Source organism: Rattus norvegicus, chromosome 9 (assembly GCF_021556685.1).
Source record: "Rattus norvegicus strain SHRSP/BbbUtx chromosome 9, alternate assembly SHRSP_T2T, whole genome shotgun sequence".
NCBI classification, from domain to species: Eukaryota; Metazoa; Chordata; class Mammalia; order Rodentia; family Muridae; genus Rattus; species Rattus norvegicus.
The window spans coordinates 104115845-104171218 of record NC_141542.1 but is presented as its reverse complement, the minus strand read 5'-3'; the positions used below and the strand labels follow the sequence as shown (position 1 = coordinate 104171218).

Genomic DNA, 55374 nt, shown 5'->3' with positions numbered 1-55374 from the left:
CCTCCCATCCCTCCTCCCATCCTTCCTCCGTTCAATTCTTCCCCTTCTTCCCCATATTCATGACTTCTTCTTTAATTATTACATTTACATATATGTCTACATGCATACATATATAACTTATTGAGTGTGTTTAGTGTGTACATGAAATGGCAAAGAAGGTACAGAAGGATTTCTGAGTGGTGGTTTTTTGTTTTACATTTTTGTTGTTGTTGTTGCTGTTGTTGTTGTTTTGTTTATTTTCATTTTTGGTTTTTCAAGACAGGGTTTCTCTGTGTAGGCTTGGCTGTTCTGGAACTCACTTTGTAGACCAGGCTGGCCTTGAACTCATAGAGATCCACCTGCCTCTGCCTCCCAAGTGCTGGCATTAAAGGCGTGCACCCCTACCACATAGCCAGTTAGCCAGTACAAAAGGATTTTAAGAGACAGAGAACCAAATGTCTGCTGCTGGATAGCGCCCTCTAGATGTGATAGGGAAATTTTACCCATGAACTGTCAACAATATGGTTACCTGAAAGGGGTCTCCTTATCAGTACTACCAGGTGACATGCCGGAGAAGATGGAGTAAATTTCACAAGGCCTCACCCCTAGAAAAAGACTTATAAGTGGCCAATGGCTATGGGAAGAGAGAAAATCAAACATAAAAAGTCAGGTTTTTCCCCCTAAAGATAATTAACTCTGGGACTTCTTTAACCTATGGAAGAACTACTAAAAGCTCTTGACCGTGGGTAGGCATCGACCATATACACTGAAATCCCAGGACTCCAGGGCCAGAGGATCAGAAGTTAAATGTTATTCTCAGCAACTGGGGAGTTTGAAGTTAGTGTAGGGCACATGAGACCTTGTCTTCAAACAATAAAACAACCCACCCTTGTTGAAGCTGTAAGTTTGTAAGGGACTGGTGCTCTGTGGAAGGCATTCTGTCAAGTATTCCACTGTTCTTGCCATCCCAGAGCAAGCTGGCCCTTGGGTCTCACACTTCTCTGCACTTTGGAGTCACTTAAATACTGCAGCACCTGACTGATGCCTCAGTCCCTTGCAGGCAGGCTCTGATTTCCCTGCACCATACGACACTGGGAAGTCCCCAGTTGGTACTCCTCCTCCTCTTCCTCCTCCTCCTCCTCCTCCTCCTCCACTTCCTCCTCCTTCTCCTCTTCCTCCTCCTCCTCCTCTTCTTCTCCTTTTTCTTCTTTCTTCTTCTTCTTTCTTCTTCTTCTTCCTCCCCCTCCTCCTCCTCCTTCTTTCTCTTCCTCTCTTCCTCCTCCTTATTCCTCTTCCTCTTCTTCTTCCTCCTCCTCCTCCTCTTCATCATTATTTCAAATACTTTCTAATGTATTCTTGGAGAATCTCATGCAATGTATTCTTTTTTTTTTCCTTCTGGAGCTGAGGACCGAACCCAGGGCCTTGTGCTTGCTAGGCAAGCTCTCTACCACTGAGCTAAATCCCCAACCCCCAATGTATTCTAACCATATTCATCTCCCACATAGTTTTTATGGATGAAAGATCTACTCTGTTCCTGAAGGAGTGAGTTCGGGCTCAGGATGCCTGCTGTTAGACAGTGTTCCCTAGACATGACGGGGCAAGCATATCTGTGATGTTTACTTCTGGGAAACAGAATTGAATAACGAATTTACATTCTGTTTATGCATTGTAAGAATGTTCTCTCTGTCTGTCTGTCTGTCTGTCTGTCTCTCTCTCTCTCTCTCTCAGAATGTATCTGTGGCCTTCAGAAGAGGTCACCCCCAGGTGTCAATACTCAGGAGCCACCTACCTTCCTTTTTGAGGCAGGGTCTCCCATTAGCCTGAATCTCACCACATTGGCTAATCTAGCTGGTCAGTGACCCCCAGGTATTCATGAGACCCTGCCTTCCTAACACTGAGGTTACAAGCAAGTGCTGCTGTGCCCATGCCTTTAACATGGGTTCTGGGGTCTTCACGCTTGTGGGGCAAACACTTGACCAACTGAGCTAGCTCGGTAGCCCGAAACATTGAATTTTTAAAATTGACAATATTGCGTGTGTTGTCTATGTACACTGTGCTATTTTAAATATGTATTTAATATATATGACAAGATGGCTCTATTTAGCATGCATTACATCATGGAGTTATCACATTTTTGGTAAGAAGACTTTATACAGAATCACAGCATTTCTGAAGAACTCAACACATTTATGCAAGATCACTTGGGTTCACTCATGCTCTTAAAATTTTATACTTTGCCCACACCCTGCCTCTCCCTAGCCTCCCCGTCATCTTTGCTATTAATGATGGGTTCTTGTATTCTTGGATTTCCTCAGTGAAGTCATTCTGTGTGTCTGATCTCTGCAGTCAGCTTTCTGTTTCTCAGTTTCTCTCCATCTTTTCTCGCTTTACCACAGCCGTTGTTCTCGGTCCTGCTGTGTACATCCTCGGCCATCCTCCATGGCATTTGCCCCTCTGTGCCGCTTCCAGCCCCATCTTCTTGTCTGCAGTGGCTTCTTCCTCATCCATGTCTTTCCAGATGCCTCCCACCTCACTCTTTGTCTCATTCTTTTATCCTCCCTTGTCATCCTCGGGCACTTAGCTGCCAGTTCTGCTTTTATAAATAACTTAATTCTTTCATTCTTTCATGAAGGTTCTTTTAATTCTTAGCAATAGGGTGGATTTACTGTTATGGGGTTGACAGTAATATTGTACCTAAGGCTTCCTCTATCACTGGGGTCACTTAAGATCATTGAAAAAATCAGAGATTTACAACACAACAGTAGCAAATTACAGTTAGGAAGTAGCAACAAAAATAATTTTATGGTTGGAGGGGGTCACCACAACATGAGAAACTGTATTAAAAGGTCACAACATTGGGAAGGTTGAGAACCACTGCCATAGAGTTTAGGAGGGAGTCTCAGTTGATGGACTGCCCAAATCAGAATGGCCTGTGGGGTACTGTCTTAATTGTTAAATAATATAGGAGGGCCCAGCCCACTATGGGAGGCACCATTCCCTAGGCAGGTGGTCTTAGGCTGCATACGGAAGCTAGCTGAGTGTGAGTGAGACCGTGGATAAGCCAGCGATCACGGTTTCTTCATCATGGTTTCTGCTTGAGTGCTTGTCATGATTTCCTTATGCTGGCTCATGACCTGGAGCAAAAGGCACATCATATCTTTCCTTACCCAAGTTACTTTTGACCAGAATGTTTATTAGAATGATAGAGATGAAACTGGAACAGAGAGGAAGGGATCAGAAGAAGGATAATATAAACCACAAAGGGGAGAAATGGAAACAAAAAATGGACACCTAAAGATGGTCCAGGTCTCCAGAAGAGATTAGAGCCTCCCCCTGCCTCCTCGATTCTTCCTCTCAGGTAGAGCAGGAAGGGATGTATGCCAGGGAGCCTCATGAACCTGTAGTCCTTTCTAAGCATACCACAGCAATGAGAAGAAAACAAGTAAACTTGAAAACAGGAATTGTGGCTCACTCCAACTGTTAGCATCAACCTTCTAAAATATTACTAACCAGGCAAGTATCTTAGGGCTCCTTAAGCGTCGAAAGAAAGGTCATAAGATGTGGTCACTCAAACAAATACTGCTGTCTTGGTTAGGGTTTTCTTGCTGCAAAGAGACACCATGACCATGACAACTCTTAGAAAAGGAAGACATTTGGGGCTGGAGATGTGGCTCAGCAGTTTGGAGCATTGACAGCTCTTCCTGGAGGACCCAGTTCCCAGCAGCCACGTGGCGGCTCACAAATGTCTGTAACTCTAAGATCTGACACCCTCACGCAGGCATAGATGCAAGGAAAACACCAATGCACATAAAATAAAAAAAATAAAAATTTCAAAGACACTTAATTGAGGTTTAGTTCATTATCTGCATGGTGGCAGGCAGGCAGACATGGTACGGGTGCTAGAGAAGGTGATGAAAGTTCTACCTCGTGTGTGTGTGTGTGTGTGTGTGTGTGTGTGTGTGTGTACACATGTTTTGTGTATATATGTTTACATTCCTCCTATAAAACCAGGACATTATTCCATAGTTATTGGACAAAGTAACAATGGATCTCCACTGTCCTTATACTAGTCAGTTCTCCCTAGACTAAGTGTTTAAAGTCCTATCACAATTGCAAACCCTTCTTATAAGTTTATGAGTGGCCATGGGGGTTTTATACACTTCTGTGCAGTATCTAGTTCCATATGGATTCTATTATTTCCTTTACTGTTTCTAATTATAATCTTGCACATGAAAATATTAATCCATGTAACAACTAAAATTATCTGTGTGTGTGCACATGTGTGTGCGTGTGTATTCATGCACGCACACTAGTGTGTGCACATGTGCATGCATGCATATGTACATGTGGGGAGATTGGAGGTCTCCATTGGGTGTTTTCCTCTATCATTCCTCACCTTATCTTTTATGACAAGGTCTCTTGCTGGAACTGGAGCTCACTGATTGACTAGGCTGGCTAGCCGATGAGTTATAGGGATCAACCCCAAGCTGAAATTACAGACATGGGTGTTGTCATTCCACCTGGCTTCTTATTATCCATAGATGCTGGGGAACCAAACTCAGATCCTCATGCTTGTGTGGCCAGCACTTTACAAGTTGAGGGACATCTTTATTGGTATCAGGAATTGCCTTTACCTGCAACAGCGACCAAACCGTTTGGTCGCTGTTGCCATGGCAACAGCCATACATTCTGGTATTCCTTTAATTTAATTCCCACCTCCACCTGGGAGTAGTTATGTCATATCCCAAATAAAAGGCAGACTTCTTCTGCCGTCCTCTTTTCTCTTCTTTCTCTCGCCCCTTCCCCTTGCCTTGTTCCCCCATTAAATCTCTCCATGTGGAACTGTGTTGGTTTGGTGTGCTTTATCCGGGCAGGCACGGTCCGATATTTAACAACAATGATATTTTAACAACAACAAACTTTCGAACCCATCACTCCAAACTTTTATACAAGTGGAAAAACTCAACAAGATGTCCCTAGAATAATTGGCACATGATTTACATAAGCATGACCTTGAGGACCGTTCATATGTTTGGTAAAACCTTGATTCCAGATACCACCTGGAAGTGCATGTTTAGAAAGACCTGCCCAGATAGTGCAGTTGAGACACATTGCCTCAGTCCTAGAAAGAGACAAATGGGTTCATCTGGGCCTTTGACCATGAGCAGAAGCAGCAGATTGAGACTTGGTTAGACTCTTTAGTCCACTCAATTACCACCCACAATCTACCAGCAAGCTTAAGGGACACTTACAAATATTCACAAGAAAAAATTATACGTCAGTCAAGGGCACATCAAGGATCAGGTCCTCAAACTCCAGATTGACAGCTTCCCGGTCTTTCTTGCTGATTTCTTAAGGACACAAGCAATGGAAGGCCACGTAGTTTCTCAGAATGGCCAGCAGAGCTCCTTTTACTGTACGGTAGTAGTTCTCAACCTTCCTGACAATGTTAATCCAGTTCCTCATGTTGTGGTGACCCCCAACCATAAAATTATTTTTGTTGCTACTTCCTAACTGTAATTTTGCTACTGTTGTGAGTCACAATGTAAACACCTGATACACAGGATATCTGATGTGTGACCCCTGGGAAAGGGTCATTCGACCTCGCCCAAAGGGGTCACGACCCACAGGTTGAGAAGCACCGCTTTACCAGTTTGTTTGAAGGCTGAGTGTGAAATTTCCATAGTGGTCCTGTCCCAAGTGTTTAGGGCTAGTGTCCTATATTTCAGTATTTGCTTTTAGAGCTCAGATCAATAAAAGAAAATGTCAAAGAAGCACATTCTTAATCCACAGTTGGCACTCAAAGAATCACATTCTTTAGTCCATAGTTGGTGCCCAAACCAGATGTGACAGACATAAGCAAATGACGGCTAAAATACATAGGAAGGGTAACCCAGACGGCCTAAGTACCAGGTTGTGCCTGGCTGATGGAAGGCCTATTTTACACACACAAGGAAGGCACTTGTCATCACTGTTGAATGAACGAGTCGCCGAGCTATTATGTCTTGTACCAACTAGCATAAAATAATATTTACAGAAATTACACTCTTCCTGCAAGAGAGGTATGCACTGTGCCGACGTGAAAGGTGTGGCCTTTGTTCCAGGAATCCCACTCTCAGAACAGGCTCTCCAAATGTGTGCTCAAGGGTATTTAATTCGTATTTATTGTAGTTCCATTTGCAAACATTAAATAGTTTATGAGAGAAGGCTGGCTGACTTCTTTCTACCACAGAGCAGTATTCTGCTGGGAGGGAAAATAGTTATGATACAGAGTTCTTAGCTTCCCGGTGTAACAAATCACTCTGACCGGAGTGGCACGAGGCAGTCAGAATGGATACGGGGGCTGGAACTCGCTGCTAGAACTGTGCTTAAAGGCAGTGTCAGCTCCTGCCCACAGAACCACACACACTTTTCAGTTTAACCATGGCCTAGTTAACAGAAGCACCAAGTCCTACTCTTTCTTGTCCTACAACTGGGACCAAGGCAACCAATCCTGCCACGTAGAGCCCCAGGCTGAGCAGGCCCCCGGACAGCCAGGAAACAGCCCCCGAGCACCAGCCCTGTGTTTCTTTCCAGGTGACTCACAAGGCCATTACTTTCACAGCACCTCGTTCGGAGACAGACAGGGTTCAGGTTTCTCACCTGTCTTGGGTTTTGTTTGCCCATCAGAGCCAAGACTACTTGGCCTTTGGGGTGCCAGTTCTTTGTTGGGTGGGAGCCAAGGGAGTGTCTGTTTGGATAGCAAAACAAAGAATGCCAAGGTTGTGGGCTGAAGAAAACCTGGAGGTCTCCCAACTGTGGCTAATGCTAGAGGCTGAGAACCACGGGCCTTCCCATTAGAAGAAAGAAGACAAAGCTGCAAGGTTTAGCAGGGTCCTCTGGGGCATAAATCCCCACCCCTCCTGTGTAATGTTCCTGTGGTGATCAAAGAGGGCCGTGGCAGCTGGGTTGGCTGAGGAAGACTCTCAATGGATGGCTGTGTAGGTTGCCTGGTGGGCCTCCAAGGGCTTTGCAGAAGTAGACAGAGGAGCCCCTGGTGGCCTGAGAGGCCCATGCAGTCAGTCCTCAGAGAGGCTGTTGTCCCCCTGTCTTCACATCTACCAGAAGACAGCAACCCACTGCTCAGTATCACATTTATTTTCAATATTTATTTTTGGTTGTAATTATTCCTATTGTATCTGTGGTGTGCACACTGGAGTGTAGTACTTGCAGGGCCCAAAAGAGGGTGACAGATCCCCTAGAGCTGGAGTTAGAGGCAGTTGTAAGCCATCTGACATGGGTTCTGGGAATGGGACTGTACCTGAGCAGTATTTGCTGTCAGCCACTAAGCTATAGATATGCCCACCTTCCTCTTGTTTTGAGGAGGGAGACATAATGTAGATACCTAAGGCATTTGTCCATGATTCCCTCTCTTACTACAGTGAAAGGCAAGTCTTCTCTAAGACATCCTCACTGGTCATACTTGCTGTTCCATATGTTATTTTAATAGTGAAATGATATAGCTGGGGATATAGATCAACAGGTAGAGTGACTGCCCAGTGTGGGGGTTTGAATGAGAATGGCTCTCACAGGTTCATATGTTTGACTGTTTGGTCCCCAGTTGTAGACTCTTCAGGAAGGATTAGAAGGTGTGGTCATATGCCCAATAAAGGTGGGGGGTGGGGGGAAAGAACCTGTAGAGACCATATTCAGGGGTTAGGCAAGGCCCCCAGTTGAGGGATGGGGCCACCTACCCTTCTCAAAATTTTAACCCAGAATTGCTCCTGTCTAAAGGAAATACATGGACAAAGAGTGGAGCAAAGACTGAAAGAAAGACCATCCATAGACTGCCCCACTTGGGGATCCATCCCATATGAAACCACAAAACTCAGTCACTATTATTGATGCCAAGAAGTGCATGCTGACAGAAGCCTGATATGGATGTCTCCTGAGAAGCTCTGCCAGAGCCTTACCGATACAATGAGGATGCTTGCAGCTAACCATCGGACTGAACAGGGGAACCCCCAATGGAAGAGTAAAAGGACTGAAGGATCTGAAGGGGTTTACAACTCCATAGGAAGAACAACAATATCAACCAACCAGACCCCCCAGAGCTCCCAGGGATTAAACCACCAACCAAAGAGAACACATGGAGGGACCCATGACTCCAGCTGCATGTGTAGCAGAGGATGGCTTAGTCTGGCATCAGTAGGAGAAGCCCTTGGTCCTGTAAAGGCTTATTTCCCCAGTGTAGGGTAATGCCAGGGTGGTGAGGTGGGAGTGAGTGGATGGAAAGGGGAGCATCCTCATAGAAGTATAACATTTGAAATGTAAATACATAAAATATCTAATGAAAAAAGAAAGAAAGAGAAGAAAGGTGTGGCCGTGTTGGAGGAGGTGTGGACCTCTTGGAAGTGTTGTGTTACTGGGGATACACTTTGCACTTTCAAAAGACCATGCCAGATCCAGTCTTCCCCTCTGCTCCTCCGACCTGTGAATCTGGATGTAAGCTCTTAGCCAGTAGACTAACATCATGCCTGTCAAGCTCCCTGTCACGGGATTATATACTCACCCTCTGAAACTAAGCAAGCCCTCAACTAAACGCTTTCTTTTATGTAGGGAGCGGCTCGGCAAAACAAAGATGGCGCCGACAGCCAGCCCTGTCTGAATGTAAACAACTTACCGCGCATGCGCAGGCTTGTCCCCTCGTCAGGGCAGCTGTATGATCCAGCGCCCCCTTGTAGTGAACAATAGTACTGCGCATGTGCGGGTTTTGCACCTGGTGTCAGTTGGCCGGTAATATGCTAATGAGGGGGCGGTACCATGCTGGTGAGGTGATTCGTTCTCTGCCAATCCCTGGAGGACAAGTAGTGGGGTGATAGTGGGGTGACCCGTGCCCCACCATACTGAGATTATTAGCATACTGTTGTGTATATAAGGCGAGTGACTTTGCCGCTCGTGGTCCCCGAATCAGCAATGAAGGTGTCCTGCAATAAAGGCTGTTGACAAGGATCCGACGGTGTTGCGTCTTCCTTGCAGGACGAGGTGGGCACGACACTTTTATAAATTGTCTTGTTCGTGATGTCTAACAGTACTAGAAACCTTACTAAGACGCCTAGCGTGTGATTCGTCAGCACTGCAGAAACCGGGTCAGGTGATACATGCTCAGAATTGCAGCACTCAGGAGTTAGAGGTGAGGGACTCATTCAAGATCATTCTCAGTGAGTCAGAGGCTAGCCTGGGCTACATGAAACCCTGTCTCACGAAGGGGAAAAGAGAGCAGCCTGCTTCTATCACCTACGAAGTGTCCGTGTGGCCTAGAGCATTTGATAAACCAAGCTATCTGGTGGTTTCACTGTAATTGTTGTGGTAGGCTAAATAACTCCCTCCCAACCTCAAAGATGTCCAAGTGCTCAGTCTCGTACTGCGAACACATCACTGCGTTCACTCTTTAGGGTTGTCATTTCAGAACACCCCAGACCACATGGCTCAAACAATAGCAACCCACTTTATTACAGAGCCCAAGACCGGAAGTCAGAGGTCAGGGTGTCAGCAAGTCAGGGTTTTTCCTAGAGCCTCTTCTTGGTTTGCAGGCAGCTACCCTCTCCTTCGAATCTCCACACGGTCTGTATGTACTCATGACCTTAATCTCTCTTTCTGGTAAGGACACTGGTTCTTCTGCATTATGACCCTCTTATGTGATATCATGCATCTTCCTTGTTCCTTCGAAGGCCACATCAAGTCCTGAGATTTCCATGTAGGAGTTTTGGGCAGAACATGATCCAGTTACCTTATAAGATAAACAGGGTTTAGAGGTGTCATTAAAGAGCTTGAGGCAGAGTCACTCTGGGTTTTCCAAGGATCCTGAAGGAGTCCCAGAGTCCTCAGAAGAGAGAGGAGGGAGAGATGGTTAGTGAGAGGAAGGAGAGGATGGGGTCAGTGGCAGTGGCTAGAGTTGGCATTGTGTAAGTGGAGGAATGCCAAGGACTCCTGAATGCAGGTGCCTTAGAGAACCGGGAAGGGCGAGGCTCTGAGTCTCCCCTGGAACATTCTATACAGAAACCATTGTGCCAGCACTGAGATTTTCATACAATCCCATTTCAGACCTCTACTGTCCAGAAGTATAAGGGGATAAATTTGTCTTATCTCAATACACTATTTGCATTATTTAGCAACAACAGAAAACTAATATGATTATAAATACCTTAGGTCACGTCATTGATCTCAGTTTTAATTTAAAAATTCAATTTAAAATTGAGGGCACTCGACCTCCCCCCCTCCAAGTCTGACTGCCTGAGTATGATTCCTGGAGCCACATGGTGGGAGAGAATGGACTCTGAATGACAAGTGACTTCTGACCACCTGTGTGCTCACCACTGCTCTCACTCCAGTGAGAGGGGATTCACTGCCCCCTGCTGGCCTCCGTGAGCACCTGCATGCATGTGGCATACACAGATATAAATAAAACCAAAAGGAAACCTTTTTTTAAAAAAAAACAAACATCACTGTTAAAGCTGGTATGCTTTAAATTAACTCAGAATAAGGAAAAAAAACTAAATTTTACTTTACTTTCCTTTATCTCCAATCTCTTTGTTTCCTTATCCAGAGTTGAGGCACTTTTAGCCAGGCAGGTCTGCTGGAAGAAAATCCCATCAACATTTGTTAAAGAAAGTCTTTATTTCTTGTTCGAATTTTAAAGAATAGTTTCACAGGATGTAGAGTTTAGGTTAATGTAGATCTTTTTTTCTCTTCTCCTAATCTCATACATTTCACCCAATTCCCTGCATGTTTTCCGAAGAAAAGTCAAATATAGTTCTTATCTCTGTTCTTCTCTGTGTAATGTGACCCCCCCTCCTGTCCCAGATCCTTCCAAGTGGAGGTTTCATCCACGTGTGTGCTGATTGCATTGCTCTGGGCCTCTGTGAGGCAGCCTCTTGTGACTGGAACTCATGGCAGAGATTCTCACTGGCTTCTTCTCTGGGAGGCAGAGGAAGAGGATGTATTTGGGCTCCCACTTGCCATGGACTTCCTAGGCTCTCCCACAAGGGCCACCCACTTCCCATAGTGACACAGACTGAGAATCAAAATGTTAACGTAGTGTTCAGGTTGGGGGCATGGGCACCCCAGGTCTAAACTCTGGAGATATCCATTTCCTGAGTTGGACTACGGCGTGCACTCCTGTATTCAGTTTTGGTAGCCTCCCTTCCTGGCCCAGTGTCTTGGTGTCTGCTATTATCTTGAGGTGAGTGAATGTTCAGCCAGTTTTGTAAATATAATTTTAGGGGTTGGGGATTTAGCTCAGTGGTAGAGCACTTGCCTAGCAAGCGCAAGGTCCTGGGTTCAGTCTCCAGCTCCGAAAAAAAGAAAAAAAAGAAAAAAAGAAAAAAAAAGAAAAAAAAAGTAAATATAATTTTGGAGGAGGGGGTTCTATGCCTTTTCTGCCCCCCATTCCCAAATAAATGACACAGATATATATTTATTGATATTTATTAATTCATTATATTTATTAATTTATTAATTATATTTATTAATGAGCTGGAAGCACTAAGCTGGGCAGGTTGTGTGCTCTTAACCCAGCTACGCTGGCCTGGACTACTTCTGAACCACACACCCCATTATTTGGCATCTGAGTCTTGCTCTGGCTAGCTCCGGTCCATGTGTGTCCCCATTGGCTGTTCTCTTATTGTGACCTCATGGTGAATGCTCCTGGTCCTTCTCCTCTGTCTCTTTGTTTCTCTCTGTCTCTGTGTCTGTGTCTGTTTGTCTGTCTGCTTCCTTCTCTTCTCTGCTTGGGATCTCCTAACTCGGATTGGAAGTCCTGCCCTATTCTCTTCTCCTGCCCAGCTACTGGCTAATCAGCACTTTATTAACCAATCAGAAGCGATGGAAAGCAATCCTTACGCGTCACTGAGCCAAGAGAAGTCCCAATATTCCTGACAATGTCAACGTCTGGACTGCAACCAGGTCTCTGGGCACAGAAATTGGCATCTGAATACAGAGTGCACAAAACCATCTCCCAACACAGTTTCCCTTACATGCTGCTTCTGTCTGTCTGTCTTTTCCTTCTAGCTGTCTCTTCACGTGCAGATTGCCCCCTTTCCCTACTTGTTCTACAGTTCTCAGCTTCCCTGCTCTCTTCTGTGTTTGTTCCTCGCTTTAGAAACATCTGTTCATTTATCTTCAGGCTCAGGGCTTCCGTCTGCTGTGGTGTGGAGTCTCTTCAAAACCATTCTTCACTCTGGTGGCAGTGTTTTTGATTTCTAATCCCTGTTTTTATTTTATTCTTTTCCTTAGAGTTTCTATCTCTTTGGTTGTATCGTCTGTCTGGTCTTGCACATTGTCTACTCTCCCTATTAAAGTCTTTGGTATTTAATAACCTGTCTGACTTTTAAATTCATGGATGCTGCGCTCCCAATGTCTCATTCAAATTTAAGTCAAAATGTAATTGTCATTTTGATGGTGTCTATGATCAGGTCATGTGAACACGTGTCTCCTGAGTGGAACAAGATCACAGGTATGGGAACAGGTCACGTAGTGTGGGAGCCGATTGTTATGAGTGCTTTCTCTCTTTCGTGGACACTCTTGCCATGAGACGCCCGCAATGGCCATCTGTCATTCTAACTGCTGTGAGAGGACTCTCAAGCAGAGGCAGCCTTGTAACTTTGGACTGCCCAGCTTCCAGAATCACGAGCCAATGCAGATTCAATGACTCAGCCTTTATCCAGTCTGGGATATTCTGTTAGGGAAACAGAAACCTAAGATACATGGACATGAATGTGGCAACTCATACATTCCTGCCCAATTTGATCTCTTCAAACTGTGGGGGAGGGGGATGTGTGTTCCTGTCTGGGTGTATGCATGCATATGCATGTGTATGTGCAGGTGTGTGTGTGTGTGTGTGTGTGTGTGTGTGTGTGTGTGTGTGTGTATCTCTGTCTCTCTCTGTCTGTGTTTCTGTTATCTGTCAGTATACTTTATTAATTCTGTTGTGGGTGAGGCACGAGTATTGGTAGAGGTGAAGTGTGCTCGCTATGTATATCCTGTAACAGGTCTACAGGAAGGTGTTTAATCTGAGCCTGTATTTATGATGGGTCCCCAGGGAGTTTTTGACTCTCAGACTTGACTACTTCAAGTCTCTAGACATTTGTTAATTAGACTTCAGGTTTTTCTACCTAAAATGGTTTCTTCCTGGATTTCTATCTGGTTAAGCTGGGGTTCTCTGTATCTGTCTGTCTCTCTAATTTGGGAGGCATCTCTGTCCTTGATCCTCTTCTGACACAAATCTAAAGGGAGTTATCAATTTGGAGTCTGGTTAACTTTTTATTGTTTTTAAGGACAAGGTTGGGTTTTCTAAGACTCTTACATGATGAACCAGAAAAATGAAAACTCTTAAACAAGACATTTCCTCTTGGCCAGCATAGATGTGTCATCAAGCAAACTACTGGCTGCATAGCTGACCGTCATCTGTGCTGGGATGGCCACACTCAGATGCTACCATAGAAGTGAGTGGGAGCGTGAGATAGACCAGCATAACAAACAGCACATAACAGTGAGGAGAAAGTCTGGCTTCTTTACTACTGACATAAGAGAGAGCAGAAGTAACTATCCAGTTTTTTGCAGGAGTTGATTCACTAGGGGACAACACCATCAAAGAGCAAAGCATGGAAACCCACAGACATCAGGACCCCACACCACATCCCAAAAAAAACCCCTCAGCCGGACGGGGGAAAAACCAGCTGTTAGGTCCACTCTCAGGGTGATATGGAAGATGCCTGTCAGGAGGAGGGACTAGGCATGGGTTTGCAGTGAATGTGTACCTCAAGTGTGTGCATTTGAGAAATCTAGGGATCCCAGCTCGTTGGTATCTCTCACTGACACTCTGTGCAGATTACAGGCGCATCAGCCAGGATGAGCTAGTTCAAGTGGCTTCTCTTCTCTTGTGTTGTAACATTTGCAGGAGCATAGGAGGGCCCCATTCCTGTGCAGAACGAACTGTGCAGAGTTGAATGAAGAATATAGCTATCAAGAATCCAGACATGGGGCTGGAGAGATGGCTCAGTGGTTAAGAGCACTGACTGCTCTTCCAGAGGTCCTGAGTTCAATTCCCAGCAACCACATGGTGGCTCACAACCATCTGTAATAGGATCTGATGCCCTCTTCTGGTGTGTCTGAAGACAGCTGCAGTGTATTTATATAATAAATGTTTTTTAAAAAATCCAGACATGTAACTGGCTTATTCTTTTTGTCATGGGGATGAGATAGCATGGTGGTGACTTTGCTCTCGAAGCTGCTGGAGTCTGATTAATCCAATGTCTCATGATGGCCTGTTGTTGTTGTTGTTGTCATTGTTGTTGGTTGATTGTTGTTTTTGTTTTCAGTTCTGTTTTATTTTTAGATTACGTGTATAGGTGTTTTTCCTGTATATATAGCTGTGCACCACAATGTGCCTTGTGTCATAGAGGCTGAAAGAGGGCATCCGATCCACTGGAACTGGAGTTAGAGAAGGGTGTGAGCCATCAGCAGGTGCTGGGAATTGAACCTGAGTCTTCTGGAAGAGAGCCAGCGCTCTTCACCACTGAGCCATCTCTCTAGCCCCGTGATTCTCTGTCTTAAAATGAATGTGTTCCTCCCATGGGCAAGTTGATTCCTAATTTCTCATATGATGGTATTTGGAAGACAAGTTTAAATGAGGTCCTGAGGGTCAGACTGGTGTCCTTATAAGAAGTGGAACCAGGCCTTGCTCTTCACTGTATGGAGACGTCTGCACACCCTGAACCGAGCACTCACCAGGAACCAAATGAATAAATAGCAGCATGATCTTGGACTTCCCAGACACAGAGCCACAAAAACTAAATTTCTGTGGCTTAAGCTGCCCGCTCACTCTGTGGTATCTGGTTATAGCAGCCCAGACAGAATAAGATATTTCTGGTTCTTTCCTATCCCTAAGTCGTTCTGTAAGCCCCTGGGAGGCACTCCAACAAGAGATCATGTGCTACTTGGACTGGAGGCTGCTGCTGTTACCATAGCAACCACAGCTGGGGCCCTTGACCACACTGCAACTCTTGCAGGCTGTGCTCAGACTTCAAAGGTCAATCAGTGGGCTCTGCTCAGTGTCTAGAAACTCCACCTCCTCACCCAGATTCTCCTCCCCTTTTCAAGAATCGAATGTAACAAGCATGTTGGGAAAAGCAGAGGGAGGAGGGGAGGGGAGGGGAGGGGAGGGCAGGGAAGACAGAATTAGCTTTGAAAACTCAGAATTAATCAATCTAGTCAGATTTAACTCTAGCTTCACCTTCAAGAGCTTAGTCTAGAACTGGGCTCCTCCCTCAGAGCAATTCTCACCTGGAGACATTCACATCTCTTTTCCACGCTCTCTCTCCAGCGACCAACAGCCCAGAGCCACCAAAGAAACGAGACCCACTCTTGTAAGAGGTGTGCGGAACTATAAGACGTGCGATCAAAATCCCATCTTTTATTGAAAATCTGGACACAAAACCAACCCACAACAGGGAGTCCGAGGATGCTCCCTCCAAACTTAAGGAAGACCTTGACTAACATCCAAGCCGAGGAAGCCCTCGCAAGGATGGGAAACAGTCAGCCAGCTCTTTCCCACAGGAGAGACCCAGGTGACAGAGGGACAATATGCTGCATGGCATGTTGTCAACAGGCCAGGCCATACTGAGGCACTCCAGGGATGGAACATGAGGAAATCATTAAATATCTGACCTCTGGGCAGCTTTCCATCCCCAGATGTGAAATGACAGGAGAGTAAACACTACCCATAGAGCTGTGTGCATATTCCCAGGCCCTCTACAGAAGGCTACAGTGCCACTCTTGATGTGGATGCTGATTCTGGGGGCTGGGGAGGAAGAATCACTTCGGGCAGGTGACTCCCACACACCTGCCTCTGGAGAGAAGCCAGGATTTTTCTGCTTATGGTGGCACAATGACATTTTTGTGGCGAGGGTTGTCACTGTTTGTCTTGCTCTGTGGTTTCCACTGAGGTCAGAGCCAAGAGAGTCCTAGGACTGACCACATTCCTCGACCCCACCCCTGAGAACAGCTAAGGGGCTGGCTTGTTTAATCGAAAATACTTCACATCATTCTGAAGGGCTGCGATCACATTAGCTTCTGCAAACAACCTCAGCAGAGGGGTCGTGGTCTATGAATCTCACCAGCTCAGTCCATCTTCCTAACGTCTCCACCGACGGCAGCAGCTGGAGAGGCCACTTTCTCCCACAACTGTGTGGATAGTTTAGCTTGTAGAATGCTTGTAGCAAAGCTAACCTTTAAGAAGGCCTGGGATACACTGCTGTGTATTTAGGCGTGCGGGTACCGTATGTATCTTACTCTCCCAAGGCACAGATAGGCTCACAATTACAGTGCGCACCCACCTTCACCTTTCTCCAGTGCCAAACGACAATTGCTGAACAAGGACCACCCATTTCACACCAGTGTGCGTTCACTGCTCTCTTCTCCCAGTGAATTCAAAGGTTGGGAAATTACAAAAATATGTAGATTCATAACTAAATTGTGTGCAGTGTTTTAGCCTATTTTGACCGTATTGGAAATCACAGGTGCCCGACAGAGATGTTTACGGATAACGTCTCTGGTGGGCCCACAGTATGCGAGTTTACTGAGGCAAAGGGAGTGACTGGATTCCACTGTAAAGGCAGAAGAGAGTTTATGATTTATGCACGTTGGTTAAACATTCCAAATGAAGCAGGAACATGCCTATAAAATCAGACTACCTTCTAAAACTTATCCTCATGGTGGTGGTTTGAATATGCTTGGCCTAAGGAGTGGCACTGTTTGGAGGTGTGGCCTTGTCGGAGTAGCTGTGGCCTTTTTGGAGGAAGCATGTCACCGTGGGTGTGGGTTTTAAGACCCTCGACCTAGCTGCCTGGAAGCCAGTGTTCTCCTGTTGCCTACGGAACAAGATGCAGAACTCTCAGCTCCTCCTGTGCCACACCTGCCTGGATGCTGCCACGCTCCTGTCTTGATGATAATGGACTGAACCTCTGAACCTGTAAGCCAGCCCCAATTAGATGTTGTCCTTTATAAAAGTTGCCTTGGCCATGGTGTCTGTTCACAGCAATAAAACCCTAACTAAGACACTCATAAGACACGGGTAAATATAGCTCTCTCTTCATCAAAAAAGCTTCTTATTGTAGCAAATGGAGACCATCACAGAAAGCTATAAATGATCAAAATGCCAAGACTGCAGGGTGCCCAACCCCTATTGATATATCTACCAATAGGAGGACTGGCATATCTACCCAAGCCCTGCACCCAAGGCTCAGGAAGCTTTGATGAGGAGAGGTGGGACAATTTTAAGAGCCCAAGATGTCTGCTGTGAGATAGTGTTTTTAATATGTCATGGAGAAGCTGTGCCCAGGAAATTTTAATAATGTAGTTGTCTAAACAAGACCTGCACAGTGACATCAGTTGACACGCCAATGTGGATGGAGAAACCTCATGGGGCACCCTACGGATGAAGATCTATAGGCAATTAATTAATGGTTAGAGAGAATCAGACTTCTCCAGGGATGAGGCTGCTATTAGGTTATCCAGTACCAACTGGTCTAAACACATACCCATGGGAGCAGCACTAAATTGCTCATATGACAATAATAATTAAAGACGAAGAGGTTGTGAACTTGAGATGGTAGGGAGGTCATGGGAACAGTTGAAGGGAAGAAGGGGGGTAGGAAATAATGTGAAGACAATGTTAATAAAGGAAATTTTCCCCAAATTTTTCTTTAAATTAAAAAATGGGTAAGACCAGTCTTCCTCATTGGGAAGACAATGAAACCTAAAATACAAACAACAAAACAAAACAAAATGAAAATATGAACGTCCAAGGGGGTGAGAATTCTCTTTCCAGAAGGGAATTCTTTTTGGTTGGTCCCAGGCTTCAGCCTTTTCTCTTCCTCAGTGTGGGAATCCTGGGAGAAACTCCAGTTCCTTAAAGGGCCCCCATTCCAGTTTGTTAGCCAAAGGTTGAGACGCACGTGTATCACTAGATTAGCTTCATCGCTTCCAGACCAGCACCATTCCCAACACCTTGTCTTAATCCTTCCGTCTTTAGTACAGTGCATCTGTGTCTGGAACAAATACCGCGACAGAATACAGATTGGGGCCAAGTCCAAAGCACATTTCGTCTGTGCCAGGTACCTGCACATAAGAACCACTTCTTCAGAACACCTTGACTTTTAACTCTTTTAACTGTTTTCAGATGGCTGGCACAAGCAACTCCAAAGCCAAGCTGGTCTCAAACTTTTAATTCTCCTGTTTCAGCTTCTTAAGGGTCACCCAAGCACTGCTGTGCCAATATGCTAAACTCTTAGAACGAATGCCATTTCATGGTTTTACACACACACACACACACACACACACACACACACACACACACAAACTCATGCCTGTGTGCACACACTGCACACACACAGACACAAATGACTCACAAATGGTGTCCTCCACAAAACAGGTGGATTTGGGGATGAGCCCTATTCGCTTGCGGGGTGGGGGGGTGTTTTTGACAATGCCTACTTTGAAGGATATTTCATTCTGTAGCTGATTTATTAGACCAAGTAATCCAAAGGAAAGCAGTAGTGTGGGGTACTCCTCTAGGGACAGTGGTTGATTGCAATGTATCTTTCTCTTTAGCCACTGGACCAATATTTTTATTAGTAAAAACCATGTGTATGCAGAAGGCAGAGGAAGACATCAACTGTCCGGTTTCCTCACTCCCTGCTTTATTTCCTTGAGGCAGCGTCTCTCACTGAACCGGAAGCTTTACAGGCATGTGTGGCCGTGGTTTTTCTTTAGTAGATGGGATCTAGAGATTCAAACTCAGGTTCCCATGGGCATTGATCAATCTTACCCACTGAGCCATCTCCCCAGTCCACTGAACTTTATTCCTAGGGTGGTTCTATGTGTACAGAAACACAGAACACAAAGTACAAAGTAACCTGTTCTCCCACCAAAGGTCTTTCTCTGTTGTTAGCAGCTTGCACTATTATGTCAGCTTTTGCTCCACTTGATGACCCAGGGCTGCTGTGTGGTCAGTTACATCCCACTGCATGGGTGTGTGTGGTCTCATCCATTCTCTACAGTTTAAGGAACAAATGGTGTTATGTATCACCTTGTCTCTATCATATGGGATAGTGTTCCTGCCCTAAAAGGTACCATGATGACTTAAAAAGAAAGATAACAGGCTGCTTGAGCCTGCTTGCTTTTAACAGGACATTAATATCTGTTGTACATTAGCTGAAAACACTTGAAACATAGTTATTCTGTGAGCCTCCATCCCATCCTCCTCCTCATGACATCAGTTTCTCATCTGAAACTGGATACTTAGTGATGCTCTAATCTGAAATTGGATACTTAGTGATGCTGTATTCCAAACCAGACAATACGAGAGCGTACAGGAAGGGGAAGATCTTTATTGCAAAGTGGAGCTTATCAAAGGAAAAAGACACAATTCTCCATGTCCTTCATTTCAGCTTCTGCTTCTCTTTCTTTCATGGAATCTATTCAAGAGAGAAGGAGGGGCAGGTTAGATCACCATGGTATGCGTCAGCACCCTGGGAAGGACAGTCAGGTTAGATTACCACAGTGTGCACTAGCATCCCAGTGTTGGATGGGATCCCAGCTCAGCCTGGGATTCCAATGAACTGCTCAGAAAGTGATCTAAATCCTACAGGAGATTTGAACAGCTACACATAGCAGTCTGCTTTGGACCAAAGACAGGATGAGAGACACCACAGGAAGATGAGGTAGCCTGGTCAGGGGACAGAGACACAGCCTCAGAAAGGGATCTCATGTCTCATAACAGGAAAGACCAGAGAAACCCCTTGCAGAGGCTGTGGCCAGGCATCAGTCTGTGAATGAGAGACAGAGGGGCCAGTCAAAGCTGTGGCTGGCCAGGGGCTGTGACAATCTGAGGAGATAGGGCTAGAGAGCAAATTTTCACAAAACTATCTATTCATCCATCCATCAGTTAATCTGTGCAGCAAGCAAGACTATGCGTGGAACCTTTACTGAGGGCTGTAGAGATGAAAAAGACACAATATTGACGTCCCCCAATATTTAAAGTCATGAACCAGAGGAGAAGATGGATGTCACCATAGTACAGCACTGTAAACGAGCTTCCAGATGGCTGACTCCAGAGACATGAGGAAATCAGCTTCTGAAGAGGGCAATGAGTGGGGTACACTGAGGTGAGCTAGGCAGGACCTTTGGATGAAGGTGAGACCCAGGGTCTAGTGAGGATTACGCACCGTGTGAGACACTGATGTGAGGCAGGAGGCAGAGGAAAACAGGATGTCGATAAAGTGGTGCAGACAGGGACCACACTAGTTGTGGCACTGCCCAGCCATAGCCCTATGGAGCTCAGACTGCATCCTTGAACTTAGCAGGGCTCTCAGGAATTTTTGTTAAGGGGAAGCCATGACTGAGCCTTCAAGGGCAACAAGAAAAACTGTCAGAAAGATTTGGGACACACTTGGCTAGAAAGGAAGAGGAGTCGAGAACATGGAGAGGGGCAGGACTGCAGAGTACTGCAGAGGAAGAGCTGCTTCACTCACCACACTTTGCATGAGGAAGGGAGGAGGCCTGAACTGATGTTTATGGCATGATAGTCACAGCCACGAGGGAGACACTGGGTCTCTAAGGAAGGACTTCGGTTTAAGCCTGGAGTGGAATAGTCAGTGGATGTGGGTGGCAAGCTGTTGTTTACTAAGCTGAGAGTTCAACCTGGAGGGATGGATCGGGTCAACCCCAGGCAAGCACATCAAAGCAGAGTCACTGTTGCAAGTCACTGTACCTGCTAGAGCAATTGGTAAGAGGTGCAGAGCAGCAGGAATGAGAGCCAAGGGAATGGGGAGTGGAGAGTGGTCAGGTTCTAGCTCTGGGGCCCCAGTGGGGTTTCCCCCCTCTCTTTTTGTGGAATCTGGCTCCTTCTGTGGGTGAGCAGGTTCTGGAGATCATAATAAGAAATTCTCACTAGCGAGTCTGAAACCTGAACAATGAAATCACTCCCCAGAGGCCAAGGTGCCTCAGGTGTTAGGGAACAGTGCCCCCACCTGGTTGGTGGTGGAAAGCGCGTAGCTCACACTTGCAGATTGGCAGCTACTTGGCAAGAACACATACAGTGCCACTCAGAACAGGACAAATGTATCTCAAACACTGAAGTTTCATGGAGAGATGTATTACAAGAAGAAAACATAGGTATAGGAAGCAGACATGAGAAATAAACCTCAATCCCAACACCACCTCTATGAGTAGGGTCTCTCTGAGCTCCTTGCCTCCTTCTCTAAGAAACAGATGATATGGCATGATATATGACATGATATGGTATGATATGATAAACGTATGGTATGATATGATATGGTATGATATGGTATGATAAGGTATAATATGATATGGTATGATAAGGTATAATATGATATGACATGGTATGGTATGATATGATAAGATAGGATATGATATGGTATGATATGGTAGATATGATATGGTAGGGTATGATATTGTATGGTATGATATGATATGGTATGATAAGGTATGATATGATATTTATGGTATGATATGGTAGGGTTGATATGATAGGGTATGATATGATATGATATGTATGGTATGGTATGATGTGGTATGATATGGTAGGGTATGATATGGTAGGGTTGATATGATAACGTATAGTATGATATGATATGATATGATATGGTAATGATATGTATGGTATGATATGGTAGGGTATGTTATGGTATGATAAGGTATGATATGATATGTATGGTATGATATGGCATGGTATGATATGGTATGTTATGGTACGGTTGATATGATAAGGTATGGTATGATATTATAAGATATAATTGACATAAGGCAATAAACATACTTGGGAGTCATGGTCTCCCTGGGTGCAGAGAGGACATTTGATCAACAATGACTGAAGGATTATGTGGAAAAATCATGGCACTGATGTTTTTGTCATTGGCTTATGGACCAAACCCACCATCAGACCTGCCTCTGACACTGCTAACAATCCCAACACCAGTCACGGGGCTTCATAAAGGAAAATGCCCCACCTCAGATCGTTCCGGCCACTCCACAGCTGCCAAGACGAACTGCCCTAGCTACAAAGATTAAGAAAGTGAAGGATCTCGAGAAAACTCTTTCTAACATGGGAATCGGGCCCTGGTTTCCCAAACTATGTATTTTAGAGTCCCACTAACAACACCATGGTGCTTTTACTGAGTACCACATTTTACTCTCTCCTCTAGTATTGAAGCATTTCTGGCTTAGAGAAGACTAGAACAGTATTTATTAGATTATAGACACACTCGCTCAGTTTCTAGTTTAATCCAGGGACTCATGATAAAATGGAGAAAATATGATTTACATTTTTAAAATGTCAATATCACTAACAGTCAACCGGCCACTCATCCTATCCTGATTATTTAATGAAACTAGTGGGGATATTTTATAAGTAATTTTATATAGACATTCGGGGTATTTTTACTAGTCATGGAACTAAAACAATAAGGATAGCCAGGTAAGACATCTGCCAAGAGTCTGTGTTCCAAAGGGAAGAAAAAAAAACAAATAAAAAACAAAACAAACAAACAAACAAATCCCTTGCGGGTCTGAGCCCTCCTCTCAGGGCTGGATGCCTGTCAGAGGCAGTGGTACAGGTGTAGAAGGAGAGCAGCTGAGCCGAGAGCACACTGGAGCTGCCTCCTCAGTGGAACCACAGTGTGGCCATTACTAGCTTCGTTTTTATGACTCCAGGCAGTGTGGTGGGCTGTTTCAAAACCTGCCCTGCTAAAGGTCACGTGAGGCCAGAGATGCCACTGGGACACCAGCAACAATGGATGAGCAGACCGAGGCCGCTAGCTTGGCCTCCGGGCTGTGCTACTTCTAAAGACATTCGTTTTGCGTGGCCCATTTCTCTGCAGATGTTAGATGATGCCACTCTATTGCGACACACACAGGCCCGCACACTCGATGGAGCCACATCATTAACAGGCAAAGCACGCTCATCTACCAAAAATTCCGTTCTCACGCCCCTCCCCTCTCCAGATGCTCTCCAGGGCAAAGGGCAAGTTTTTTTGTGTGTGTGTGTAAAGAATACATCAAGTTTCTTTCTTCAAAATGCCGAGTTTCTTGATCTCAGCAAGAAGTCGGCTTTTATTTTTAGATAAAGACGATCTGCCACCTGCTTCTCTCACTCACAGTGGATGTTGCTCTCCATTTTGGTAGACTGTCAGTTGACTTCTTTCAAATTGCAAGTTGTTAAAATTAATTATGCCGTGCTTAGCTGCCTTTCAGGGAAACGTCTCTCAAACACCCAAAGTGAATGATCCCAGCTCAAAAGAAACTCATTGAGCGCGGATGTGCCCAGTCATGGGCTAAATGCAAGGCCCCGGGATGAAGGTACCAGGAAGCTCCCTGGGTCCCACTCGCAACAAGCCTGTGAGTGTCTGATGGTGAGTGTGTGTGCGCACCATGCACATGCCTGGTGCCCTCGGAGCCGAGAAGCAGGTATTGGATCCCCTGGAACTAGAGTTACAGATGCTGGGAATGGAACCGGGGCATCATGGGAGCTCAGGGGTGAGGTGGGTACGGAAAGGACAAAGCTAGAGGTGTGCGTAGAGTTGAAGCAGTAAGGCTGCTGTGAGCTATGCTGGGCCGTTCCGATGCTATCTGAAAGCATGTAGTGTTGTTTACACTACAAAGCAAACAAAGAGCTCTAGAGGTGGCTCAGCAGTTAAAAGTACCCGCTGCTCTTGCAGAAGACCAAGGTTCGGTTCCCAGCACGTGAGGGCCCCGGGCAGGCGCAGGTTGTACATATATACACATGGGCAAACACTCAAACACATAAAATAAATAAATGTTTTTTTTAAAAATGTAAGCGCATGGATTCTAAGGCTTTTTTAGTAATTTGTGTATGTGTGTGTGTGTGTGTGTGCCTGTGTATGTGCATGTGTGTGTGTGTGCGCATGTGTGTGTGCATGTGTGTGTGCATGTGTGTGTGCCTAACACTGATGCCCTGAATCTACATCTGTAATTGCACTATAAATATAATTGAAAACATTTTAAGATTCATTTATCCTATTTATGAATGCCTGCATGTGTGTATGTGTACCACATGTGTGCCTGGTGCCCACGGAGGTCAGAAGAGGGTGTTAGATACTATGGAGCTGAAGTTACTCATGGTTGTGAACCACCAAGTTGGTTTGGGGAATCAAACCCAGGTCCTCTGCAAGAGCAGCAAGCCACCTTAACTGCTGAGCCATCTCTCCAGCTCCTGCAATTGTATCTTAAGTTTCCTTTGAAGTGTCTCCTTCACACAGTCCCTTTGGAGTTTTCAGAATATTTACTCTGCTTGCTCTCATCCAAGCACCCGAGAATCTGTATATGGTGAGACTCCACCATGCTGGGTGACAGCTTAGTAGATCAGAGTTCAGTCTACCATTCCCCCAGAGCACTGGGGGAGAGTGTACAGTCCATTATTCTGTTTTTGCTCAATGTCTGGGTTTTGCACAGCTCTGACTTAGCCCACAAATGAAGTCAACATCAGAGGGCAGCAGGATGGAGGATCAAGATCTCCTCATCTTTCAAGGATAAACAAGGACAACAGATAAGACAGGCAGTGTAGGAAGAGGCCCCCAGGCCAGAATGCACTCAGTTCATTAGTAGCGAGGGAAGGAAATGCCTGGCTGGTATTAGATAAATCAATCTTACGCCTCCCCCCAGACGCCACTCCTGGAAGGACAGAGAAGGTTCAGTGATGCTCCCCAGATCTATACGGTGAGAAAATTAGGTGGGAAGCCATGGCATCAACCAAGAAACGAATCTAGCAGAACTTCCAGATCTCACAGTCCAGCCAGGGCCAATGCCCCTAGCAGGCAGCTAACATAAGGACCCAGATCTTGGGAGAGTGTGACCCATTTGAAGATAAGCTACAATCAATGGCAGGGATGGTCAAGGAAGAAGAAGAGGTGACAGGTAATCAATAGAGGGGAGAAAGAACTGGCTGAGGGAGTCTACGTGGCCACCAGTGTTGAAGTGACAAAGAAAAGTCAGAGAGGATTCTATGAAAAATGTTATCCTGAGAGGGAGGGAGGGGGGAGGGAGGGAGGGGGGAGGGAGGGAGGGGGGAGGGAGGGAGGGTAGCATTTGGGGAAGAGAGGCTGGGATAAGCAGGGGTATTCTCTTTGTGATTTGGAAAGTGGAGAAACTTGATCATGTCAGTAACAGCAGATGCTGCCGAGGAAAGATGGGGGACCACGAGATGGACACACTGTGCCTAGGGGGAGGCAGGGGCAATGGAAAGATGGAGTGGACTCTGAAGAGTCTGGGAAAGAGGCCACAGCACTTACTCTCAGTCCCTTCTGCTTCTAAATAGTCATACATGTTGTCCCCTTACCTCCAGGATGTCACTCAAAGCCAGAATTGACTCTTGCTCTGCGTTGGAGGTTCAGGAACCTTCTATGGGCAGGAGGATGTCCCCTCCTCGTGATCTCTAACGATGGAAGGGAGAAACAGACTCTGTCAGGCATAAATTGATGAGACCAAGCCAAACACAACCTGAGCCCTCACTGCCCACAGAACACCCAAGGCAACGTCTCCTGTCTTCCTCAACAAGCCTGCGGCCCTCTCCCGTCCACGGTACCCAGAGCTGACTTCTCGCTCCACGGTCCGTGTCACACTCAGCCTCAACCGCAAGCCCTTGAGGGCGGGAACTGTCACATTTCTCTTTCAGTCGTCTGTGGAAACTGCCCCATGCTTGTCACACACATTTGTGGAATTAAATTAAATCATCATGTTCAGAGGCATCTCAGAGACAGCTGTACATCTGCATTAATGGTGCTCCAAGTTCCCAATGTGGTTAAGTGGTGGCTTAGAGATGCCTTCTGACACACACAAGAGGGCTAGTCACATGAATTTACATCTGAACTGTATTCTCTGTGTCTCTGTCTCTGTCTCTGTCTCTCTCTCTCTCTCCTTTTAACCATGTCTCTGTCTGTTTCAGTTTCTGTGTGTGTTTTTTTCCTTGTCTGTCTCTTTTAGTCTCTCTATGTGGCTGTGTGTGTGTGTGTGTGTGTGTGTGTGTGTGTGTGTGTGTGTGTGTGAGAGAGAGAGAGAGAGAGAGAGAGATTCTAACTCTCCCTCTTTCTGTCTCTGGGTGTCTTTGTCTCTGACTCTTTCTGTCTCTGAGTCTCTGTCTCTCTCTCTCTTCATGTCTTTCATCACTGGGGAAATCTGACATGTTTTAGGGACACTCACACATCCCTGTCAAGATACCCATGTAGTAGAAAAACTAATTTTCAGCACAAAGCCCATGGGGACCTGAAACCTTCCAACAACCAAGTCATGAGCTTGAAAACCAGTCTTCTGAGCCCAGTCAACATCAGCTGAAAGCACCAATCAGTGGCCTTTCTACCCCTTCATACAGTGGCACAGAGACACCCAGCTCAGTTGCTCCTGTGCTCTTAACCCCAGAAACGACAAGACAGTCACAGTTTGCTGTCAAAGATGCTGAATTTGGGAATGTGTTGGTATGTAGCAATTGGGAGTAAAGCCCCCATGTAGGTTATCAACCTAAATTGTCAACTTAATTCCCGTTTTTGACCATTTCCAGAATCAAAACCCAAGACACAACAGTTGCTACTGTGACAAACATTCAAGGAATAGGCCATGGGCTCTGAAGACAGTTCTGAAAGAATTGTCCCAAAGAACATGTCAGCAGCAGTGCTGGGTGTGCCAGCTGTGTGTTCTCCCAAAGAGACAAACCGTGTGTGTGTGTGTGTGTGTGTGTGTGTGTGTGTGTGTGTGTGTGTGTTTGTGTGTGTGTGTGTTTCGGGGTGGGGTATAAAAGCTAATGTTTCAGGTTTAATTCCTGGCACACAGGATTAACTGGAGCATGAAGTTGAGACCCAGAGCTCCCTAATGTGTTGAGTATGAGTGTCATTATTAGGGGAGGGCTCTGGACACAGGGTGGATTTCACAATGCCAGACAGCAGTGTAGCAAATGCACGGACGTGGAAGACAGATAGGTTCAAAGTCCTGATCTCTGTCCTCGTCACATGGCTGGGACAGCAGGGTCCACCCTGACTACATAGATGCGATTGAATCCTGACTCTTCCAAGGGCACATCGCCACACACTGGACCCTACAACTCAGACAATGCTGGGGGAATAAATATGTCCAAGTCCAGGGTCCTCTTAAGGGGAAAACTGACTTTCCCCTTGACAGCCTGCAGAGATGTTAGGACCACTGAATAGAAAAAAGATCTGTAGAAACAGAAAGACCTTACAGAAGCCAACAGGGAGTCATGGAGAAGACAGTGCAGCCACAGCCTGGCAGTGAGGGCCAAAGTAGGAAGCCTCGGTAGGCAGCTAGTGTGGGTATATGCTCCGGACTTGCCAATGTACACCACGTGTTTTCAATACTCAACTCTTCTGGATAAAAGTGGAGAAAATGGGGTGTGCAGAACCACCCAGGAGACTGAATAAGGAAACTGACCATATGGGGAAGGGACTAAGTTCCCGTCTCTTCCATTTACTGAGAACTCTGGTCAGGTCTGCTAAAGGAGAGAGATAGTCAGAGGGAAACATGCCCTATAAAAGACAAGAAGCGATGCCAAATGGTGACTTCGTAGGCTGACTTAACATTTGATATCCGGTAACTTTTCCGTGAGTAAGGGCCTCCAAGTTACCTTTTCCTGGTTTACAAAGCAAGTGTATGCTTTAAGGTTCTTGTTTGTTGAAATGGTTTCCCAGTTCAGGGTCTGGCCCCTGTGCAGTGGCTTCAGTGTGGCCTCTGCTTCTCAGCAAAGTTTCTAACAGCATCATACAGGAGGAAACGGACCACTTACCAATCGACCGGTCATAGAACTGCTCACCTTTGGGTTCATCATAAAGAAAGCCTGTAACACATTAACAATCATCAGGCCAGACCCCTCCACCCGATTCAGAGAGCTCCACAATTGTAGAACTGACGCTGTGGACGCCCTCTTTAAACAGAGGAGCAGAGTAGGACAGCGGGGCGTTTACTGACGTTAATGCTGGTGTGAAAACTCAGCAGAAACATTAAAAATGGCTTCTAAACGGTAGCACATGGATCACATACACAGTTAAACACTGTACAGAGAGGGGAAATGAAGACCCTTTTATCGTCCAACAGAAACACACCATGAGAGATCATGATGTGATTGCCAGTCACATGACTGGAGACCGCCAGGTCTACCCTGATTAGGCACACAACCACACACTAGACCCTACAACTTGGATGGTGCACCAAGGGAGAACAATCATGTTTAAGTATGAAGCCCTCTTAATAGGCATGCTGGTTGGTTTGCTTGCCTTTTTGTTTTGCTTGGGTTTTGTTTTGTTTTTGTTTTGTTTTGTTTTGTTTTTTGTTTTGTTTTGTTTTGTTTTGTTTTTGTCAACTTGATATCGGAGTAGAGCGAACCTTGCCTCTAAATACGTCTGTGGGACATTTTCTCAGTTGATGATGGCTGTGGGAGGGCTCAGACCACTGGGGGTGCTGCTACCCCTGGGCAGGTGGTCCTGGGTTGTCTTAGAAACCAGGCTGAGCAAGCTCTAGAGAGCAAATCAGTAAGCAGCACTCATCCATGGCCTCCACCCTAGTTCCTGCCTCCCAGTTCCTACCTTGAGTTCTCTTCATGACGGCCTAGAGGTGAGATCTGTAAGCCCAATAAACCCTTTCCTCCCAAGCTGCATTTGTTTGTGGTGTGTTATCCCAGCTATAGAAACGGATTAGAATGGAGAAGCTGACAGTGACCCTCCCAACCTGCAGACCACTGAATGTGATCCTATGTGTGGAACTCTATAGAAATACGTGAGCCAATGGTTGTGTTGCTCACCAGTGAGGTTAAGAGAGCAGCAAAGGTGAAGCCAGGTGTTCACTTTTCTGTAATGACTTTAATTGTTCAAAGGCTATCTATAGGAAAACTAGACACATGTAGCTTTAAGTGATTCCCAGAGGACTGTGTTAGGAAGTTGTATGAAGGGAAATGAAATAATATTAAGGTAACAAAGATCGGCTTACCAAGTAGATAATCATTTCTTCGTCGGTGGGATCTTGCCATGTCCCCAAAAATCATCTAAAGAAGTTTAAGCATCAGGATGGAAGAGAAAACTGTAAATGCTACGTGGTGGGCTCAGATACATAATACATTCAGAGAAATAAGAATAACTCTCAATGGTATCTAATATGTACATTCAAAAAGGCACAGTAGGACAGAAAGAGGCTGGAGAGATGGCCCAGTGGTTGAGGGCACTGCTGCTCCTCCAGAGGACCCAGGTTCAATTCCCAGCACCCACATTGGAAGCTTAAAACCATCTGGTACTACAATCTGGCTTCCTCAGGCACTAGGCACACACATTATGAACAGACACGCATGCAGACAAAATACTAATTCACATAAAATAAACAAACAAATTAGTTAAAATAATCTAAAAGGTGCATGCAGTGAGCAGGCCTGAATCCAAGCAGTCTAGTGATGGAGATGGGGCAGCCATGAGTTCAAGACAAGCCTGGCCTGTAAAATGAGACTTCGCCCTCTGCACAAAGAAAAGAAGGGAGGAAGGAAAGAGAGAGAAGGGAGAGAGGGACAGAAAAATCACATGGTTCAAGGCCAACTTGAACTACATATTAAGGTCATCCTGGACTATATTAGCAAGATCCTGCCTCAAGAAAAAAGGAAAAAGAAGGAGAAAGAAGAAAAGAGAGAGAGAGAGATGGAGAGAGAGAGAGAGAGAGAGAGAGAGAGAGAGAGAGAGAGAGAACAAGAGAAAGAGGGAGAGAGGGAAGCAGGGTGGGTAGGCAGTGCTTCACACATTGCTGCAGAGAATGTAAAATAGAGCAGCAGCTCTGGGACACAGTTTGGGAGTTCTTCAAAGCGCTAAGAGTTAAGATTACTGTACGCTTAGAAACTCCATTCCCAACGGGATCAAAACTATGTATCCCCAGAAACGTGTGGCACAGATGCTCCCAACACCGTCGTTGATAATGGCCAATATGTATAAGCATCTCCCATGGTGACCGGCTAGTGCACAGATAAAACCACATATAGCATATCTATACGAGAAACAAGTTCACAATAAAAAGGAATAAGTTACCTTCGTGCCACTTTCCACATCACACACACACTTGTTTATAATTCTATGGCATGCACAAGCCTCTAAAAATCCGGCAAAGCGACATAAGCTTTGAGCACATGTTATATGGGACTATTTTTGTGAAACGATCTGCATGGAAGACGCGGTGGATGTAGAGAGCAGATCTGCATTTGCTAGGGGTGAAAGGATGCAGACTAGGGACGGATTCCTCTCAGGAGCCTCCCCTCCAGAGGATGAATGGGTTCTGAATGTCAAGAGTGGTAGCAACTTAACACCACCATGCAAACATACCCCAACCCTATGAACTGTACACACGCACAAGGGAGATTATATGGCATGGGGATTGTAGCTTAGTGGCCTTGCCTAAAAAAATTAAAGAAAAAAAAACCCATTGTGTTAAGGGGCTAAGGATGTAGCTCAGTGGCAGAACACAGTTTGTTTAGGACCCCTGCATCCCATCCTCAGTACCACATCCCTAGTACCACACAAAAATAATAATCACGTCTATATAGAAAATATATGTAAAAACAAAAAGTAGAACAGTATCTGTAGGAGGAGCACATGACCTTAGCCAGGCCAATTCTCTGCCTTCAGCTAGAGATAAATATTCCCTTTGCCTCCTAAGTACCCAGGATGTGAGCCTGTAGCTGTAGTTTTGATTTGTGGTAGGAAGAAGCTGGGGCTGGAATGTAGCTTGGTCAACAGAACCCTTGCCCAGCAGGCACGGAACTCTGGATCCAATCCCCAGCATCAATGAGAACTCAACGTGTTAGCCACAACCTCATACAGTTCCCTACTAGCCATTATATAAACCAGAAAATCACAGTGACAAAACCCCCCATCGTCCCATCCCTAGCATCACACATAAAAAAATAATCACAGTATACATAGAAAATATATGTAAAATATAGATAGTAAAATGACTCTGTAGGAGAGGCATATAACCTTAGCCTCCTCTGATCTTTGTCACTTCTGAATTAGCTGGACCAAGTGTCACAGAGTTTCATTCAGATAGTCCAGTAAAGGGACCCTTGGTATTTAGCATCAAGAGAAGAGAAAATTCAACCTACAACCCCTGGGAAAGCTCAGAAATTGCCTGGGAGGTTGACTTTTAGAAGTTGGCAGTGCACCTGAAATTAGTCAACAATGTTTCTCTTCTCTGCACTGAGGAGATATCCCCACGTGACCCTGAGGTCTCTGGCCACTGGTTTCATGACTCTCTAATTCTAAAATACACTTCATGATGAAACAGCCAAGGGGTGGCTGTGCCAACTCCATAGACAGCATTAACGCTCATGTGCAATCCTTGAAGTTGGAGTCCTCTACACTTTTAGTATAATGTTCATTATAGTCTAGTGCTCTCTCTGGAGAAGTGAATGGAAACAGAAGACATGGAAAAGGTTATTCTATACAGCGCACAGTAGTGGAAAAGATGTAAACACCTGTCAGAAATATTATCCCACTATGAATGAGCAAATGATGTAACTGGGATTCAGGGAAGAAAGGTGATATCAAGTCACAGATGTGTAGCATTGACTTGATAGTAATGTTGCAGACCACTTCAACATGGCCAATATTGGTTGTTAATGGAATTAGGATTGACCTAGGGGCACACATCCTGGGGAGTATATGAAGAGGGTTTAAGTAAGCAAAGACCTGCTCTAAGTGCAAGTGGTGTGATCCTATGGTCTGGGGTCCTAGGCTGAATAAGAAGAGAAAAAGGAAAAAGCCAGCTGAGGACCAGTCTCTCTCTCTCTCTCTCTCTCTCTCTCTCTCTCTCTCTCTCTCTCTCTCTCTGTGTGTGTGTGTGTGTGTGTGTGTGTGTTTCTGTGTATCTGTCTCTGTCTCTTTCTGTATATATGTCTCTCTGTCTCTCTGTTTCTCTCTGTCTCTGCCTCTCTCTCTGTCTCTGTTTCTCTCTGTCTCTGCCTCTCTCTCTCTCTCTCTCTCTCTCTCTCTCTCTCTCTCTCTCTCTCTCCCCCCTTCCTGACTTCAGACACTGTGTGACCAGCACCACATGCTCCTGCTGCCACAGCTAAAGCTGTCCTTGCTGCCACGATGGGCTGTGCTTTCAAACTGTGAGCCCAAATGACAGCCCCCCACTAAATTGTTTTTGTTTCAGTAGCCAGTAAAGCACCAATATGTATCTCTATGGCAGTTGGGGCAAAGGGGCATCTGCTACTGTCTCAGTATCTGTTACACATCAGGTCCTGGAGCTGATATTTCACATCCATGGGGCCTCATTTGGACCCACAGGGTAACTAAAAGCTACAGATTAGCATGACAGTCACTCCGGATGTGGTTATCTGACCTAGTTCATTCCCCTTCAAGGCTGACTGCTCAAAGATATATCAATATCCTAAACCCGAGGTCACTTTCAATTCCAGGAGGATCAAAACTTAGAAGGATCTCCCATCCCACCCTGACTCCTTAGGGCAATTATCCTGGAGCAGAAGTCATCCTGTGTAGAAACTAGGCTGATTCCTTTGGGCAAAGGCAATGATTAATAGATTATCAATTTATTAACCAGAATGTAGGACAGATTGGGGCCTAAATAATGATGGGGAACTCAAGGATAAGAATCGTTTACTAATGTATACCTCTAACCTCCTGCCCCATTTTTTTCTCTAAATCTAAGACTCATGTCTAGACTCAAAGGATGGACTGGGGGTGGGTGGGTGATGGTAACTGGACCCTTTGGTCTATTGCTTTTCCCAGTATGGCCCCATTAAATGAATCTCTCTCTGTTTTTCACTATCTCTTTAGCTGGCTTATAGGAATGGGTTGCTCACCTAGCCCGTTGGGACTGGAGCCCAGGCCTTTACCCTAAAAATTCTGTTAACAGTGAGTATCTTCATTATTCAGCAGTTAACCAATGAAGAAGCTGCAAATCATGGAGGTTAAAGGAAGGTCAAGTGTCCTGACCTAGAGTGCATAACTGACAGATAGTTTTGAAGAGAGAGAGAGAGAGAGAGAGAGAGAGAGAGAGAGAGAGAGAGAGAGAGAGAGAGAGAAGGGAGGATAGACAGACAGACAGAGATTGATTATTTCAGCCCTTCAATACAGTTCTTCATGTTGTGGTGACCCCCAACCATAAAATTACTTTTGTCGCTACTTAATAACTGTAATTTTGTTACTGTTGTGAATCATAACATAAATGTTAATGTTTTCTGATGGTCTTACGTGAAAGGGGTCGTGACCCACAGGTTGAGAACCACAGCACCAGTTAACCCTGACCAGCACACTGACAGCTTGGTTGAAGTGTGGTGATTGTAGAGAGCTAGAAAGTCTCAGCCTTGGATCAGATTACCTGGGATGTCTTAGCCCCTGATAGTCCTTTACTGCCCAGCTCTGTGCATAACCGAACACCCTATGGTCATCAAGTCCACTCCATTTGGGAATGTACAGATCCTTAGCTCCCAACAGCCCCAAAGCTAAAAAATAACCTTCCATACCTCTATGGCCTATAGCATTTCCCTCTTTGCTGTTACCCACCGACATGAAATTTCTACAAATATATTTGAAAATGCCTTGATTTTTACACTTCAATTATTTTGCTCCTATGAAAACATGGAATTCATAGCAAGCTATGATGCTGGGACATAGCATGTGGGGTAATCAGAATCTAGGCTCTCGGGCCACAGTCACTCAGATGTAACTCCAACATGAACGATTTCTTATTCCCATGGAGGTGACAGCTCTGTTGCTGAGCTTTGTGTTTGCGGGGGTTGGGAAGGGAGGAGGCAGTGGAAAGAAGTAAAGATGGGGATGAAAAAGCTGTTTAAGGGGGAACCCAGCCGTGTGAGCAGAACTCTGTCTGCCGGTGTCTGAATGGTGTTCCAGCTGCCTTATCAAATAGCTCAGCTCAGACAGACCACCCCCAGGCACAGCTGGAAGGAGACAGGGCCCCATCATACCTCCTCACTGCTGTTGGACTCGGATGTGGACGCCCAGCGGCAGTGAGCCCACACATCCTTCACCTGTCCCTTGGACATCTGCACTGTGCTCCTGCAAGCAGCTGTTGGCTAGAAAAGACAGAGTTATGAGCTGCCTCTTCAGCACCCACCCTGTGGGAGAGGTTAGCCTCTGGACAATAAACTGCAGGGCTTGCAAAACAAGGCAGAAGGGAGGCATTCACAGAGATGGTTCAGTTTTCCAAAGTGAACACTCTGCAGAACTAAGTAACAACAAAAGGAAATGCATCTCTGTGAGCTTAACTCCAGTCTCAGAGAAAAGCCTGCCTTTCCTTGTGAGTATAGACGGCTGTATGGAATTCATTCTTGCTTTAACAAAAACATGTATATTTGACTATATGGTATATGCATATACATATCTATATATACATATATGTATGTGTATATGTATATATGTGTGTGTGTGAGTGTGTGTGTGTGTACACAGACACACACACACATATGGATAAATTATTTAGCCCTAGGATGTGGTTAGTAGTCTGTGCATGTGACATCCTCTGCAAAACAAAATCTGGTTGAAATTTCATGAGAGAAATAACAAAATGATTCCCTCTGGAATGGGACCTCAGAAAGCCATTCATTTGGCTGAAAACATTTTGGGTCTGGACTGATGGCTTCATTCTGATCAGAGAAAGTCTCATTGCACAACAGCTGACTAGTCTGGTCATGGGGACTGCATCATGTGACATATCATGTGACCCAGATGGAGAAGGGGAGACACACTATGGGCGACACTCAATCCTGGAAAGTGACCAATGCTAGGCTCACAGTCCACACTTGTCCAACAGAGTTTCATATGTGCTGGGGTCTCTCTTTGCTCTCTCTTTGCACTCACCATACCTGATACAAACCATCCAATCTCATGAGACCAATAGGCTACTTCATGGAGATTTTGTCTGTACGTTAAAGAATAGGACCCGGGAGCAGTAAGGGTTAAAGAGCCAACGGACATCACTGAAGACTGCAGATTCCACAGATCAAGATCTCACTCCCTTAGTCCCAGAGCACACAGCCCATGCCAGGAAATGCTGTAGTGAGTCAGGGTGTGCCTGAATGGCAGACAGGCAATGGCCAAGCTCCTTTGGTGACTCCTGACCTGCTCGTGGTCATGGACATAGTGAGGTCCTCCCTCCCTTGCATTTCTTTCTGGGTCACTTACCACAGAGTAGCCCCTTTGGAAGGCGCAGGTGGAGGGATCACCAGACTCTCTTAGGCATGTAGTTTCCTGAACGGTGAACTCTAAGTTCATGACCAGTGTGTCTTCATCCAGGACATTAACCTTCACAGAAGCAAAGCATGGATTCTCACTAGACAGATTCTGAGCTTCATGGTACTAGGTACAATTTTTTTCCCTGCCCAATAAGAAGCCATAGACAGGATCGCCTGCTCACTGGGAAAGGTATGTACGTATCATCTTGGCACTCATGCAGTGGTGTGCACTCACACCAGAGCCCACAGAGAAAAGTCGAGCAGCCCTGAAAACTGTGAAACCAAAGAAGCGAGCATGGTGGGCCCACCTCCAATCTCAGCACTCAGGAGGCTGAGCCAAGTTCCTAGCTTGAGGCCAACCTGGCCAATAGAGAGAGATCTTGTCCCAAAATAACAGTAAATGGAAGAGAAAAAGGAAGAGAGGGAGGAAGGAAGAGAGGAAGGAAAACGGAAGGAGGGCGGAATGTATGACTTCACACCAACGCCAAGATTGCTTTTAAAGATTTACTCTGACAGTTCCTTCTTGGTTCTCAGAGTCCACACCTGTGAGCTCGCCTAGTCACCAAGTATTATTTGTAGCTCCTAAACTAGTGATGACATTTTCTAAATGAAGGCACCATGCATGTCTACCAATTCCTAAAATAAGAAAATGAGACACGGGCCATCTCCTGGTTGAATCTACATCACTTTTTAACTCTGGAAAACCTTTCAAATTTCCTGAAAAACCTGGGTGGTCTGAGGACCGGCATGTTGTGATATACAAAGCCTTTCCCTGTGCACTGGGCACCAGAGATAGAGCAGAAAAGACATCAGGCACCTGTGATTCCAGAGTGGGTACTTCCCTATTGATCTTGCAAAAAAGGTAAAGAAGACCACTTGGGTAGTTAGTGCATGAAGAATGACTGCAAGCACTCAGTAATGGGAGAGAAAGGAGGGAGTAGCTGAGTTATAAAAGACTCAGTGGAATATTCCAGAAGAGGAAACATGTAGACAGAGACTCAAAGGATGAGGGCTTATTGTCTGAAAAAAAAAAAAAGCAGAGCCCAGCGTCCCAGGACAAAGTCTGGCCCGTGTTGACAGAGCAGTGAGAGCCATTTACTGGAATGTTGGAAAGATAGAAATGTCTTGTTGGTCATGGAAGTCATTACAGAAGCGCCAACCCAGGCTTCTTTCAACCCACAGTAGTTTCTGTTGCTTATAGCCATTGACCAGACCCTTAGCATTCTCTCTCAGACTCAATTTTTAATCCTCCCCATGACCAGGCTAGAGGACTAGAGTCCCAGAATCTTGTATTCTGTTTCTCTTCAAACTACAAAGGCTGTCTTTATGCTAATTATCTCTCCTCTCATTTGACCACAAGTGGCCCAAAGAAGCCCTCCACATTTTACTGCCCTGCTGTTCCTTCTGTCAGATATCTTCATCCCCTGGTGGGGTTGTAAGGGGTTGCAGAGAGAGAAGGCCAACCTGAGCCTGTCTCACACAGAGGAGGAACAGAATACCGGGACATAAAGGCCATCTCTGCTCTGTAGTTTTCCAGTTGTGTGTTTCCTGCAACGTTGTGGAATGCAGAGCTCAAGGAAAGACCATGGAGACTGCAGCTTGAACAATGCGCTCAAACAATGGGGAAGAGCAAAGGTGGACCAGGAACAGTCAGGCATAGGTAGAGAAGGAGGGCAACACAGAGGCAGTGCCACACTAAGCATCTGCTAAGATCACATGGGTCATCTGTAAGTGGCTCCTCTTTAGGTACATGTGCCTGGGGGTCAGACCCTCATGACTATCCCATGATGGCCACATGCTAGCTCATGCTGTGTCAGTCATGTCTCATTGGCTACCTGTCCACAATGTCCCAGGTTACTGCTCTCTGTGTATGAACTGTTTGGCTCTGCAGTGAGCAAGAGCTAACTTGCAAATGAATTTAAATGGTTGATCTGCAAGCTTGGCAAGAAGCTATGGGATCCACAGCATTCTAAGAAGATTGCATTCGGTGCCAACGGAATGTGGCCTGGGTGCTAGCAAAAGCAGGGTGGGAGGAAGAGGCAGCTTCATACTGATGTAGCTTTCTTCCAGAAGCAGCTCGGCTGTTGTCTAGCAGCTACGTACACCCACCTACAAGTGCCTCCCCACCAGAGTGTTCACTGTGACCCTTGACAGTCAGGTACTGGGTGGGGCTGGCAGCTCTCAGCCCACACCTTCACAACCAGTTGTCCAGCTAGAAAAGGCATCTGAAGCAATGCATTTGCTTTGCATTTGGAAAAAGAAAACGAGCCAGTGTCTGCAAAAGGGGATCAAAGGGACATGTTCTACATGCAGGCAAGCTGGGAAAGTGAAGTGTGTGTGTGCTGTCGAGTAGCAAAGGTGCATTTGAGTGTGAGAGGAGCATCTGAATGTGAGAGGAGCATCTGAATATTAAGAAGTGGTGGCCTAGAATAGGGTGGAGAAAGGAGCAGCCAGTAGGGGTGGCCATGTAGCCTCTGTGTGGAGGTAGTGGCTTTTGGCCACCTGACCACATGGCTCTATTCTTGTCTCCATGAGCTTGTCTGTTCTATTTCCTCCTCATGTCTGTCCCTGTCTTCCTGTGAGCCCCATTAAGCCACTAAGAAGACAGTGAAACTCCGCAGGGAGCAGGAAGGAGAAAGGCTTCTCTATGATCCTGCTCCATTTCTCCTCACTTTTGCCACAGTGAGTCACGGCAAAGTCAAGAAAACGTCACCGAATTCTCTCAGTGATCAGGAAACAGCACTATAAAGTCCACGAAAGTGGGTGGGTTTCTTTGGCTCAGAAGCCAACATTTCTTTCCTATAAACACGTGAGAACCCAATGCCGAGTGGGGAGAGAGGCTCTTTCGCACTAGAAGACACCTCCCAATCAAACATCATCACGAGGGCTTCTGGGATCTTCACCCCAAACCAGGACACACACACACACACAGAGAAGCCAAGGTCAGAGTGAAAACAGAGGGGAAAACTCTGATGTAATTAAATCTCTTCACAGTCCAAAAAGTCAGCATGGAAGAGGATAGGGTGTGATCTTTTTATACAGAAAAATAAAAATAATCTAATCAACAAATAAGTAAAAGCAAGACAGGGGTGGTTAAAAAAAAAAAAGAAAAAAAAGGCTTAGGGAGGTGTCGCCATTCACTTACTCTCTTCAGGGAGCTCCGCGTCGCCCGAAACAGGTAAGGACTCAGGGATTGCGAGTTCACCTTAGCCACTGAGGCACTGAGAGCTTCTTGCAGAGAGGAAGGGTCGTAGTCGTACACCGGGAAACCTGGACAGCAAGCACACAGGTCACGGTGAGAGGACATGAGGCACCGAGAGGCCTGTGATCACCTAGAGCAGGTGGCCAGTGCCGTGGCACGTGCCCTTTACCTGAGGCACACCAGTAGTGCATTCCCAGCACCAACATAACCAGCGTCTTCATCGTTGCCAGCTCCATCCCGAGGACGGCGACCCAGAGCCAAGGAGATGGCCTCTCTACAGCTCTTTCCGAGGGTGACTGTCTTATCCTTGTCACCTGCGACCTAGCTGCCCTGGCTGGCTGAAGCAGTCTGGAACCTCAGTAGAGATGATTGATTCCCGTGTCAATATTTACTGCTGACTTTTCCTGTGGAAAAATTCCAGGCTGAGGCTACTTTTGAAGTTTGGACCTCTCTGAGGGACTTTAGCCCACAGCAGGAGACATTCAGAGAGGCTTGGGTCTCCCTGTATCATGTTGACCTTCTCTCTTTGCATTTCATTCTTTGGGGGAGGGGACATAATTGTGGACTCAACAAAATGGTGACTATTCCTTAACCCGGTCCTCAAAACCCTGCCCCCTCCATCTCTCAGAGCCAGCTTTCTCCCTTCCTAGAGACTTCACACATGCAGGGCCATTTTGCCTGTCTGCTTAGCTCTGCCGGCCACCTCCGGTACACTCCAGAGGCCGTGGTTCAGAAACCACAATGGCCGTGTTTGCGCTGTGGAGCGTAATAAAGCATGTGTTGAATGAGTGATTGTATGAGCACACCAGGTCTCACTCAACTGTATTTCAGGTCTTTCATTTGAAGCTGGCGCTGACTTCTGGTGTATAACAAGTACCCAGAGCATAATACCCGGAGACAATGACCACTGGAGTCTCTAATTTCATTACTTTTAACCTGATTTGAACTCAATTCCATTAGAGTCTTCCAGATTGAGCTAACGTCACCATCTGGCTCCAAATGCTCTGGTCTCATTAAATGAACCGCAGTAATAAAAGCAATTGCAGATGAGCGGAGGAGATGTAAGAAACAAGAACATCATGTTGCCAGCACAGGGCTGTTGATTCTGCTTGACGTTTGCTGGGGTGAGGTGGGGGGGGGGCACTGCATTTCTCAGATCCTCTTGGTCATAATTAAGTGTTAGCACCAGGCGTGCAGGGTGGGCTCTGATGGAGGCTAGAAAGCAATGACTTTTAAAATGGCCCCTGCAGAATTCCATCATGTCCTGTAAACCCAGCAGATTAGATATTAGCCATCCAGTCACGCTCATGCTATGGTGACTTTGTGTTCTTCCTCCAGTCTGCAGAAATGTGTGCTGTGATCATCCCAGCAATGTTCTGCTATTTCAGTCCCAAATCCTTGGTCAGAGTATTAAAAATCAGATGGCAGCAAGTGAAACATTGTATGGCCTTTTGTACACAGTCCCTGGGAATTTATATAAAGTGCATCGCAAACCATTTAACAGGAGAACCTGGGAGCACACTGGGCAAGAACGGATGGGCGGTGGCTGCATCATAAATGAAGGGGCATTGCTCGCCTTCTCCCCCTCTTTCTTATCCCCCCTCCCCCTGTCATATTTTTTGCACTGGGATAGGATCACTAAATTTAGAACAAATGTAAAAATGGAGTCTTCAACTGATCCCCAAACTGAGAGCTTCGCAGCTGCCTTCCGATTTCTTATAGCATCCTGACTTCTAAACTGAGCTCCATAACTAAGAGTTTGCGCTCTGTCCTCATCTCGGTATTTCTGGGTTCTGGAAACGTCAGTGGCTGAGTGCCATCAGAGTGGACGTCACGTAGTGGCAAAGACCCCACTGCCATAGACCCTTGGTGATGATATTTGCTTTGGGAAGCAAAGCCTGCACAAAGGAAGTGTCTCAAAGATGGTGGACCCCCAAGGAACACTTCCTTCCTCTTTAGCTCCTTCTGCCTCTGTCCCCACCCCCCCCACCCTCGACAGGGACAGCTTCATACCTCCACAATGCTCCTGCCTCCGTCCAGATTCTCATGGACCATAGGCAATTTGGTTCTTAAGAAAATGAAGAATTTGAGGAAACTTCCTGCTGTTTGTTTACACCGTAGCCACATCATTTTACCTCCCCATGAATACTCTTCAGAGGTTCTGGTGTCCACAAGCCCCAGTCAACACTTGTTCTCTCTTCTCTGGATAATAGCCATCCTAGCAAATGTCAAGGGAAACTTCACCTTGTCTTCAATTTGCATTTTCCTCATGATAGGAGGTTGGACATTGTGCTGGCTGGTTTTATATGTCAACCTGACACAGGCTAAGAGTCATCAGAGAGGAAGGAAGGAGCTTCAGTTGAGAAAAGGCCTCCATGAGATCTGGCTGTAAGGGGGGAGGGCCTAGCCCATGGTGGGTAGTGCCATCCCAGGGCTGGTGGTTCTGGGTTCTTCAAGAAAGCAGGCTGAGCAAGCCATGGGAAACAAGCCAGTAAGCAGCACCCTCCATGGCCTCTGCATCAGCTCCTGTCTCCAGGTTCCTGCCCTGCTTGAGTTCCTGTCCTGACTTCCCCCAATGATGGATCATGATCTGGAACTGTAAGCTGAATAAACTCTTTCCTCCCCAACTTGCTTTTCGGTCATGGTGTTTCATCGCTGTAACAGAAACCCTAAAATAAGTTGGTACCAGTGTAGTGGCTGTTGGTTGCTGTGACAGACCTGACCACGTTCTAGGAGGCTTGTGGAAGGACTTTGAAACTTTGGGCTGGAAAAGCCTTTGAGTGTTGAGACCTCAGTGGGCTGTTCTGTAGGAGCTCGGAAGATAAGAATGTTGAGGGCAATGCAGAAGATGGAGGCCTCCTGGCTTGTGACGTTTCAGAAGGAATTAAAGACTACCCAGGCCATTGCTATTTTGATTTAAGATTCTGTGGTTCTGGTTATCTGGGGCCCAAAGATCAGATGTGATTAACAAGATACCAGAACTACTGAAGTGAAACTTGTATGTCACTAGGACTATTAAGGCTCGTTTGGTGACTAAAGAGAGACCAGTGTCACCGAGGTGAAATCTTCTAGAAAGTGTTTTCTGAGAAAGCAGAGAAGCTATGTTCCAGAAGTGACCAAGGTAGTACCTCATACTGGCAGCTGGACTTGGTCATGTGTAAGAGCCATCCATCCAGGTGGCTCTGGTTTTCAAGGTCTGACAGGGTCACGGAGAGCAGCTAAGACTTGGCACTGTGAGAGTGGAGGAGAGGCTAAGGTGAAGGTGCAGGCTGTTGAAGGCCCGGAATTTAAAGGCTCATGCAAAGGAGCTGAGGCTTGGCACCAGGAAGAGAACCTTTGAGAGGCTATTGGTTAAGTGCTGTACAGTTGCAGCAGAAGACTCCATTGTCTCGGAGATGCCAGCACCGTGGGATGACCACCAAGAACAGCAGCAGCAGTGGAGTTAGCCAGAGCCTAGAAGACAAGCTGTGTGCGCTCCAGAGGGGAGCGCTGGAGAAGTGCTCAGAAGATCATGTGTAGATCCTAGACTTTGGACCTTGAGCTGTTGGAATTTAGTTCTGCTTGGTTCAACTTGTGACTGTGCCCTGGTTCTTCCCACTTGAAGAAGGTGTTTAATTTAATTTTGATTTTTTTTTACAAGCCTCCACAGCTAAAAGACCTTAAACTTTAAAAAGAGCTTTTTGGGTTTTTAGAGAGATTGGATATTTTAAGGAGATTGAAATTTTGATGGGTTTGAATGTGTAAAGACTGTGGAACTTTTAGAGTTATTTGTGTTTTTAATGGGAGATGTTGGGGATGAATAAGGAAGGGTTGTGGCTTAATAAATGATGCTTTTGTGTGACAAGGGGGTCAGTTTTACTGACTTATCTTGTGTGTCAACTTGATACAGGTTACAGTCATCAGAGAGACAGAAGCCTCAGTTGAGGAAATGCCTTAATGAGATCCATCTGTAGGGCAAATTCTCAGTGATCCCGCCCATTGTGGGTGGTGCCATCCTTGGCCTGGTGGTCCTAGATTCTTGATGAAAGCAGGCTGAGCAAACCATGGGAAGCAAACTAAAAAAAAAAAAGGCATGGCCTCTATATCAGCTCTTGCCTCCAAGGTCCAGCCCTGCTCGAGTTCCTGCACTGACGACTGCTAATGATAGACCAGGATCTGGAAGTGTAAGCCAAATAAACCCTTTCCTCCCCCACTTACTTTTTGGTCATGGTGTATTGCCTCAGTAATAGAAACCCTGATGAAGACAGGTTTCATATCCTTTCTAGTCTTCTACTTATCTCCTGGCTTGACTCATGTGAGTCCTTTAGTTAGGCTAGCTGAAGGCTTGTCAATTTGATGTTTTCCAGTGGCAGTGCACAGTGTGGCTACTTCTCTTCTAATGTTTTCCTATTCTCTATTTTTCTTCAGGTCTGCCCTGGTCTTTATCACTTCATTTCTTCAGCTGATTTGGGGCATAATTTTTTTTCTCGTGTCTTGAACTCTAAATTTAAGCATTTAGAGAAGGGCCAGTTGCACCAGCACCCCAAGATAAGCAAAACCCCAAATATCCCCTCAGTCGGTCACTCAAACAACCATAGCATTTGCTTTGAATCCCCAGATGGAAACTAGAAGTCGGGTTTCCCCTCCCACCTATTCCTTCAGTGCTGTGTTGAGGACTGGGGTCAGAAAGATGGTTTCCTGCAGCTTTCCTATTGACTTCTAGACAGCTGGCTTCATCCTCATTCTTGCCATTCTTGTGAAAGGAACTCACTGTGAATGAGAAATCGAAAAGAAGCTGTGTCTGCAAAGACAACTGACTGATTAAAAGTTCAGTGCTGTGGAGAGACTGAAATATTACAGGTCTAGAAGCTACTTAGCTTATCCTGGGCTAGCTTTTGCCCCTGGAATGTCCACCTCTGTGTCTAATAAGTAGAAACCTTTCAGAATCTCTTGACTTAGCTTTCATCAATCCAGAACCTAAGAACGACATCAGATAGCATCCCAACTCTAAAACAAAGCTTCCCCCATCTTGCTGTAACTGCCTCTCTGATGTACCTCCCCAGTGCATTTTAAACCTGCCTCGATTTATGACCTCTTTTGTTCTATAAAACTATAAAAGCTTCATGAAACTGTTTCCACATTGGAACATGGGATTTAGGGTAACCCAAATCTGTGTTCCCTGGCCATGGTTACTCAAAATTGCTTCAGAATAAAGGATCTTTTGTTCTCTTTAGGATGAAAGCCATGCATTGTGATGATACTGCCCTGTGGTGTTAAATTAGTGCCTACTTTGTGGGAAGAAGAACCTGAGGCTTACTGTCCTACCATCTGTCACTCTCAATCACCTTGTGCTCAAAGGTAAGCAAGGCCAGACAGAGAAAACTCTGAAGAACTTATACACATAAAGAAATTCTCCTGCCTCAGCTCATTGGCTAGAGCAAACTACATGGCTCTAACTCCAACTTTGAAGTCATCAGGAAAGTATGTCCTGTCTTGTACTCTGATGGTAGATGTGGTAGTTTGGATGAGAATGGCTTCCCCAGGCTCATATATTTAAATGCTTGGTCATTAGAGAGTGGCACTGCTTGAGAGGATTTAGGAGGTGTGGCTTTGTTGGAGTAGGTGTGGTCTTGTTGGAGTAGGTGAGGCTTTGTTGGAGTAGGTGTGGCCTTGTTGGAGTAGGTGTGGCCTTGTTGGAGTAGGTGTGACCTTGTTGAAGGAAGTATGCCATAGAAGGTGGGCTTTGGGGTTTCAAAAGCCCAAGCCTGTCCCATTTTCTCTCTCTTCCTGCTGCCTGCAGTGTCAGATGTAGAACTCTCGCAGCTATTTCTCCAGCACCATTTCTGCCTGGGTACCACCATGCTGCCCGCCATGATGGAAATGGACTAAACCTCTGGAACTGTAAACAAGCCCCAGTTAAATGCTTCCTGTTGTAATATTTGCTGTGGTCATCATGTCTGTTCCCAGCAATAGAACCCTGACAAAGAGAGTGAATAAGTAAACATGAGTCACAGAGTCTTAGCGACAACCACAAAAGGACGTGAGCCACTCTGTGGACACAGGCACAGTTTGTGTCAGAATCACAGGCCACACATCATGGCCATGGAACACTTGGGGAAAGTTGTAAAATGGATGTCCTGGGAGGATAGAGAGTTAAATAAATTTAGCTGTACAGAAGTGAGATTGGGAATGGGACAGATAAGAGCCAAATTCTCCCTCTCTGCAACCAGGCAGCAAAGACCTAAAGGGTCAAGAAATAGCAGGGAAGCCTACTATTTGAAATATGAAAATAAGAACCATAAGGAAGAGAGCAAGCAAAAGAGTTTGTTTATTTATTTACTTATTTATTTATTTATTTATTTATTTATAGGTTGTGAGTGGTGACTTCAACTCTCGGTTAACGTGTGGTATGCAAGGATTACTATTTTTTAATAAGCCTTATATTCCTGGTTTTCTAAACTAAGTTAAACATTATTCCCTTTGTGAAACAAAGCTCAGGTTGGCTTAAATATACAATTTACTCATAAGCATTAAGATGAGGAGAGAGACGTGTAAGAGAAAGGCAGTTATGCACGTTACAAGAAACACCAGCTTCTCTCGAGACTGCCTCAAACACAACAGCAAAAAAAAAAAAAAAAAAAAAAGAAAGAACGAAAGAAAGAAAGAAAATTAAACTGAGCTCGATGTCTCAAGACTAGAACGGCCCGGATATTCAACATAGATGATCTATTTCTCTTTAAAATGCCCAGCAGCAGCATGTGTCATCCTGTAACTGGTATACTCAATCTGGTAACTCTGCCTGTCACCACAGATGCCAATGAGCAAATAAAGGAATTCAGTCATTAAGCTGCATTTTTTAGAGAGAGCTGGCAGTCTGAGAAGTCAGTCATGCATTAACACCCTCCCCCTCCAAAAAAATACCCAAAGCAGCAAACCCTGCCTTCTAGTTCACCAACCAGCAGATTATACAGGGAGAATCAGGAGGTGGGAGAAAAGGAGGTGGTTAGGCATCCTGGAGCTCTGTCTTGGCCCTCTGATCAAGGGATGTCTCTGGGACCTGTGATCACCCCCTGCACTCTTCCCTCATTCTCTGGATGTGTGGGCGCAGCCACTTCTCACATTGCCGAGTGTAGCCAATGTGTGCTAGTGTCAACGTGTCCTCCTCCAGAGACATCTGGGATGGAGGAGGGTTAACAGCAAACAAACCATTGACAGTGTCTGTGCTGAGCTAGTCATGTGTGTGTGCTAACTCCAGTCTCCAGTATGGAATTTAAAAGGGCCTCTGTCCATCCCTCCATCTGCTACTGATACTTTTGGGAAGACAGGGAACACATGTAGTGAGATAGTTTGCCAACCCTTCTACTCTATGTCCTTTCGTGAAGTTGCAGGACTAAAGGTCTAAAGTGAGTCCTGTGTCTGGTACCACCTCAGTCAGCAAGCACAGAGGCGCACTTCCAGGGTAAGGAAGTTGAAGGACTGAATGACTCCATCTGGAGATACTCTGCAGCCTTGACGCTTTTGGTAACCACATTTGGTAACACGTCAACTCCTTGGTGCACCATAAAGCCACATGTCTTGATGGAGATCACAGCTCTCGGGTCGGAGGAAATAAGAGACGGTTTATTCTGGAGACAAATCCAAACGGCTATTTCCCAGACCACAGATTCCCAAGTAACACATTCTGACGTGGGACCGTTTCATAAAGATTTTAGAGTTGCAGAACAACAACAACAAAAAAAGACATAAGTCAAAGAAATTTTAAAATATCTTGGTGGAGATCTCGGGTTGACAAGGTTACAGTAAAAAAGAAGGATTCTGCTCTGGACCTTGGATACTAACCAAGGAGACACTTAGCTTTTGGGTTGGTGTAGAGGGTAATCTCCCGTTAACATTTTAAAAGAGTCATACCTGTTAGTCACAAGGTCATTCGGTTGGGACACAGAGGTGGACAATCAGTGACTATTAAGAGGTTAAAAATAGCCGAAGGTACTGTGGCTTTGATCTGCAACGATCCAACTCCTGACAGTTACGGTATTCGGTCGCAATAGCTGGAGGTTTGTGAATTCCCTCCTTAGTTCATTTCACTTTGTTTTGGTTTTTGTTTTTTCAAATTCACATTGTTGAACCACTCCATCAGAGACCAAGTGTAGGAGGTGAGTTTCCAGAAAACTACATTTTTCTTAGCTCAAGTTGTTTTATACATATTAAAATAGAATCACCACACTTTCCCCTTCTCTTTCTACCTCCAGATCATCCCATAGGCCCTCCACTCTCAAACCAATAGCCTAGTGTTTCACTATTACTACGGTTACATAAAATATATGTGTGCACAAAGATGTAGGTGCAGCCTCCTGCATCCAGTTTTCCTGTCTGCATTGCACCTATGATTTCAGAACTGACGGTTTTGTATCAAGAGGCTCATCCAGAAACTTCCTGTATATCCGACACTGGCCCCAGACAATCCTCCTGCCTCAGTTTCCCAAACACTGGACTTAGAGTTATTATCATTTGATATTCTTAGTTATTTTCTTAGTCTAAATGCAGTCACATGGCTCCTATGGAAGGACTGCACTGAACACCCCCACCATAACTTACTCCATAAGGCAGCCCTGATTTGGTCTCCTTGGGGGCCAACAAAGAGGCTTGACAGAGAGGCAAGTGCATGACCCCTCTCGTCAACTGTGATTACAGAGGTAGAGCTTCTTCCTTAGAACCACCATTCCAGATCTGGGAGACCTGAGCTCAGGAGCAGGGCCCATTATGTGGGCAAAAGTGAGGAAAACCTCAATGGGAGGCACAAGGAGCTTTCTCTGTGTTCACTAAACCTCCCCACCTTGCCTCCTTATTTCAGGTCACTGTCTCGCTCTCTGCTCATCTGGAACCCCCACTCTGAAGCCCAGCTGACCTGCTCCCCTGCCTCCTCACCGACCTGACATACTCACAGGTAGGATCTGGATTGTGTCACCCTCCTCAGACTGAGTCCTTCAGAGGCGGCAAGGACATGATTTGTTGCCAGTAATTAAGTAAATAAAATCTGAATGAACAACTAACTGAATTCAGAGAATAAAACTGGAGTCTCCTGACCTGCTCGGTATCTCCCAAGATGCACCGGGACACCTCTAAACATTATGCCCGTCTTTATACTATACTGTTTCTAAGCCTTGGGAGTATTTCCCTTTTAAAACTTGTCCCCTGTAAAAGTCAGCTAACATCATGGGGGGAATTAGTACACTGAAGGCATCTTAAAGGGAATAGAATGTAAAGAGGAAGAAAAGTGATAAAACTAGAGATGGAGAAAAGAGAAAACCCACACACATACTGAGGGGGTAGAGGGAGGGAGGAAGGAAGGGAGGGAAGGAGGGAGGGAGGGAGGGAGGGAGGGAGGGAGAGATGATCACATTGGGGAAGTAACTCATTTGTTAGAGGGTTTTCTTGGCGTGGGTTCGAACCTCAGAACCCCATTAACCAACCATGAAGGCATACTCCTGTGATCACAGGATTCAGGACATGGAGACATATTTAAAGTCATATTTAGCTACATAGTATATGTGAGGCCAGCCTGACTTCCATGAGATAAGGAGGGGAGGGGAAGAAGAAGGGGGATGGAGAGGGAGAGAAAGAGACCCTTGCTTGCTTCAGACCATCACAGATAGGTGGTCCAGGAATGAGACTGTCGCCTGGCATGAAGTACATCGGGAGCCTGCCCTCAATGTAACCGCACGGTTAACTTCTGTGTGCCTTGCTACTGAACTCCAAACAGTGTAGAGTAAGCAAATAACTCAAGACCTGAGAAAGGTTTGAGGCTTCCCACACTTCAGAACAGTATGCCTGTGGCATGGGTGCTGGAAGATACACACTCCAAGATGAAGGACAGGTTATCCCTCATGACGGGAGTTTCTGCAGGTTTTGCACTGAACACAAATAACATGCAACACTTCAAATTGTGATACGTGTCTGTGACTCACTGTGTTACAGAACACTGACCTCACAGAGCCTAAAGCATTTACCCAGCATGCTGGCTTTCCGTCTCCAAAAGGTGTTATCATTATTGAATGGGAAAACTAACCTGACATTCCTTTGGTGTTATTTCTGTCTTCCAAAGCTATATTCATCACACACACACACACACACACACACACACACACACACACACATCCTTGATTAGTTAGAAACATGTCATTCAATGAGTCTCTTACATTAGGAACCAACAAACAACCATATCCCAGTGATTATCTGACTTCCTCATTGACTCAGGCACCAACGTTGTGCTGGACTCACGTGACATATAAGTAAGACCCAACATAGTTCCTGACTTCTCAGCACCCTGTACTTTAGCAGGGGGAGTAAATATCAACCAGTGGATTTCATATGCAGGAAAAATAAGAGCAGCAATGAAGAATCCTCCAAGGAATGATCAGTCACACTAGAGAGATGTTCCATAGAAGATTCTAGAAAAGTATACCATAGGTGGTGTACTGGCTGGTTTTGTGGGTCAACTTGACACAAGCTGAAGTTCTCACAGAGAAAGGAGCCTCCATTGAGCAAATGTCTCCATGAGACTCAGCTGTAAGGTATTTTCTCAACTAGTGATCAAGGCAGGAGGACCCAACCCATTGTGGGTGGTGCCATCCCTGGGCTGGTGGTCTTGGGTTCTATAAGACAGCAAGCTGAGCAAGCCAGGGGAACAAGCCAGTAAGTAACATCCCTCCCTGACCTGCTTGAGTTCCAGTCCTGACTTCCTTTGGTAATGAACAGCAATGTGGAAGTGTAAGCTGAATAAACCCTTTCCTTCCCAACTTGCTTTCTTGGTCATGATGTTTGTGCAGGAATAGAAACCCCAACTAAGACAGGTGGATTTGAGACCGCTAGGAAAAGCTCTCCTGAAAAAGCAAGTCTTAATATATGATTCTGAATATATGATCTTAATAGATGATTCTGAATGAATGAGAGAAGAAAGCAGGGTAAGAGAGTCCCAGACAGACAGACAGACAAACTACAGGAAGTAGGAGCTCTGGGGCAGGAGCAAGAATGTCACCCTGGAGACAATCACACAGCTTGCCTCTAGAGTAATCATTAGTAGTATCCTGGGCCTAGATAGAGATCCATTTGATCTCAGGTAATTTCAGTGTATGACTGTTGCTCTAGGGCAGCGGTTTTCATCCCGTAGGTTGTGATCTCTTTGGGCGTTGAACAATCCTTTCACCGGGGTTACCTAAGACCATCAAAAAACAAAGATGCTTACATTATGATTCATAACAGTAGCAAAATTGCACTTATGGGGCAGCAACAAAATAATTCATGGTTAGGGGTCACCACAACATGAGTAACTGTATTAAAGGGTCTCAGTATTAGGAAGGTTGAAGACCAATGCAGCCTAAAGTAATGATTAATAGCACCCTGAGCCCCAGATAGAGTCACACAGTTTGTCTAAGGTAGTTGCTTAAGACACCTGCTGTATGTCTGCTGCTCTGGAGTAATCATTAATAGTGTCCTGAGCCCTCTCAGTGTCTCTTGATAAACTGAGAGACACGGAGTTCAGGGTGAGTGAGGCACAGAGCTATGCATCAGATAAGGCTAGGAAAGGGCGTGGGAACATGCCAAGCCAAGGTAGGGGTTAGGCACCAGAGACATTTCAGAGTCTCCTGCTTGAGAGTCTGAGTTATTTTTGTTAACCAGGCAGACTTTAAAGGAGAGAGACTGGGAATCCTCCTCCTCCCACCTTTCCAGCTGCAGTCTGAGAGCAGAGAGCCTCGTTCTGTAATTCAGCCATCTTTGGAGGTGGGGAAGGAAGTCGGTGCAAGCCAAGATAAAAGTCTAAGACAGACAAGCTTAGTAGCAGCAGAGAAAAAAGGGAGATGCTTTAGACTTAAAACAGCATTATCAGGTACAGCCTGGAGGGCATGAAGAGAGAGAGAGAGAGAGAGAGAGAGAGAGAGAGAGAGAGAGAGAGAGAGAGAGAGAGATGGGGGGGAGTGGGAGGAGGAGAGACAGGGACAGAGAGAGAGAGTGAGAGCAAGCCGTGAAGATGTCTTCATGTAGCCAGTCAGTTTGCCAAATGTGGAAATCCAGGCTAGAGTTAACGATTTGAGAACACATGCACACAAATGGAGTCAAAACCTTCCATCCCTCCTCCTCTCACCACCCCACCCCCCCCCCCGGTATATTCTACTCCAGATCCAGTCCGCCAGATCTCTTTCCTGCTCTGCTCACCTGGCCTCTAACATCGATATAACCCCTCACCTTCCCACCCGCAGCAACTTCATCCCTGCTCTCAAAAATGGCGGAATAACACATCAAGGACTCCTGCTCTCGGACTGAAGGGAAAAGGTGGGAGGATCCCCAGTCTCTTTCACCTCTGCCTCGTTTACAAAAATAACCCAGAAAAATTCAATGACCAAGAATAGAGAGAGTGTGGGTATTCTCACCAAAGGTTTCCTCCCTTCCCTCTGTCCAGAGATGAAACACCAGTGTCCCAGAGAGGGGACAGCCTGGGTGATTATTTCGTTCAAGGGCTCTTTTTGTCTAATGAGGCAGCTCAAACCCCAGGAGGTGTCCTAATCCAACCCACCAGAAAGGACCTTGCATCTTGGAAACCATGAAATATGGATGCATCTAAGCCCTGGGCATGCAGTGAGCGCTCGCTGGATCAAACTGATGAACTCACCTCCCTCTCCAAGTTCACACCATGTGCGCTTCAGCTCTGATAATGAGAGCCGCCTGGCTTCTAATAGGCGAGGAACTGTGCCACCTAATTACAGAAGGATCAGAAGAGCAAACTAAAAGAGAGAGAGAGAGAGAGAGAGAGAGAGAGAGAGAGAGAGAGAGAGAGAGAGAGAGAGGAGAAAAAAAAGAAAGAAAAGAATCCAGGATTTCAGAGCTGGAAGGCAGAATGCTCTCAGGAGCAGGGGAGAAATTGTTTCCTGACCTGGAAATGGCCCACACTTGGAGAGCAAGCTTTGAAACCTCCAGAGATACTAAAAACAGCAAAGGTCCTAGCCAGGGGTTCTGATGGGTTGTTAAGGACCTGGGGAGCGAAGGGCAGGGGGTTCTGCAGAAAGCAGGGGCTGTTGTGGTGCACTGTTGCCCTGGGGTTCCCTTTCCCTCCTGTTCCCATACCACTAATTCCAGAGTCTCACCATTTCTACATCGGTAAGGGTGCTCAGCTCGGAATAAAGTGTGTAGACATCGCCTAATGCATCTGCAAACTGACAGCTGCCTGCCTGGGTTGTCCATTTCCCATTTCCAAAAGGATGCTAGAGAGCTCCGGTCTCAGAGTGCAATAATTGATTAAGGTTGTCTAGAGTAAGAGAACATAGAACCTCTCTCTCTCTCTCTCTCTCTCTCTCTCTCTCTCTCTCTCTCTCTCTCTTGTATTCTGTGGGTACCATGAATAAAGGAGTTAGGGAGGTTCCACAGGACAGAGATGCCAGAGGCTGTTCTGCAAGCAGAGGTTCTCAAGTCACCTCTGTCTGGAGGAAGTGACTATAAAGTTGTGCTCTGACAGAAGCATACGAGGGTGTGGGGGGTTGGTCAGAGACTTTGGGTAGGAGAAACAGTAAAGGCTGGTAAAGTAAGGAACAGGGACATGAGCTATGCACAAAGTGCCATGCTGAGATTTCAGAACCTTCCAGGCTACCTCATCTAATCTTCTCACTCCTCTGAGGAAAGGAGGCCATTTGACAGACCGTAAAATCAACACAGGCTACTTGCATGATCTCTTCAGTCACAGAAGTGACAGTGAAGGCAATTTGCCCCATCACTGAAAGAGTCTCTAGAAGAAATTCTAGAAGATCGTCCAAAGATATGAAAGGAGGGGGAAATGCATGACGAGGGAGTTCAATGCTAGCAGTTTGGTCCTCTTCCAGGGTATGGAGCACTTGGGTGGCCAGCGGTCAATTCCTCATGGGAGGACATGCTACTGAGCACAAGGCAAGAAAGCTCTGGGGCAACTACCATGACATTTATACCCTGAAGTGAGATAGGCAGGGGATGTCACTCAATGAGCCCGGCAGAGGTAAGGCAGGACTACTGAATCCCCGACACTATATATCAGGACACTAGGCAGGACAATCAGGGTGATCACTACTGAAGAGGAGACGGGAGGCTCCACCCCGAATCCTAGGAATATGTCTCTCAGCATGAGGGAGACATAAGACCTCACTGCCTGGCACAATGTGGCCCATGTTCTAGAAAATTCTGTGTGATCTCCTGATCTGAGCTCTTTACATTGTGTGTGCTGTGCATGTATGAATGCAGTGCTAGAGGCTCGAACCTGAGCTTTGTAGTTCAGCCCACTCTGTATATTATCTTTATTTGGTTTTTAAACTTTTTATTGGTTCTTTGTGAATTTCACACCATGCACCTGATCCCACTCATCTCCCCCTCCCCTCATACCGGCCCTCCACCGTTGAAACCTCCCCCTGACAGGGAAAAAAATTCTTTTTGTGGAAGCTATAGTGTGTCAGAGAGTGTCCCACAATATACCCCTTTGTCCATACTTCTTTGCTTGCAAATGTTCATTGCAATGACTCGTTGGTCTGGTTTGAGGCCTCTGGCTTCTGCTACTCTATCAATACTGGGACCTCACTAGGCCTCCCTCAGATATCCTTCTGTTGCCCTGTGTCATGGAGATCCTATAGTTTTGAACCTGTAGGAGTGACTCCTTCATACACCCCAGCAGGTTATTGATAGGGTAGATGTTGGAATGGGCCCATTCAAAGCCCTGAATCTGAGAGTTAGCTAAGCTGGTCAGCTCAAAGGCTCTCCTACTCTCATGCCCTCAGGACAGCTCACCTCTGCAACGGGGCCAGGTCTGCTCTGCTGCTCAAGCGAAAGGCAGGGCCCACTCTGCTGAGTGTTAAAATTAGTGAAGGACATGGCCAGTTCTCCCACTCTTGTGACCTGGGGCCAGCTCTCCTGCCTTCCATAGATGGTAAGGGATAAGGGAGAGGATGATGGTGTCTCTTCCATATCTCTTCCTCATCTCCACCACTGCCTAACAGACAAGCGGCAGGGCCGGCTCCCCCACACTCACACCCTTGGGGCTAGCTCACCTGCAGCCCCATACAGGGTCAGTTCTACTGTGCTGTCCAAGTGAAGTAGAGGGCCTGCTCTCCAGAACACTGCAGCAACTGAGAGGCAGGAAGAGCTGGTGGTAGGCAAATGTGGAGCCGACTCCCCCAAGCTCACTCGCATGCACACTCGTTGTCCCACATCCTTCTGTTTCTCTTTCTCTTCCAAGTCTCCTCTTAGTGGTGCAGAAGTCTCTGAGAGCCTGGGGTCATCTTAGAAGTGGTCTCAGGAGTGCTATGTCCCACTCTGCCATTATGGCACTAGGCAAGTGTCATCTCTGGCATGGTCTGTTCCACCAGGCCTGTGTGGTGCTGGACTGGTGTCATTGCAAGTTAGCTCCTTATCCAGACCCCATGATGGTGGTCTGGTGGTCACTGGGGCTTGCTTCCTGCCAGGCCTGCTTAAGTGGCCTCATGGGAGGATCATGTGAGCTCACTCCCTCCTGGAGCCCTCAGTCCCGGGTGCGGTGGTTCCAATCTCCAGCTTGCTCCCCGTCCTAGGGGCTCATTGGGCCTGCATGGTACTGCACTGAACTGGTGGCCGTCTTAGGCTTGCTTTTTTCATGGAATATTGTTACTAATCATTCAGATATTCATAGGTCAGAACACCGATCGTAGACAAAGCCTTTCTCCTCTCTGCCACCCACTGACGTCCGTGTGGCACAGCAGCCATGTCTGCAAAGCTTCTAAAGGCAGGTGTATATTATCTTTAAAAAACATTTGTCCTGTCTCGCAAGTTTGAAGGGTCCTAAACATACATCCCTCAACTCATTCCTCTAACTCATTCCATTTCGGCTGCCCTCTCTTCTGCATTCCCCAACAACTTCGAATGCCCCACTCCCCTCTGCCTGATGCCTAATAGCAGCTGCCCACCAGGCACTCTTTTCCTGTCCCCCTGTTCTGTTCCTTGAGGCATTGCTACACTGCAAACAGCAGATGGTCTCCTTGAGCAGAGTTCAGAGGAAGCCAATCTTCTCATAGCTACAGCAAGGCAATGAGACCCGAGAGACTTCCCTCACACTCCGGCCCTCATTCTGAGTCCCTGAGTGAGAACCTACCCTAGCATTTAGTCAGTGTTCTTTTGGGGTTGACTCTCCATCTTAGATTCCCTTCTTCTACCTGAGTAGACTGTAAAACAGTAGAAAGCACGGACTGCCAGTTCCTCACAATGATTTTGAGCCAGCCTCTTCCCATTTAGGAACATGGCTGTGTATGAGGAGCGAGGGGAACTTGGCAAGCAAGACTTCTGTAAGGGAAAATGCAATCTGACAAAACACGCTGGTCCTGTCAGTGTGAATGTTTTGCCCATAGCCCAACTGGACCCCAACTAACTGAGCTGCAAAGGTGTCTGCTCAGGTGTGACAGACAAATGGGCAGCCCATCAAACACTGAAATTTTTGTCCTTAGTAAAATAAAGGCCAGTGTCCTTATGCCTGGATCAGAGGGCAAAGAAGTACAGCAGGAGATGGAGAAAGTACAAGCCCACCTGACTTCTGAGTAGTTTGTTTTTGAGACCGAGAGTGTAGGCATTAACTGTCTTCTCCATGACAACCACATGCCCAGTCTCCTGTGGACCACAAAGAAGCAGGTGGAGGAAGATACATTTCCCTGATTCCTCCTGGGGTCGGGGTGGAACACCTCTATGGGGCAGAAGGACTCATGAATGCTAGCGGGGACATATTTATATCCAGTATCTCCAGTCCCATGCCAGCACAGGTGGCTCTATGGTGGAGTGTGTTTGTTGGGGAAAGACATCCATGTTAGCCCAGAGCAATCTGCTGGGCTGCTGAGAAGCCTATATCTGAACCTCTGTAACCCCTTAAAACACT

At 46.0% G+C, this 55374-nt stretch overlaps 1 protein-coding gene and 1 non-coding gene across 3 annotated transcripts; both read right to left on the bottom strand.

Annotated features, from left to right (window-relative positions):
* Positions 1-19386: 19386 nt before the first annotated feature.
* Spp2 (secreted phosphoprotein 2) lies at positions 19387-39297 on the bottom strand. Of its 2 annotated transcripts, none has more exons than XM_087567908.1 (8): positions 38665-39297; positions 38439-38563; positions 35244-35363; positions 34028-34135; positions 29038-29092; positions 27869-27892; positions 25391-25486; positions 19387-19493 (listed from the first exon to the last, which is right to left on the bottom strand). In XM_087567908.1, exons 1-7 carry the CDS (start codon positions 38729-38731, stop codon positions 25401-25403), a joined length of 585 nt encoding a protein of 194 aa, XP_087424034.1. In that variant the 5' UTR covers positions 38732-39297; the 3' UTR covers positions 19387-19493; positions 25391-25400. The 2 variants fall into 2 exon arrangements, with proteins under 2 accessions (XP_087424034.1, NP_446029.1); NM_053577.1 differs by having other exon boundaries at positions 27842-27892; positions 38665-38881.
* Positions 39298-54110: 14813 nt separating this feature from the next.
* LOC120094914 (small nucleolar RNA SNORA17) lies at positions 54111-54242 on the bottom strand. Its single transcript, XR_015630043.1, has one exon. It is a non-coding gene; the product is annotated as a small nucleolar RNA SNORA17 (small nucleolar RNA).
* Positions 54243-55374: the final 1132 nt, after the last annotated feature.

Excerpts from the sequence above, each read along its gene's own strand:
- Spp2 (NM_053577.1), bottom strand. The coding sequence starts at position 38,731 with ATGGAGCTGGCAACGATGAAGACGCTGGTTATGTTGGTGCTGGGAATG. Across the intron at positions 35,364-38,438 it reads CGCGGAGCTCCCTGAAGAGA|GTTAATGTCCTGGATGAAGA; the intron begins GTAAGTGAATGG and ends GCTTCTGTGAAG. Across the intron at positions 25,487-27,841 it reads GTTCTATGACCGGTCGATTG|AGATCACGAGGAGGGGACAT; the intron begins GTAAGTGGTCCG and ends TTCCATCGTTAG.